This window comes from Mesoplodon bidens, assembly GCF_964165515.1.
Source record: "Mesoplodon bidens genome assembly, chromosome: 11".
Classification (NCBI taxonomy): Eukaryota; Metazoa; Chordata; class Mammalia; order Artiodactyla; family Ziphiidae; genus Mesoplodon; species Mesoplodon bidens.
In genome coordinates this window covers 61227214-61288161 of record NC_138167.1, presented here as the reverse complement: position 1 = coordinate 61288161, position 60948 = coordinate 61227214, and the positions used below count along the sequence as shown (strand labels likewise).

The following is a 60948-nucleotide window of genomic DNA, read 5'->3' as shown; positions in this document are numbered from 1 at the left end:
GCGCACCCTCCTCCAAAAGCCCACCTGGTGGCCCCTCCGCAGGGATCTGATCTGGGTCTGGGGCCAGGCTCTGTGGGTACCCAGGCAGACGGGGGCTGTTTGATCAGCGGTTCTGCCTGATGCCAGGCTGCCGGGACAGCGGGCAGTGGCCAAACCGGCCCCACCGCATGCCTTCCGGCCCTCAGCAGGAATGCCATTCATCCTCACTGCTCACACGGTTAGTTACCGCGGGCGGAGGCTGGGCCTCTGGGGAGAAGCAGCAAGGCCTGGTGGCCAGCCAGGGGCCGCTGAGCTCCCAGGGACCTTGGACCGCCTTCCCACACCTGGAGAGGGCAGGCAAGGAGCACCCCAGGGGGGCACTGGAGTCAAAACCCAGCAGATACAACTGGACAGACCCGCGGGGACCCTGGGGACAGACCCCTCCTGGGGTCAGAAGGGGAAGGGGGCACAGAGGGGGTCAGATGGGCCCAGGGCCTCCTGGCTGCAGGTCACCCACCCTCAGGTTCCCGCTTCTCCTGAGGGCAGCACCCAGCCCCGCAGCCCAAGTCGGCTCGGCACCGGGCCGCGGCCCTCCTGTCCCTGCGACCTGAGCCAGGCTGTCCAGGGAGGCCTCAGGGTCTGTGTCCAGCTTCCACCAGTGGCCCTTGCCAGATGGGGACAGGCTAAAGGTTCCTGGAGGGTCCGGCGTGACAAGCCCCTCCCCTCGCACGGCGCCAGCCCAGCGCACACAGAGGGGCGAGCGAGGTGGGCCACTCAGGCGTCTCCCCGCCCCCAGCAAGAGCTGCAGAGACTCCGCACACTCACTTCTCTGATTCCAGCTTTATTGGAGCCGAGCGCTCCCCTCTCGGGGAGGCCAGACACAGCCCATCAGAACCCCAGCAGCTCTCCTGAAGTGAGGGCGCTGCGGAGACACGCAGCGCCTCAGCCACCACCATCCCTGCCTGGGCCGCGCTGACACCCCACCCCCACCCAAGGGAAGGGCTGCTGCTGACAGACTGTTAGGGGACGGTGGGGTCTCGGCAGCGGCACCTCGTAGCCGAGGGACAGTGCGCATGACTTGGTGGCATCAGGGGCCCCAAGGGTCCAAGGGTCTGTTTCAAGCAGAAGGAGGAGCCTGGCTAGGGGACAGCACGGCCACCCCCCGCCCCCCAGTACCCAGTGTAGGTCACAATAATTTAAAAGACACTATAGACATTTCGACGCTATATAACAATATAAGTTAACCAGGTTCCTTGGCAGAAGATGCTAGGCCTGTGGACTCGGGGGTGTCCTGGGACCCGGGATCCGGTGGGGGAAGGGGACTGGGGGGCATTCACAGTGGCCTGGAAGCTCCCAGGACAGCCGCTGTTGATGGAGCATCCTGGCATCATCGGGGCAGGCAGGGTGGACGCCAGGGCCAGGGCCCAGGGTCACTCACCCCAGGCTAATGTCCGGCCCACTTGGCTGGTCAGTAGCCTGAAGACACATTTCCACGGGTTTCTGCGAGAAAACACCCTAAATTCAGAGCAGGGACAGGTGCATGGGCAGTGGTGCGCCAGAAGCAGGTGCACACCAGCCTCTCTGGGCCCGGACAAGTTGTGCCTCAGTCTCCCCAGGGTGAGTGGGAATATTGTCAGAGGACACGTCCAGTGCCAAGTCCCCAGCCCCCAATCTCTCCCTACCCTGCACACAGTTTAAAACCAAGCAGGACCCCTTTCCATTCCCGTCTCCCAGGTTTCGGGGTGATTCGGACCTCAAGGGAGGGTCTGCGTGGTATGGGGACCACGGGGGGGAGTGTCTGGAGGGCAGGCATCTGCTGGCACAGCAGGTGGGAACCCAGCGGAGCAACGCCCTATCCGAGTTTTCTCAGCATCGGGGCCAGGGCGAAAGGACTAGGACTGGGCAAGAAGACCACAGGAGAAACTCTCAAAGGCACCTCGAGGCAGGGCGTGGACCCCAGTGAGGCTGGCAGCGGGGGGAAGAGCGCGGCCAGATTTTTCAAGGCGTGGGGGCTGCCCCTCACCCTGGGCATCCCCAGAACATGTCCTTCAGGGTCAGGAGGCCTGGTATGGGGGTCAGGAAGCCTGAGCCAAGGTGGGAGCCTCCACTCACGGCCTTGGGGTCTCTGGCTAGTGCTTGAGCCATTCTGGGCCTCAGTGTCCCCATCTGTCAAATAAGGCAAACACCCCTGAACTATCCCCCTTCCCACCAGCTTGCCCCGGCACAGCGCTGTCGTGGGGGTCCGGCTGGTTCCAGGGTGGCAGGGGGCTCTGTAAACTAGGGGGTGTCAGGCTGGTGGGGGACTGGAAGGGCCACGGCATTAGGGAGGGGATGAAGCACTCCTGGAACCTGACATGGGTGACATTTCGATTTGCTAGAGCTGATTTTCAAAAGAAGGAAAGAAAGGGCCAGAGGTCCCTGTCCGTGGCTCTCCTCAGAGGCCGTCTTGGCCATGTCAGCCACCAAGCCCATGCCCAGCTCACATGGGGACCACATGCACCGCCACCTCCCCAGGGACAGGGCCATACATAGGGATGCTCCCGAGGGCACCCAGGGGCCAGAAGAGGAAGCAGAGGGCAGCAAGGGGATGAGCTAACACAGAGTATGGAGTTAGGACCGGCTATGCCTTAGTGCTAAAATCCTCTTCTGATACTAAGAAAACATAAATAATTTTTGTCAACGTTTGCCCAAACCGCCCTGGAGCCCAGTGACTGAGGCGGCCTGGGACAGTCTTTCCGTGTCCATACCACCAGGCGGGGGAGGACACTCAGAGTCTTGTCGCTTTGCTTTCCGGGGTATGTGGGTGTCCTTGGGGTTCACTCTCCCGGAGAAAAGAAAAGAAATTCACTGGGCCCCTCGGGGACACTCATGCCATTGGCCTCGCCCTCTGGGCCAGGTGATGGGCACTGTTCTGCCATGGGAGGGGACAGGAATGGCAGGAGGGAGCCCCTGGGGGGCAAGGAGAGGGTGACCGGCCCTGGGGGAGCTCTGCTGCGCCCGCCCGTGGAGCTCCCACCTTCTCCACCCACCTCTGCCCTCGGCCCGGCTGGGAGCAGAAGTGCAAAACGCCGTGGGGCGGGGCCGCGGGGCGGGGGGGCGGGGCCGTGGGGCGGGGAGGAGCCGCTCACTTGCAGGTGAAGACCTCGGTGCGCTCGCTGCACGTGTTGCACTTGACGAAGCAGCACCAGTGGAACTTGCAGTTGCACTGCCAGACCTTGGTGTACTGGTGGGTGTTGTAGCCTCGGCCGCAGCACATGGTGTCGCAGCCGTCGGCACCGGGCGAGGTGCGGTTGCACAGGCGGCCCTGGGTGCCCACGCTGCCCGTGGCCGCGTCCTCCTCGCAGTAGTTGGGCGACTTCTCGATGTACACCAGGTCCGTCTCCATGGGCTTCTGGTAGCTGCGCAGCTGCTTGATGCGCAGGAAGGTGGGCTGCCGCAGGCGGCTGGCCCGCACCACCTCCACCTGCACCGCCACGTTGTACTTCTCCTTGAGCAGGTGGCCCACCTCGCGGAATTTGGGCAGCGTGGTCCAGCACGTCTTGGTGGTGCATGAGCCCGACACTCCGTGGCACTTGCACTCCAGCTTCATGCGCTCCTCCAGGACCTGCGGGCCATGGGGTAGGCTCAGTGTGGGTAGAGGGTTGGGGCCTCCCTGCTCCCTCCCACCCCGGCCTCCCCCACACCTGGACCCAGCTCCCCACCTCCCGCTGTGTGACCACACGGTCAGTGTTTCCTCCTCCCAGAGCCTCCATCTCCTCATCCATTAAGTGGGGCTACTGACCATAGGTCCCTACCACACAGGGCCCTGGGAGGGTCCAGTGAGAATATTCAGAACTCAGCAGAGCGTGGGGTACATTTATCAAACGTGTTTCACTAAATTCTTACGGGAGCTGCAGGTCAATGCACCGATGAGGAGACAGGCTCAGGGGGCCGTGGGACTCCCTGCCAGTCACAGAGTGGCAGGTGGAGAAGTTGGTGCACGCACCCATCCAGGCTGGAGGAGGCACCTCTCGGTACCAGGTCCAGCAACAGCAGGTGCTTAATAAGTGTGGATCCCCCACCCCTGTCTCTTCCACTACGCACCCTCGTGCCTGGTGTAGGCCCTGGCATGCAGTTGGCACTTAATGAGCGGCTGTTCAGTGAAAGCCTGGCACGCACATGGAGCTCTGTACACCTTTGCTGAAGGACAGAGTGGGGGTGGGTGGGAGGTGAGTTCATGGATCAGTGAGGCCCGGGCGTGCCGTCTGCTGGGAAGCCACCCTCAGACCAGTGTTGTTCTTTCTCTCCTGCTCCCCGAGGGCCCGTGATGGGTGCAGCCGTGTTTTCCTTGGGCCTCCCTCCTTGGCCCTGGAAAGCCAATTCCCAGAGCCAGCCCTGACCCCAGGCACTCATTTACCCGGATCGAAAAGGCCCTGCCAGCCAGGCCTGATTAAAGATGGGGAATCATTAGCTGCCGCCCCACGACTGCACAAGGGCCATTTGTCAGCTGTCTGGGCTCCCGCTGGCCTCATTGTGACAGCCCAGCCCTACAGGGTCTTGGCCACCCTCTGCCCCCTGGTCCAGAACCCCAGCCCTGACCCTCAGTGAATGAATGAATGAATGAACAAATGAAAGAAAGACAGAAACATCCACGGTGTCAGCTACTGCCCACTCACTTTCCCTGTCCTGACCACATGGGGCCCTGGACCAAGGCGAGGAACCCCGGGGCTCACAGTCCAGGTGGGAAACAGGAGGAAACTGACACACAAAGCAGCAAAGTGCAGAGTGTAAGAGTGGGAGGCTGCCTAGGGTGGGGGGCTTCCTGGAGTAGGTGGTGCCTGTACTAGGTGTTGACGGAGGAGTAGGACCTCATTAGACAAAGAGGTGGGGGCCGGGGGGGCACAGTGCAAGCAAGGAAGGGGAGACTCGGCCCAAATGAACATGACGTGAGGCTGATGGCCTGGAGTTTGGGGGGTGAGGCTCTCTGCTCCTGTGTGGATGGTGTCCCGGGGTGGAGACAGGAGAAGCTGGGGTAAAGGGAGGAGGAAGGAGAGGGAAGGGTGATGCTCCACCATGGGAGGGCCGAGGTGGGGCGGGCCCCAATATCCAGAGGAGGGGAAGGGGCCAGGTTTGGGGAATACTCAGAACTGGAATTGCAGGGCTTGGTGACTGTGCCGTGGGGTGTTTGGGTGGAAGGCACTGGCCAGAAGTCGGGTCTGAGGGTCTGGGGGTCTGGGTGAAGGGTGGGACCTCCGCCCCGGAAAAGTATATCTGGACCTCTTCTCTGCCTCCTGCCCCTCCCCCGTCTCCCCTTCACCCCCGTCAGACCTCTCCTTTCCCTCCTTCCACCCCACCCCGTGTTCATCTTTGCTTGGACCATCCCCTTCCCCCAAAAGCCCCTCCCTCCATTAATCTACCCTTCAAGGCTGGGAAGCTTCCCCTGCCCTGGCCACACTGCCTGCCGTGGTGCCCCCGGGCCAGGAGCTGACCAGATTCGTAGCCCTCTCAGAGCCCCCAGCCCGGGAAGCAGTTCACCCCACCCCAGGCTGCTGACCCAGGAGGTGCCTCCTCAGACAGGTGGTGGCGGCCAGAGACCTGGCAGGAGTGTCCAGGCTAACATTTGTGCAGGCCAGGTGGTCCAGGCTTAACGGCCACCGGTAATGCCCACTTCAGCTGCCCACACCTCGCTCTGCCATCTGCCCCGAGCCCCTTCCCTCCACGTTCAGATCCTGTGTGGCCAGATCCTGTGTGACAATCAGCAGATGAAGCCGATCGGGCAGCTGTTTGCAGAGCAAGGGGCTGAAGCCTCGCTTGGCTGCGTCCCCTGGGCCTAAGCCTCTCCTGGGAAGTGATCCCAGGATTCAAGAATGTGCTGTTTCAGTCTCCAGTGCCCTCACGATAAGCGCGACAGTGACGGTGGCGCCAGTCCCGCTGCCCCAGGAGACCACCTGGGAGGGTGCAGAGTGACCCACCCTGCCTAGAGGAGCTGGTGGCTGAGCAGGGCCCCTCCCCTGGGCCTCACCCCTGCCCCACCACCCTAGGTAGTGGAGGGGGTAGGTGGGGGAGCTCCAGAAAAGAGCTGACCGGGATTCTTCACAGAATAAGGGATGGCCCCCACTCTGGGGACAGTGCTTAGTTACTGTCAAGTTAGGGGGAGTCACAGGGTTGATGGACCGTAGTCCTGAGGGAGCCCGGAGTTGAGCAGGTCTCCACGCTCAGCTTGTCCAGCCCTGGCCCACCAGGGAGGTGGTGGGCCATGTGCCGGTCTGGGGTGGGCTAAAAGAGTGTCCCCCCCAAATTCATGTCCACTCAGAACCTCAGAAGTTTACCTTATTTGGAGATAGGAACTTTGCAGATGTAAGTAAGACTCGAGATGAGATCATCCTGGTTCAGGGTGGGCCCTAAGTCCAAGGACACATGTCCTTATAAGAGACAGAAGAGGAGGGGACACAGACACAGAGGAGGGGCCATGTGAAGACAGAGGCAGAGACTGGATGATGTGGCCACAAGTCAAGGAGCACCTGGGGCCACCAGGAGCTGGAAAAGGCAGGAAGGGTCTTTCCCTGGAGCCGTGGTGGGAGCTCGGCCCTGCCGACACCTTGGTTTAGGCCCTCTGCCTCTATGAGAGAATAAATTTCTCTTGCTCTAAGCCACGCGGTTTTCTCTTGCTCTAAGCCACGGACTTCAGTGTGGCATCATCAGCTTCCTCTCCACGTGACTTGCTGAACTCCATGGCCCTAAGGGGGTGGGGGTGGGAGTGGGCCTGGCCGCTCTATAATGGGGCCAGGGTGCCCCAGCACTGGGATGACACATGAAGGTCTGCACTCATTTCTCTAGGAAGCCTCAAAGGCCACACCCACCCCAACTCTACCGCTATCATCAGCCCCCGGGGACACTGTGTGGCCACCACTGTTGGCCTCTTCCAAGGGCTCAGACCACACACACACTGCACAGCCCCACAGGGTCGAGGCTGTTGGAGAGGCAGTGGGGGAGGGGCACAAGGTGCATTACACCCACTGTGCGGATGGGAAGACTGACTCAGCAGAAGGACCGGGCCAGCCAGAGCCTCACAAACAGCTAGGGACAGCGCTGGCAGGAGAATCCCGGCTGCTGACCACTTTAGAGGCCTTTCCTGGGGCTGCCCTGTCCCTGACGGGCCCTCGCACTGCCCATCTGCTCTCCCCGCCCCTGACAATCTCCTTCTCCTCAGTTCATGGCTTCCAGGTTCATGGCTTCAGCCCAGTCCAAAACCCCCAACATGCTGACCCTCTTCCATCCTCATCCCCCTGAACAGGCCCAGGTCCCTTCACCAGCCTCCTTGTTGTCATGCCTCCTGTCTCCCCGGGGGCCCAATCCTGCTAGCCTCCATTCCCCTTATGCCTTTTCATCACCTGTCAATTGGCAGGACCCCCTCCCGCCCACCCCCTGCTGCCACCGAGTCCCCATGTGTAAAATGGGGACAGTGAGGCTGTCCTCCCAGGGGTGTGGGAAAGCCCCTGCTCAAGACCTAAGCCACTGCAGAAGCTCAAAGGGGGGTGGGGAGGGACTGGTTCAGTTGAGAGTTCAGCCACACCTCCTCCTCCAGGGAGCCCTCCTGGTGCCTCCATGTAATTGAATCTCTCCTTCCTCTGCCCTCCCAGACCCAGATCACTGTTTGCCTGTGCCTAGAGAATGGGGCCTACGTGCTGTCTGTAAGCTCCTTGGAGACAAAGGCTGTCACTCATTTCTTCACTCATCTATTCATCTGACAATAATTTAATAACCACCTGCTGCATGGCAACCTGCGCTTCTACAGGATGCAGTCAAAACCCTGGGCCTGGCGTTCAAGGCCCATTCTGGGCCGGTCCCTGCTTACTTCTCAGGCCCTGTGTCACCACCCCTCATGCTCCCGCCAGCCGGAACCATCTGCAGTACCCCTCTCCCGCACCTCCCCCACCCCTCCCCCACTCCTCCTACACCCCTCCCACACTCCTCCCACACCCCTCCCCCACTCCCACACCCCTCCCCCACACACCTCGCAAGTGCCAGCTCCTTCTGCCTCTGCTCTTCTCAGCTCCAGTACGTGGACACCACTGCCTCCCGGAAGCTACTGCTACCTCTCCCTCAGGTCCCTGGGCTCTCACTGTTTCTGGGTGCAGCCCCTGCTCCCATCAGTTGGAGCTGTGGGAGCTCCCGCGGCCAAGGCTATGTCTCACTCCTCACTGACCCTGCACCCAGCATAACGCCTGGCCCACAGAAGGGGCAGTGAGAGTGAACGAGCTCAGCTCTGGGCCCTGGGGCAGAGGACATCTTCAACTCTTTGCCTGGAAAGGCAAGTCGTGCCTAGCCTGCAGAGCCCCTCAGGCCCTGGCGCCCTGGGTGCAGCCCCCCGGGCTGGAGAGCCAGACCCAGAGGCGTTCCACTTGGCTGGCTACCCTATCTCGGGCCATCTTGCCGCCATGGCGGCCGCCCCTCCCAGCCCAGTATCTGGGGCCCTCATCTCCCAGGGGCGGGGCTGGACTCGCCCTGACTTCTTCCCCAGTGCGTCCCGGCTTGAATGTCCTCGGTTATCACCCACCACTCTGCGTCCCGCGCATGAAGCTGGCTGCCCAAGAGCCCCCAGCTCAGTTTCTGCCCTTCCGTTCCTGCTTCCTGGGAACACCCCTTCCTCCAGTCTCTCACAGCAGTTTGAGCCAAAGGCTGCCTCCTCCGGGAAGCCTTTCCTCGTATATTGGCATGACCCCTCTAGGAGCAGGGAAGGGACATGGACTGTGGCCCAGGGGCCTCCCCTCACCCTTGGGTCCCAGGCCAGGCCCGGCTCCCACCTTGTGCGCAAACAGGATCCCTGTCTCACCCCTACCGCGCACCAGCTGGGGGCCGCGGGCATCACTTCACTTCCAGCCTCAGTTTTCAAACCTCTGTAATGGGAACAGTAAGGCCCACCTCTTCGGGCTGCTGGGACAGACAGAAGTGACGGCTTGTGGTCAGCACTACCCACCCCGCACTTTCAGGGTTCAGTTCACCAACTCCCTCCGCTAGGAGAGGAGCCCAAAGCTCAGAGAGGTCCACACCGTACCTGTGTAACGGCGGCCGTCACACCTGACCCAGGCCTGTCCGCCCAGCCCCGCCCACTGCCCTCCCAGCCCCGCCCAGTGCCCGCCCTACCTTCCTGCCCGCCTCATTGTTGTGCAGGTTCATGAGGCGCCTCGCGTTTTTCTTGATCTCGCGGGCGTCCACGAAGCGCCGGGAGAAGTCGATTCCGTAGCGCACGTCGGCGGAGCAGCCGCCCCACTTCCAGCCCTCGGCCTGGTTGTAGTAGCCCTGCTTCTCGCGGTCGCACCCGCAGTTGCTCAGGTTGCCCTGGCTGCAGGCGGCGGTGACGGCGTGAGCCACGCCGGCTGCGGTGATGGCGTATGTGAAGGCGGCCTCACGGCTCCCTGCGGGGAGGGGACGGGTGCGGACGGTGAAGCCCCGCAGGTCCCGGCCCGGTGGGCTCAGGGGACCCAGTGCTGGGCTCTGGTCCTGCTGCCGGCCGGCTGTGTGACCCTGGGCTCAGCCCTTAGCCTCTCTGAGCTTCTCACTCAGCAAAGTGCGGCCGATAGAACCCACCTTTCAGGGCTGTGGTGAGGACGGTAAACAGTGGGCACTCGATGCATGCCACGGCCCTGCCACCAGCATGTAAGACACTTCTCTTCCTGTCCCGAAAGCCTGGGCTGGAGAGGCCCAGTTTCCTCCTGGGAGATGGCAGGGGGGGGCGGGCCTGGGAGGGGATGTTTGGGGTGTGTGCCTCTGTTAGCCTCCCAGCGCTGCTGTTCATGAACCAGCCACTGGTGCTGATCCCTCTGGGGGACACCCACCCCATCAGTCAGAGGCCAGACAGAATCGCCCCAGCTCAGAGCAGCGCCAGGGCCCTTCGTTGCCATCTGTCTGTCTCTCTCTCTCTAACCACCCACTGTCACCCCATCACCAGGCCCTGGCCTCCTGAATCTCCCTTCTCCTCCAACACCCCTGCCTGCTTCAGGGGTCTCTGAACAGCCACACTCGGGTGCCGGTCCTCCCGACCTTCCTCACCCACCAGCCACCCTCCAGGCAAGTGCAAAGTGCAGCTCTGCACCGCCCCCCACACACACTTTCCCTCCCTCTCCTCTGCCTGAGCTGAGAAGGGAAGGCCTGCCGTCCAAGCCTGAAGTCCATGTCCAGCTGGACCCCCCAGCCCCCTCTCCCCATCCGCCACCCAGAACAACCCAAATCCGGTGCTGCTCACATGCTCCTGGAGGGCTCCCGGTCTTTTCGGTGTAATTTCCTTCCCCTTCATGCCCAAATGTTAACAACTTTCCAAGGCCAGTTCCAATGCCTCCTCCTCCAGGCAGCCTTCTCAGACCACCAGCCAGAAGGGAGCCCGGGCTGCCTGATCTCCCTCAGTGGCAGGTCTGACGCTCTCATTGCTCTCGACACTGTCCACCTGGTTAGCCCTACCACTGGGACTTGCCAGCTCCACACGTGTCAAAGGCCCCTCAGATGAGCGGGTCCAGCTCTCATTCTTTATTTTCCACAGCCCCCAGCCTGTGCATCCTGCCATCCTGGCCCCAGTCTCTTGAGCCCCTCTCACCTTGCCCACGAGCACAGAGGCTCCCTGCAGGCCACGACCGGGTCTGTGTAGTCCCCAGCACCTGCCACTATGGGTACAGAACTCAGTGATGTCGACTGGACCAAAGCCAAGCTCTGCTGAGCGGGAATCGCACTGCCCTCAGCAATAGCGGATGTGGCCACTGGAAACCCACGACCCCATCCTTGCACAAGCCCTGTGTTTGTGCCCCGCGAGCACCAGCGTGCCCCTCTGTGTGCTTGGTGCTGTCCCTGTTGTTGGGGGCTGGCGTCATCCTCCCAGACAGGGTGGAGGGTCAAGTTAGGCCCATTCCATAAACATCCATTGAGCACCAACTGCATGCCCAGCCCTGTGCTGGGCGCTGACTATGTGCTCTGGGGTCCACCTCCTCACCCACCAACCAGCTGAGGGGGGCTCACCTAGATGGGATCCCTGTTCCCCTGGGGGGCTTACCCTCAGGGAGGTCCCTGTCCCCAGGGTGGGGGGGCCCCACCCTTGGTGGGGTCCCTGTCCCCAGGGTGGTCTTCATCCTCAGTGAGTTCCTCTACCCTGGGGGTCTCACCCTCAGTGGGGTCCCTGTTCCCTGTGGGGCTCACTTATCTGGGGTCCCTGTTCCCGGGGTTTCTCCCATTCAGGAAGAGGACCAGGGTGAGACCTCCTGGTCTCAGGGGCCCAGGGCAGAGGAGGCTTTGGTTGGCCTCTGCTGTCTCACAGGGGACCATAGCTTCCTGGAAACTTCCATCCTCTGAGAAGAGCTGACAGGAAGGTGGTGTCGGGCATCCCTTCCTCCCCAGAAAGATCAGGGTCTGCAAAGGGCACAGGGTGGCACTGCCCTCCCAGGGCCTTGCTGGACATCCACCCCCTCCTCCCGGGTGGGCCCTTCCTGCCCACACTTCCCACCTCCCGCGTGGGGACCGCTCTGCTGCCCTGACCTGCCTCTCTAAGGGAGGGCGGGGGGTGGAGTCAGGGAAGGCTTCCTGCAGGAGGTGACATCTTAAAATAAATCTTACCAAGAAGTATGAGTTAACTCCCCATGAGTGCGTGAGAGTGTGTGTACATGATGTGTGTGACTGAGTACATGGTGTCTGAGTATGTGAGCGTGTGAGTGTATAGTTGTGTGGTGCGTAGGTGGTAGGTGCGCACTCCTGGTGCACACAGAGCAGGAGCAGAGGTTCAGAGGTGTGAAACGGCTTTCTGTTGCTGGCGCGAGTCTGAGATCAAGAGCAATAAGAAAAGAGGTGGCCGAGGTCCCAGGGAGCCAGCTTGTGGGTGGCCAGAGATGTCCCATGAAGCAGAGGGCACTTTCTGTGCAGGTGCTGGGGCAAGAGGCTGTAGGATTTGCATCTTGGAGGTCACTCTGGCTACACGAGGGGTGGGGTCCTGGAACTGTCGAGAAAGTGGATCAGCAGAGCTGCGCTTCTCTCCTCACGCCGTCACTCACCTGCTGCCACAGCACCAGCACCCCTCTAACCCTCAACACGTGTTCTCATCGAACTGTCCCCACCATGGTGCAAGGCAGGTTTCATCCTTCTTCCCATCTCACAGGGGAGGACACTGAGGCACACAGAAGTTATGAGACGAGGTGTTAGGGGCTGAAGCCGGACTGGAGCCCAGGCAGTGGAATCAAGCCCAGCGAGGCAGGCGGAGGGACTCGGGGCCTGGGGCGTGGGTCTCCGGAGGCCTTCCTGCCCCCAGCTTGACCCCTGTGCAGCTCAGTGGCCGTGGGCAGGAGGAGGCAGGAGAAAAGGTGTGCCCAGCCCCCTTGCAGAGGAGATGCTGCGCTCGGATCATCTGTGGACCCCAGGCGTGCGGCAGGGCAAGGCTGGCTGGGAGCTCTGGGGAGGTAGAGCTGGCCTCAGAGTGGGCGTGTCACAAGCTAGGCGCCCAGCAAGGGGTTAGAAATCTCCACCAGTTGTGTAATCACACCAAGAGGCCAGGCCAACGGCGTTAAAAGTGCCACAACCAAGCCCTGCCTAAGCGAGCACAGTGTGGCGTGCCCTCGGAAGCCCTGCCCGTGACCCTCTTCTTCCCCAAACGCTCTCCCTCCCCATCAGCAGCCAGATGGGGGGTTCCCACGTCCTCCAACCTAATGCCCCCAAGCAGGCCAGCAGGCGCCCAGGCCAGGCCTGTGTGTTTGGAGGGCATTTCACAGAACCCTCCCTCCCAGGCTTTGTGCCCCCGCCTGGTTTCTGCCCTGCTCAGCTCAGACATGGTTACTCATCAGTTACTCACCAGGCTGCCGCTCCCACTAATTCCTTTTTTATTTGCTTTTAATGAGCCAAACCCTCTCATCTCACCATGGAGACAGGGGGGAGGCAAGCAGTGAGAGAGCTGCAGTCTAGGGAGAACCGAGGAGGATGAGGTGGGGTCCTGGACGGAGGGGCTCCCATGCGCCCGCACTCTGCACATACATCTTATTTAATGCTCCCGACAGCCCCGTGGCCCCATTTCACAGACCTGGATGCAGACTCAGAGGGCTTCGTTACTGGCCCCGGGTCACAGTGTGCCTGACATATAGGGAGGAGACGGGCCCCTCCCCAGATCACCACAGGGGCCGGCTTGGAATCCCTGGCGTGTCGCCTGCACGTCCTCCAGGCTGAGAAGGAGCCAGTGCGTAAATTTAGAAAGAAGCCCCTTGGGCTTCCCTGGTGGCGCAGTGGTTGAGAGTCCGCCTGCCAATGCAGGGGACACGGGTTCGTGCCCCGGTCCGGGAAGATCCCACATGCCGCGGAGTGGCTGGGCCCGTGCGCCATGGCCGCTGAGCCTGCACGTCCAGAGCCTGTGCTCCGCAACTGGAGAGGCCACAACAGTGAGAGGCCCGCGTACCACAAAAAAAAAAAAAAAGAAAAGAAAAAGAAAGAAGCCCTTTGAACCCGTGCGCCTTGGCCAGCAAACATCGATGGCTCCCCAAGCCTCAGAGATGCCCTCAAGCCCTGGAAGCCTGACCCCAGCCGTCCCACCCACCACGCCATCAAGCCCCACTTGGCCAAGTGCAGCAGCTGGCGCACACCACTGCTCTGGAACAGGAGCAGCCTGGCTCCCTGCTGCCTGCCCTGGGGGACACTGGCCCCCTCTTTGCTGGGAACCCTGCCTGCATGCCCATGTGTCTGCAGCTCACCCAGGCTCTGGACGCAGCTGGGAGGTCCCCTGCTCCCGGAAGCCCCATTGGAGTGAGGGCCCTCCTCTGGGCTCCTGCCAGGTGCCCGCGGGCTGCAGGGGTGGTGGGTAGGATCCATGTCTGATTCTTCCAGGTACGCCCACCCTGCAGCATTATTCCCTGAGTCTTCATGTGAGCAGGGCTGGGGCTGGACGCACTACATTCACCTTCTTTTTTTTTTTTTTTTGCGGTACGCGGGCCTCTCACTGTTGTGGCCTCTCCAGTTGCGGAGCACAGGCTCCGGACGCGCAGGCTCAGCGGCCATGGCTCACGGGCCCAGCTGCTCCGCGGCATGTGGGATCTTCCCGGACCGGGGCACGAACCCATGTCCCCTGCATTGGCAGGCGGACTCTCAACCACTGCGCCACCAGGGAAGTCCCACCACCTTCTTTTATCTCCACGACCACCCACGGAATAGATCCTCTTGATGAGGCCCATCTCGCAGGTGGGAACACTGAGCCTCAAAAGCAGGAGGCGATTTGCTCCGGGCAGTAGCAGTAATGGCCATCTGAGCACAGTGGCTGCTCCACATCTGTCTGGTGATGAAGGTGGGGAGTTGGGTGAAGGCAGCGAGGATGGTCTGTTTGGGGCCACAGCTGTCCTGTGGGTACGCTTCAGACGTGGGAGGCCCAGGGGCCCCTCTTGGGATCCAGAGCCACCCGAGCGTGCATCTGTACCCTCAGACACCAGAGCCAGCAACAGGGTCCTGCAGTCTGCGTCTGGCACCTGACAGGTCAAGGTGGGCTCCATTAGCCATGCGGGGCCCACGGCCCGAGGTTTCGGGAAAGCAGAGAGAGAGGTACAGGGAGACTCAGGGAGGAGCAGGCAAGAAAGCCTTGGACTTGCATTCTCACACCTGCTGTGCAGCCCCAGGCAAGTCACAAACCCTCTCTGAGCCTGTGTCCCCATTCACCCTACGGCCCCAGGAGCAGTTCTAAGAGCAAACAGGACAAATGGGCATCGCCCTCAGCATCACCAAATACTGAGCGGGCCAGGGAAGTCCAGGCACAGTGCAGGGCTCCCAGGACAGGCCCAGGCCCCTCTCTGTGCTGTCCACAGCCTCCTCCCAGTCCGCCTGCCCAGCTGCCCCCTCCATGCCTACTCTGGATGAATCCACACCAGCCAAGCCCTCAGAGACCACTGCCCCATGGGTAAACTGAGGCGCTGGCCACTCAGGGGCCAGCCAGCTCTGCTCTCTCTCTGCTCGTGGTTATTCAAGCTTAACCACGCCCCCACTGCCCCGCTCCGTGCCTGCCAGACCTGACTCCCAGGGAAAGAGGGTCTTCCTGGGTCAGTAGGGCCTAGCCCACCCAGCTGTCCCCTCACCCTGACCCCGATGAGGACGCTGGGGACCAGGCAGATCTTTGTGAGCAGTTACTGGAGGGGACAAATGTGGCTCCTGGGTCACGCGGGGGCCTGGGCAGAACAGAGGTCCCCTCACCCTCCCAGGGCAGAGCTGGGGGCTGTGCCTGCCCTCCCCAGGCCCCAGGCACACACACCCTCCTCAGTGTCCACTCAAAGCCACCGGCCACTTCCTAGAATCCCTAGGGGCCTGGCACACTATCTTTAGAAAGCCACAAAAAGCCCTAATTGAGCTTATAATGACCTGATTAACTGCAGGCCTGGGGAGGCAAGGTGAGAAAGGCACTTGGATCCCTCTGAGAAGGGGAGCTGGGGATCTGGAACCTAGAGGCTCGGAGGGCCTCAGGGACCATCCAGTGCTACTCAGTGCTATTCCTCAGACAAGGTGTCTGAGGCCCAGAGAGGGGCAGCATGCTGCCCAAAGTCACACAGTGGCTCAGGAAGTGGGGGAGCCCAGACATGACATTCCGGAATGACTGAGGTGAGGTCAAAGCCCTAGAGAAGGGGCTCAGAGTCTGAGACCTCGAGTTCAAGTCCAGACCCTAAAATTGGCCAGTTGGGTGACCTTGGACCAATCAAGGGGCCTTTCTATGTCTCGATGTCCCCACTTTGCAAAATAAGGATAACTGCTCTGATATGGCCAAGTCACCATGTCAGAGGACCCACGCGTGGTCCTGGGAGGGCAGGCCTGGCCCCAGCACACAGAGGGTCGCTGACCTGAGCTTCATGCCCACACGTGTGGGACACACCACACATGGGCTCTCCGTGGGTGTACACAGGTTTAGGCATCCGTGCGTGTGTACCTCTGCATGTGTCCCCATGCCCGTGTCCCTGGGCATATGCCTGGACTTAACGTTTGCACAAATGCAGTTCCTATAAGTGTGAGCAAGTGTGTGCTCCTGTGTGTGTTCCTGTGCTCGTGGCTAACACAGCTCAGATCTGTCAAACCCTGCCTCTCTGCCAACCTGTACTTGCCCCTCTTTGAAAAAACACAGCATTTTTCTACAATTCAGTAATAAAAAGGCAAACAACCCAGTTTAAAATGGGCAAAGGATCCGAACAGACATTTCTCCAAAGAAAGTATAAAAATGTCCACTAAGCACAAAAAAAGATGCTCAACGTCATTAGCCATCAAGGAAATGCAGATCAAAGCCACCATGAGACAGCACTTCACACCCACCAGGATGGCTCCAATGAAAAGAGAGACACTAACAAGTGCTGACGAGGACGTGGGGAAATCAGAACCTTCATGGACTGCTGGTGGGAATGGAAAATGGTGCAGCCGCTCTGGAAACCATTTGGAGGTTTCTCAAAATGTTAAATACAGAGTTACTATTAATATTTAACCCAGCAATTCCTCTCCTAGCTATGTACCCAAGAGCAATGAACACGTGTCCACATGACAACTTGTATGTAAATACTCATAGCAGCATGATTCACGATAGCCAAAAGGAGGAAACAACCCAAATGTCCATCAGCGGATGGATGGATAAAGAATTGTGGTCTCTCCACACAATGAAACACTATTCAGCCATATAAAGGAATGAAGCACTGACACAGGCTACAACATGGATGAACCTTGAAAACATCATGCTCAGTGAAAGATGCCAGACACAAAAGCCACATGGTGTATGATTCCATTGATATGAAATGTCCAGAATAGGTAAATCCACATAGATAGACAGCAGATAAGTGATGCCAAGGGCAAGGGGGATTGGAGGATGGTCGCTAAGGGTTTCTTTCTGGAGTGATGAAAATGTCCTAAAATTGACTATGGTGATGGCTGCACAACCTATGACTACACTAAAATCCAGTGAATAGTACACTTTAAATGCTTGAATTGGACTGTATATGAGTTACATCTCAATAAAGCTGTTCTAAAAATATACAGCCTCTGATGGTTTTAGGGGATTGCAAACAACCTGTCCTACTCGATTTAAACCCTCACAGGGCCCCCACCTCACAGTGAGGATGCTTGGCTCAAAAGAGGTGGGTGACTGGCCCAAGGTCTCATGGCAGGCTGACCACAGAGCTGGGATCTGACCCAGGACCCCAGAGGCCATGCTCAGACCACTCCCCCCACACCCACCAGAACAGGGAAATCATACAGTCTGTCTCCCCCCTCACTGAGCAGGCCTGAGGCCCAGGCTTGCTTGTGTCACGCCCGGGCACCCTACTCCATCTCTCACCCTTCCCTCCCTCACTCCTCTGCTACCAGCCCAGCACCAAGCATGGCCTGCCCTCCTGGCCAACCCCAGGGCCCCAGGGAGGAGGCCCTCAGCCCCTACCCATCCCCAAGCCCACGGCCAAGCATACAGCGGGACAAGACTAACACATCACAGCCCAGGGGACTAGTGGGCTTGGGAGGGGTTCACAGGGAGGGCAGGCAGAGGGCCTCAGTCAGAACCACGGACAGGACAGCAGGACGGGCGGCTGTAGGGAGGGACTTGGGTGGAGGTTGACCAGTGTGGGACCCTCTCGAGAAGGATGCCGAAGGTGAGTCCTAAATGACAAGAGGAATGAGCCATGCAAAGGTGCAGGGAACAGTGTTCAGGCAGAGGGAACAGCAAGGCTAAGGTCACGGGGAGGGAATGAACCACGCGTGTGTGGTTTGATGCAGGAGAGACAGCCACTCCATGGTGACTTTGGGAGCCTGTGGGGACGATATTAGATTTTATTCTACGAACATGGAAAGCCCCTGGAGGGTGCTGCTGTGACCGACATTGGACATGGGACAGGGTGGGCTTCCCGAGTCCTTGGCCCAGCCAGTGGGACAGTGCCAGCTGGTGAGCTCCCCCGCTCCTCTGAGACCCCCCACCACCACCCCATTCAGCCCTCAGGCTCCCAGGAGCTTAGAAGGGGTGGGAGAATACCTCCCCCTGCCCACAGTTTACAGGTGGAGAGATGGAGGCCAGGGAGGCCAGGAGACACCCTAGGCCACACCAGCAGCTGCTGCGGTCCCCCAGCGGGGCAGCGCAGTGCCCGTGTCCCAGCCTTGGCTCAGTCATGGGGCCTGGGCACACACCCCCTGCCTGAGCTGCATCCCAGCACACACGGGCGAGGTGGAGAGGCCATGGGAGGGGGGAGGCAGGGGAGCCCAGAGATGCCTCTAGGCCCATCAGGCCCCAAATCCCCATTTGTGCACTTGAAGGGTCAGAAGCCCAGAGGGCCCGCCCCACCAGGCCCCCTGCCATCCTGACCTAGGATTCTGGCAGTGTGGGGGGCCTGGCCTGGACCACCACCGGGGCGTGATCCACGCTCTGCTGAGTTCCTGCTGGAGAGGCTGCCTTGCATCCCCGTGCCTGTTTCTGTACCTGCTAAAGGGAGGTGATAACGTCACCCACCTCGCGGGGTCCAGCGCCGCGTGGATCACCCATTGCAGAGCGGCCTGGACCCTGGGCCTGGGACAGGCGAAGGCCTGCACTGGCGCTGTGTGTGTGCAGGTGCGTGTGCCTGTGTATGTGTGTGTGTGTTGCCCTCTCTGTGTCCCTTTTGCTGTAGGTCTCTGTCCTTCCCTCTCAGTTTCTGCCTCTCTCTCTACGTCCCTCTGTCGCTCTCTGTCCCCCTGGCTCTCTCCGGCCCCGTCCCAGCCGCCGCCCCGGCTCGTCCCCGGCTGAGTCAGTGTCTCCACGCTAAGCTCTTCCCTGCCGTTGTCATAAACAGAGGAGTAGAAACAGTCGTGCCAGGTCCGAACACGCCGGCACACCCGCGCCCGCGGCCTTTGTTCTGACCCAGCAGGGCCCTCACAGCCACAGCGGCCCTTCAGGGGGGTCGTGCTCCGGCTGGGCCCGGGGGGCCTGGCCCAGGGCCATGCGGCGAGGGGCAGCCAGGGCCCAGGGGTCTGCATCCCCAGCTGGGCTGGCCTTCCAGGAGCTTCCACCCCTGCCCCGTGGCTCTGGGGAGGATGGCAAGGCCTCTTCTGCGGCCTCTCTCCTTAGGGAGGCCAGCCCCAGGCAGCCTGCCTCAGACCACTCCTTCCTTCATCGGGCCTGCGGCAAAATCAGCCACTGCCTGTGAGGGGGGACGCAATGGAACCAGAGCCCCTTCCCTGCCCCCCCCCCGCAGCTGCCCCCTGTCCCCACCAGCCGGCACCTGGACCCCCACCGGGGCACAGGGCTGACTCATGGGTTCAGATCTCTAGTTCTCACAGGCGTGTGACCTTGGCCAAGACAGGCTTCTGTGGGCCTCAGTCTCCCCATCTATGCTGTGCAGACAGGGGAACCAGGAGCGAGTGATGTTTGTGCAAGGGCCCGGCCGCAGCGGCCTTGGGAGGAATGGTGCTCCCACAGTGGCGGCAGGAGGGGTCCCAGCTGGAGACGGACTGAGGTCTGGGCCAGGCCTTGCCCTTGGAGGCCGGGGGTGGAGGCCCGCCCACCTGGGATCTGTGTCCTGCTCGGTGGACCAGAGCCCGGCATCCTGGACCCTTTGTCCATGGATCCCTGGGCAGATGTGTGTGCCAAGGAAGCAGAGGGCCTTCCTGCCCCTATTCTGAGGAGAGACGCCCCCCAAGTCCTGGTGGCATCAGGGCCCCAGCCTCAGCCCTGGTGTGGGTGGGTAGACGGGGGCCCGGAGAATGGGAGGCCGTGCCCAGGGTCACACGGTGGGACCGCGGCAGCGCCCTCTCCCCTCCCAGACCCCACCCGCACCCCACAGCCTGTCCTGTCTGTCCGGGCCCTGCCAGTGAAGGTGGAAAATTCCCATCCTGGATGAGCTCCAGGCGGACCTAGAGGAGTCACGTGGAAGGGATCAACCACCGCCCAGCCTAAGCCCCCAGCTGCTCACCTCTGGCGGGTCCAGAGCCTGGTCGTCTCAGGAACCACTGCTCCCGGGAGCAAGCTGGCCTCCAATGCAGGGGCCCAGAGCCAGGGCCACCTGGAGAGACCAAAGCTCATCACACCCTGAACCAGGAGTGGGCTTGGGGAGCCCTGCCTCTGGGAAAGTCTTTCTGATTCTGACATTCGAGGCCCCAGTTCTCCCTAGTGTCCTGGCTGCCGGGACCCCGAGCCTCGAGCCTGGACAGTGTCTGTTCTGCTGCCTCAGGCTGGGCCCCCGGGATGGGGGTGGGGGTAGGGAGTGACCAGGACAGACAGGACGAAGCTCTGTGTCCCTCAGAGCTGGGGCCTGTGGGCCGAGAGGGCGTGCCCCATGCAAGGCCGGGGGCCCAGGCAGGCCTCCCAGTCCAGCCCCATCGGCTCACCCAGGGCATCCTGGGTGCAAGGCTCCGAGGGCAGGGCTGGGTGGCCTTCACTCCACTGCCAGCGCCCTGCCCCTGGCCTGACAGACAGCAGGCACTCAGTGCTTGCAGGCTGAGCAGTTACAGGGGCTGCCAAAGGGAGCCACCCTCATGCCCCTGCGCTGCCCCAGGAAGCAGATGGTCAGTGACCCTCTGCCCTCAGCCGAGCTGGAGGACGGCGTCCTGGGAGAAGACAGTCAGACCTGGGTTCAAATGTCCGCTCTGCCCCTGACCAGGGTGACTCCGGGCAACTCTTGACCCCTCTGAGAGCAGTGCCACCAACAGAAGTCTCACACAAGCCACGCAGGTCATTTTAACTTTTCTAGTTGCCACATAAAGGAAAGTGAAGATAATTAGGTGAACTTAAATTTGGTAACATATTTTATTTAGCCAATATATCCAAATATTACCATTTCTACACCTTAATGTGAAAAGATCATTACTTGCTTTTTTTCTCTCCAAGTCTTTGAAACCTGGCATGTATCTTACACTCAAGGGCACATCGCAGCTCGCACGCACCACATTTCAAGTGCTCTCCTGCCCGTGGTGGCCTGTGCCCCCAGAGTGGACAGTGCAGCCTTCGTCCCTCCTGGGGACTCATGTCGGACCTCCCTGAGCCTGGTGTGCAAGCCCCGGGCAGGGGGCCGGGCATGCAGTAGGTGCACGGGGCCTGGGAGTGCCCTTTCTCCTCCAAGGTCCCGGCCAGTGGCCGACTTGGAAGCCCCCAGACCCTCGCCTTTCAGACACTCAGAGGTAGGTCACTCTGCTCACTCAGATTGTCCAGAAACTGATGGCCTCTGCTGAGCCCCTCCTGCAGGCAGCCAGGAGGTTCAGGGCTTGCTCCTAACGCAAATCTCACCCACAAAACAAACGGGTGCCACGTGAGGCAGGATTAGGGGTGGCCCCTATGCCTGGTCATGTCCGAGCGGCACGTGATGGGCGGGGCTCAGTGTTCCATGGCAGCTCGGGGTGGGCGGGGGCCCGAGTGCACGCAGCTGCAGCCCCCATGCCCCGTGACAGCGGGTCCCAAGGGGCTGGGCTCAGGCAGAGAGGGGGCAGTGGGCGGCAGAAGCCCCTCTCTGCTCAGACCCGTCTGTGCCTTCCTGGCCTTCACAGCACTCACACCTCAGCCCATAGCCCTCCAGCTGTGACCCCTCCTGCCGCCTCCGGGCCTACCCAGCTTCCCGTTTGCTCCGGACGCTCCCACAGTTCCTGGAAAATACCATCCACTTTCTGGCCTCTGGGCTTTGGCACATGCTGTTCCCTCCACCTGGAGCCCCCTTCCCTGCTCTCACCTTCAGGCTGGTCTGGGTCACTCTGATCCTCCCTCGGGTCTCAACGGACACGTCACCCCATCAAAGAAGCCCTCGACAACAGTCCTCATTCCGTTATGGCGCCTGTTAGAAATGCCCTGCCTTGCTCGGGATCCCTGGGGACCCTCAGTTTCTAACAGGTGTCCCTGGAATACGAGGTTCACCCCTGACTCTCATGCTTTCCGCGTCCTCCTCCCGCACCCCATGGAAGAAGACAGCTGAGTTGGGGACACATTCACGCACCCCACCCCCACAAGCTCATTTCCAGGTAACAGGAGAGATGGGTAGGAGGGGCCAGGGTGGCCCAGCCTCGCTCTGTAGGGGAGGAAATAGGCTTGGGTGGGCTCCAGTGGCCAGAGGGTGGAGGCTGCCCTGTGTGAGGGGAGACCTCATTGGTGAAAGGAGGATTAGGGTGGGCCTCAACTCCCCAGAGGAAGCACAGTAACTGGCTCCCAGAGGGCCCCAGGACAAAGCCAGCACAGGATCATCATAAGAAAGATCTATCTTATGTGGAGTAGTAAGCTCCCCATCCCTGGAAGCATACAAGCAACAGCACCAGGTGCTGGAAAAGGAGTTGGAACTTTGCACAGGCGTTGATTTGCGCCTTTCAAGGGTTTGCCTTCAGCTCTCAAGATTTAGGCGTGGCCCAAGGTCACAGGCAGGGCCTGAAGGGGGCCTGTCCCACCCACCCAGGCCATCCCCCCTCTCAGGGCCAATCATTAATTGGCACCGCTCGAGTGGCTGCCTGCCAGCCCATGGCCCGGCTCCGATCCCGTGCCCGGGGCACCTGCATGCCTCTTACATGGGCTGGCCTCACTGCTCAGCCCGACTTCCTGCTTGTGAGTCCCAGGAGCTGAGCCCTGGGCAGAGCAAGGGGCCTGCTCAGACCACCATGGCAGCACACAGAGGGGCTTCTGCTGCCTGCAGGGCTCAGCCCAGCCCAGCCTGCAGCCAGGGCCCTCCTGGCTGAGAGCTGGGCCTTCCTCAGAGGGCAGCGAGGAGCCAGGGAGGGCTTCAGGCTGGTCGGGAGACAGCCTGGGTGTTAGAAAGCCCACCCCCCAGGGGCAGAGAGCAGAGGGAACCTTAGGCAGGTGCTGAGCTGGTCCGGGGCTGACAGACCCGGGAGGATGAAGCGCCAGGGTGTGACTTCAGCCCCCCTGTGGATGAGGAAGGGCCAGGAGGGGTGAAAAAAGGCATTGCTGGCCAGTGGGGAAATCAGATGTGAATAAGCAGGCAGAGGGGAAGGGCCTCCCAGGGTGAGAAGCTGCAGGAGGGAAGGGGCCCAGCAGGCTAGGGGAAGAGAAGGAAGTCAGCGATGGCTAAAGCTCTAGTTTCGAGAAGGGCTGGAGGGAGGCAGGGGCTACTCAGACTCCAAGCTAGGAAGCTAACTTTATCCTGGGCAACAGGGAGCTACTATAGGTTTTGGAGGAAGGGAGTGACATGGCATGGACGGGGCGGGGAAGGAGGCAGAGGCAGGAACTGACAGCTGCCAGAGGAGGGCCACGGAGGCGGGCCCGCGGTGGCCATGGGGCAGAGTGGGGGGATGGACAGAGGGGACAACCCAAGGTTTCTGCTGAACGACTGGGTGGTCAGGCCAGCAGGGGAGGTTGAGGATGGAGACTTCAGCAGCAAGATGCTGAGCGTGTTGACCAGAGGCTCCCATGGGTCAGCCACGCCGAGTGGTCCACAGGGGGCAGCCGTGCTGGTCTTGACGCCGGGGGAGAGCTGTTTGGGGCGGGGCCGGGAAGGAGCAACCAGAGGCTAGAGGAAGCGCAGGTGAGCTGGGGCCCAGCCAAGGAAGAGGGTCAGTCAGCCACACCAAGGTCACTAATGGGCGGGACAGGGGTGACTGAAGTGAGAAAATGAGGGACGGGGACAGTGGGTGTGGACATCTCTGCCAGAAACTCTGCCTCTGAAATGCTTGTGAAAGTGAGAGGGGGTGTGCTAGGTGGGCTCCCTAGAAGCAGAGCCTGAGATGCCTGATCCCAAGGGAAGCTCAGGGCGTGAAGAATGTCACAGAGCAGCCCCACCTGCACAAGGGGACTTTATACCCTCTGCATCAGCCCGTCCTTGGCTGTAGGCACCCCTCTCTGTGGGCAGAGGGCTAGACTCCAAGAAGGAACAGCTGTGAGCTGTAAGCCGCAATCCTTACAGCACCAGGGGCTGCTCTCCGGGAAAGTGATGTGGGTCCCCTATGCGGGGGCCGGTCGCTGGCAGGGGGGCCAACACCAATCCTCTGGGCTTTGGAGGGTGCATAGGAGCCCGACATTTACTATTGGTACTATTGGTGAACTCCCCGCCTGGGGCCTGACCCTGAGGAGAGGATCAGAGTGGCCAGGTCTCCCTCACCGCCTATGTCTTGAGGTCCTAAATGAAGGGCAAGTTCCCACCTGTCCTCAGGCCGCAGGACCATGTCCACTGCCCATCCCCCTTTGTACAGGGAGGCAGGGAGGGCTACCAGAAAGGGGACCTGAACTCAGCTCCCCCGTGTGGCCACTGGCCACCGCACAACTCCCCCGGCCTCAGTGTCCTCAGCTGTGCAGTGGGGATGGTCACAGCTTCAACGAAGCCCAGGGTCCTGGGGGGTGGGGGGGGTGGGAAGGGGGGTGCCAGGCAGGCAGGTGGGCACCTGGCATGAAGCGGGCACCGGTGCCCATGCCCTCCCAACTGCGGGGGACGGGGCAGGCAGTCCCACCCTCTCCAATGGCACCCGGAGGGAGGAAGCTGCACTTGGGTGGTGCGGCCCTCGGGAGGGGGCGGTGCCACCCTCCATGCCAGGTGCCACCCACGGGCTGCTCACTGCAAAGGAGCCCCTGGGGGCTTTCCCCTGTGCCTCCTCCAGCCCCACGCAGGTGTTCCAAGCCCTGCAGAGCTCAGCTCTGGCCTCAGTCCTGCCAGCTGTGACTCCGCTCGAAAGGCCCAGGCTCCTTGGCCCTCTGGGAACGGAAGGACCTGTTGTAATCACACGTTTGGAGGCTCACCTGTGCCCACAGGCTGGGGTCTGGGATAACAGGGCATGCCTGGCACTGTGTCCCCTTATCAGTCCCTGCCCTCTGACCCTCACAATGGCCTGGCGGGGGGTGGCAGGTCGTCTCACCATCCTCACCCTCACTCCTTCAACAGCTGTTTATTAAGTACCTACTGCACACAGGCACTGGAAGAGGCACTGGGGACCCAGACAAGGGCCTGCTTGCTCAGAGCTCAGGTTACAAACGAGGACACTGAGGCCCCGAAGCCCCGAGGGCCAGACCCAAGGTCACACAGCGGCTCCAATCAGGTCAGGCTCCACAAGTCCCACTTCTCCCTTTCACTCCTCAGTCTCCTTCCCTGTAAAATGGGCACACGGGAGCCTCCCCCGGGGCTGTGAGGACAGGGAGAGGGGCGTGTGGCCCAGGGACTGTGCAAAGCACAGCGGGGCTCGCCCGCAGAAATCTGGATGTGCCACTGCCCACGGAATCGGAGGCCACCCCTCTCCCCCGTCCCAACTCCCCCTGCACAACCCCCCAACCCTGCCCTCCCTCCAGCCGGACTCCTCCCTGCCCCCACCTGTCACACTGCCGCACCCTGCTGTTCCCTCTGGCCAGAGTCCCTTCCACTCTCTGAATCCCAGCTAGTCATACAGCTCTTCCTGTGGGCCGGGCACCTTTCACATCAAGCCCCCCAACCACCCCATGCAGGAACCACTACTGGTACCCCATTTCCAGATACAGACGCAGAGACATGGAGAGACAAAGCCTCGTGCCTAGGGCCACCCAGCTGCCGTGCATCAGCACAGCGTGCCTCTAACCGCTGCGCCACCAGCCTGCCCGCTCACGTCCACACGGACGGTGTCCCCCAGCCTGACAGCCCAGAGCAAGGGCCCCCGTCCATTCACACGGGCTGGCTCCTGTCGACACCTCCCTCGTTCCAGACGCAGCAGTGTCCCAGAGGGCCAGGCCAGGTCCGGGTCCGGGTCTCCCTGGGGTCCTGGGCCTCCAGCAGGCCAGACCCAGAGAAGTGCTGTTACAGCAAAGAAATCAGCTAGAGGGTGTAGAAAAGCGAGCGTGGGCCACCTGGCCTGGCCTTCGGTGGGTGGGCGGGTGGCCTGGCCCCCAGGCACCCAAAGCCCCAAAGGTGGGGTCCCCGCAAGCCCGGAGGCGCCCTTACCTACTCGGAGCTCCTGCCCGAAGACAGTCTTCTCGCCGAGGGCGGAGCAGTTCCAGCGTCCGAAGCGGAACTGGTACTGGCACTCGTTGATGCCCATCTGCGCCCCCTCCCCAATCACGATGATGGCATCGGGCCGGCTCTGGCAGATGGCACGCTGCCGCGGGGCCAAGCCAGGGATCTTGTTGCAGATGATGTTGGCTCCCAGGGCCACGACGGACGACAGCGCTCTGCAGGGGGGAGAGGATGCCGAGCAGGTGAGACACCTTGGCAGGCTCCCGCCCCCCCGCGCCTGCCACTCTCCCCGCTCGGTCCCTCGGCCAGCGGACGTGCTCCAGGAGCCCACCTCGTGCCAAGCTCTGCCCGCCAGGGAACAAAGCACAGAGCCCTGCCCTCAAGGACCATGTTCCACTGACCTGCACACAGGATTCCAGCTTGAAAAGGCACACACACCGGTGCCCCCTCAGCCTCGAATTTGCAGGAACGGGATCGCAAGAACCACGGGATCACAAGTTCCATGAATCAACAGTCCCGTGGAATACAAGAACCACGCCTCTCTGTGCCTCCGAGTCAGACACACAGATCCTTCGTGGATTTGACAGCCACCAACTTGCAACTGTCCATAGCTGCCCCCAAGCAGCAGACCCCAACTCCCAGACAACTGAGGCTTTCCCATCACTTGTAGACCCCCAGCTCCCTCCACCCCAGGGTGCCTGGACCGGCAGGCTGCTAAGTAGGCTGGGCAGGCCGGGAGCCAAGCCCACCCGGTCCTGACTGCAGCCACAGCCCGTGTGTGACCTTGGGGAGACATTCTGCCTCTCTGAGACTCAGTTTTCACACCCATGACATGGGGTATAAGACACCTTTCTCGGGCTTCCCTGGTGGCGCAGTGGTTGAGAGTCCACCTGCCGATGCAGGGGACACGGGTTTGTGCCCTGGTCCGGGAAGATCCCACATGCCGCAGAGCGGCTGGGCCCGTGAGCCACGGCCGCTGAGCCTGCGCGTCTGGAGCCTGTGCTCCGCAACGGGAGAGGCTGCAACAGTGAGAGGCCCGCGTACCGCAAAAAGAAAACAAAACAAAACAAAAAAAACACCTTTCTCCCCCTCTCCAAGGGGAGATAGGCTGCACACAGGGGGATGACTGTTGTTATTGTTTCTGGAAGACTGGGTGTACTCAGAGGAGGAAACAGGAGCTGATGTGAATTGAGCACCTACTGTATGCTGGGCTCGGCAGGGTGCTTTATTGCAACATTGTATCCTCAGAGTGGTCCCCTGAGGGTGCCTTGTAATTAATCTCCCAGCACCCTGCAGGAACTGGGGGCACTTGCTCGGCTCTTTCTCTCTTCCCCTGGGTGTCATCAGTGTGATTGTTTATTTGTTTAAGGAGGTGAAATTCACATTGCAGAAAGTTAACCATTTTAAAGTCCTGTGGCATTGAGTACGTTCCCAATGTTGGTCAACCACCACCTCTATCAAGTTCCAAGGCACTGTCACCACCCCAGAAGGCAACCCCCTACCCCTTAGCAGTCACTCCCCTAGCCCCTGGCAGCCACTAATCTGCTTTCCGTGCCTGTGGATTTGCTGGTTCTGGACATTTCATACAGATGGAATCATACAACATGTGACCTTTTGTGCCTGGCTTCTTTCACTTAGTATAACCTCCTCAAAGGTCATCCTCATTGTATCATGAACTTCCTTCTTTTTTATGGCCAAATAATATTCCATTGTATGGCGAGATCACATTCTGTTTATCCCTTCATCACTGATGGACATTTGGGTTGTTTCCACATTTTGGCTGTTGTGAATAACGCTGCTCTGAACATGTGCACACAAGTTTTCTTTGAGTCCCTATTTTCCATTCTTCGGGGCATGTACCTAGGAGTGGAATTGCTGGGTCACGAGGTAGTTGGTTTTGCTTTCTGAGGAACCGGCAGGCTGTTTCCCACAGAAGCTGCATCAATTGCTTGGTTTTAAGCACCCAGGGAAGGGACAGCAAGCTGAAAGGAGGCGGGCTGGGTTCCACAGGCCCACAGCAACAGCTGGGTTTCAAGACAGAGTCTGGCTTCCAAACAACAGATCAGGGGGCAAAAGGTGGGAGTGGGGAGGCCACGAGGGGCTCCCTAAAGCCGCTGCACAGGCCCTGGCCTCCTAGCACGGTGAGTTCCCTCCTTCTGCCCACAGCGTGCCAGCCCCTTTCTTGAGAGAAACGAGTCAGTGTTTTTCCAGGGCAGCCGAGCACCCACAGCCAGCTGGGAAAGTCCCCGTGTGGCCTGAGCCCACAGCATGTGCTGCGACCAGGACGCCCCAGCGACACTCAATCCCCATGGCCCGCCAGCCCCACCCACTAATCTGGCCAAGACACCCCTGGGTCTCCCACGGGCACAATGGGCAGCAACGCCTGAGGCTGGCATGAAGGAAGAGCATCTGGGCAGGCGGGGCTGGGAGCGGGCTGGAATCTGGGGAATTCAGCCCAAAGTAATTGTAGATGCTCAGAAAACCAACCCAGGGAAATGAGATGGATGGGAACCCTGCCGGACACCAGCCTCCAGGCCTCGGGTCGGAGCCTGGATGCTAAAAGCACATTCCCCATCCCCAGATTCTTCCAGCAGGCTCTGGGCTGCCAAGGCCCTGCTGCCCAGGATAAGAACCCTTGCTCCTGGGGGCAGAAGTTCAGACAAATGGGGTCTAACTGGATGCACCTGGGGGCAGAAACAGATTATTGCAGCCCTGGTCTCCCCCCTCCAGGCAGGCCACCACTAGCACCCACCTGCCCCCACCCTACCCTGATGGTGTCCCTGAGAGCCCACCTACAGCTCCCTGGGTTCCTTTGATCAGAATCGGAGGCCTCCTAGGATCTGGCCTCTGACGACCCTGCCACCCCTGCTTGCGCTCGTCCCTCTGCCTGGCATGCTGGTCTCCCTCCCTTTCTTCTGTCTCGCAAACTCTCCTGCCCTTCCAGGCCCAAGGGCAAGCCCCACTGAGCTCAAACCCCTCTTCCCCAGGCACCAAGGACAGGCATTGTGGACACTTGTCCCTCGAGTACCAACCTCACCCCTGGTCTCATGGTCGTTGTTTCCACCCCCGGCTCCTCCACCAGCCCGCAAACACGTCGAGGGCAGTGCCAGGTCTGAGCCGGCCCTAGGGCCTCGGGGACTGCCCCATGTAGCCGATCATGAGTGTGGGGTGGATGAATGAATGAACAAATGAATGAATACTCAGGAATTATGTCAAAAAGAGCTCCTGCAAGTCAATAACAAGAAGACAACCACATTTAAAAAATGGGTGAAGGACTTAAGCCTTTCTCCAAGGAGAGACAAATGGCCAATGAGCACGGGAAAAGATTCTAAACATCAATCATCATTAGGCTAATGCAAATCAGAACCACAGAGAGGAAATACCTCACACCCACCAAGACGGCTATGATCAAAACAACAGAAAATAGCACGCATTGGCAAGGATGCAGAGGAACTGGGACCCTTATGCATTGCTGGTGAGAATGTAAAATGGTGCTGCCGCTGTAGACAGCAGCTGGGAAGTTCCTCAAAAAGGAAGGATCATAGAACCCAGCAATTCCACTCCTAGATGTATGTTCAAAAGAATGAAGGCAGGCATTCAAACAAAAACCTGTACACAAATGTTCACAGCCGCACTAGTCACAATAGCCAAAAGGAGGAAATAACCCAAATGTTCATCAACGGATGAATGGATAAACAGAATGTGGTCTACCCAGACAATGGAATATTATTTGGCCATAAAAAGGAATGAAGCACAGACACATGCTACATGGATGAACCTCAAAAACTTTATACTCAGTGAAAGAAGCCAGACACGAAAGGCCACATATTGTATGATTCCTTTTCTATGAAATGTCCAGCAAAGGTAAATCCACAGAGACAGAAGCAGGGTAGGCCAGGGGCTGGGGGAGGGGCAATGAGAAGTCACTGCTTCCTAGGTGTGGAATTTCCACCTGGGGTGATGGAACAGTTACGGAACTAGATAGAGGTGATGGTTACACAACACTAAGGATGTATGAAATGCCACGGAATTGTATACTTTAACACAGTGAAAGTGAAGTGGCAAATTTTATGTTAAATGAACTTTGAACACAGTTTTTAAAAATGCTCTCTGGGCTTCCCTGGTGGCTCAGTGGTTAAGAATCCTCCTGCCAATGCAGGGGACACGGGCTCGATCCCTGGTCCGGGAAGATCACACATGCCGCGGAGCACCTAAGCCCGTGCGCCACAACTACTGAAGCCCACGCGCCTAGAGCCCGTGCTCCGCAACAAGAGAAGCCACCGCAATGAGAAGCCCGCGCACCGCAACGAAGAGTAGCCCCCGCTCGCCGCAAGTAGAGAAAACCCGCGTGCAGCAACAAAGACCCAACGCAACCAAAAATAAAATTAATTAATTAATTAATTTTTGAAAAATGCTCTCTGTACACAGGACTTCCACACCCCCGGCCATAGGTGGGATCTGTGGAAGGGGACCAGAGGGGCCTTGCCCGGCTGGTACCCTGTATGCTTCTCCCAGGCGACTGGTGCTGATGCAGTAGGGGGATGGGAGCCCCCAGCCATCCTCCAGATGTCAGTGTGTGGATTAGAGGTAAAACAAAAGCTTCAGAGAAGAGAGTGGCACTGTACATCAGGACCAAAAATCATCTGATATGGTTGATAATTCAGAAATGATTTCAACATTGTCTCCCTTAGAATGTGGAGATTTTTTTCCCCTAAAGATATTAAATATTCCCCTTCTGAGCACCCGCCTTGGACAGCACAGGACTCCGCTGTGTCTCAATCCTCTCTTTGCAAGATGAGCCTTGCCATCCCCATGTTACAGGAGTGCGGACTGGAGCTCAGAGAGGCTAAGGGACCTGCCCAAGGCCACACAGCCAGGTCTCTACTTCCAGAACTCAGGTGGAGACAGCACTGTGTCTCAGAGCACAGCACACAGTAGGAGCATAATATAGAAGACGGCCTGGAGTGGGAAACTACACCCACTCTTCATTCTCAAAACACAGCTTACATCCTCTCCGCGTTTAAAATACTCCAGGTCACTCGTTAATTTGTGCAGGTTTCTGGACAGCTGCCGGTGCTAGTGGTTGAGCTCTGGCAACTGGTCCAGTGCCCCGTCCATCCCCTCTCCCACAGTCTGATCACTGGCCTCCCTGAACAGGCCTGGCCCGCCTCACCCCAGGACCTGGCCTCACTACACCTGAAGACCTGCCCGCACTGTTCCTTCCACCCGGAGGGGAGGGGGCTGCAGATGTGAGTGGCGCATTAGGAAACCGTCAGAGTGGGGAAGGGGTAAAAATACATGGTCGCTACAGAACTGATGCCCTGCAGGAGACAAGAAGGCGGACTCAGGCAGCATTCTGGGGTAACTGCAGTTTGGGGTGAGGACATGCTATGGGCACTCTCAGCAAGGTGCCCCACTGGGTGGGCCCAGCTCTCACCCTCTGGGAGGCTGCCCGCCCTCAGCTGCCCGCCCAGGTGCCCCAGGAGAGGCTGGCAGGGCGGCTCTGCGTGGCCCTGAGCACAGAGAAGCCAGGCGGGGCGCTCGTGTTTCAATTGCTGACTTTTTCCATGGAAAATTCTGCTCTGGGCTCATCTCCCTGCGCTATTCAGGGAGGGGCCTCAGGACACAGGCAAGATGCCAGGGGGAGTGGGCAAAGCTGAAAGTCTGGAACTTTCCTCACTCCTGGCCTGGGCCAATCCCATGAAGGGAGCTCGGAGGAGGAGGGTTTCAGGCCCTGCAGACAAGAAGCCCCCACCTCATCCCCGTCCCCGGGGGCTGTGGGCAGGGCTCTCTGATCTCAGACCAGAGGGCGCTTGGGTTGGAGCCCGGCATTGTGCAAGAAGGGCGCTGCCACTGGACAATCAGAAGATCTTTCTCCTGCCAGAGAGGTCCAAGTGGATGGGGCTGCCCCTAGGACGAGGGGGCTCCAGTGGGGCTGAGGGGCAGGTGACCACTGCCAGGTGACAGATGGGCAGAGAAGTGGCCAAGGGCAGGGGGGGGGGGGGCTTTGCTGTATCATTAGCTGGGTACCAGGCTGCCCACCTGGCAGCTCTGAGGGGAGGGGTTAGGAACATGAGTGCTGGTGCGGGCCAGCTTGTTTGGAACCCTGGCTCTGTCTTTTCCTAGCTCTGAGACCTCAGGCAAGTTTCTTAACCTCTCTGTGCCTCAGTTTTCCACATCTGTAAAGTGGCAGTAATAATAGCCATGATACATCACAGAGCTGCCGGGAGGGGATACTTGAGTTGAAGTACATGGCACTTCGTAGCTGGCCTGTGGTGAGAGGTCATCAACGTTGGCCATTATTAACTAACCCTCACAGCCTGAGACTGGAGCCCCATTACTGACCCTCATTCATTGAGCCCCCAGGATCCAGCCCCCTTGTGGGGGGCTGTTTCTATCAGGGGGACCGATGCTTAAACTGGCAACTCTGAAGCCAGTGGGTGTTCATATCAGCCACTGCATCCACTACCAAGGGGTTCATTCCTGGACCAGCTCTTCCCTCTGACCCAGCAATTTCACACTAGGGTCTATACACCCAGGAAAAGTAAGCACTTACATCTGCCAAAGGACATGAATGCGGGTCACCAGCTCAAACTGGGAACAGCAACCCAGGTGTCCATCACCAGGAGAATGACAGATAGACTGCAGTACATTCACCCAGCCAGATGCAAACCGCTAACACGGATGACTCCCCCAGACACCACGTGGAGTGAAAGACGGGAGAACACCGATGCTACCACGTATAAGAAGCTCCAGGCAGGGGATTCCCTGGTGGCGCAGTGGTTGAGAATCTGCCTGCTAATGCAGGGGACACGGGTTCGAGCCCTGGTCTGGGAGGATCCCACATCCCGCGGAGCAACTAGGCCCGTGAGCCACAAGTACTGAGCCTGCGCGTCTGGAGCCTGTGCTCCGCAACAAGAGAGGCCGCGATAGTGAGAGAGGCCCACGCGCCGTGATGAAGAGTGGCCCCCGCTCGCCGCAACTAGAGAAAGCCCTCGCACAGAAACAAAGACCCACACAGCAAAAATTAATTAATTAATTAATAAACTCCTACCCCCAACATCTTCTTTAAAAAAAAAAAAAAAAAAGTAGCTCCAGGCCAAGCAGAAGTCAGAAGAGAGTTACCCTGAGGTGGGAGGCACTGATGGGGAGGGGCGGGGGGGAGCTTGCTCTGCTGGGGGCCTGAATGTTCTCTATCTTGAGCTGGGCAGGGGTTACACAGGTGCCCATGTAGATGAAAAGGCATCAAAGTGCCCACTAGAGATTTCTGCACTTTACGTAAGTTATACCTCTACAAAAAAGTAAACTGCTGCAACACAACAGTTTACAGAGCTGGCAGAACAAGGCAAGAATACAAACTCCAAGTTTTCTTACAAAAATTAAAATAAAGAAAGCACAATTAAGAAATAAAATGTGAACACTAAAAATCATTCCTGGATGCTTTGTGTGCCCGGCCTTGAGGGGTGCTAACCCCTCCTGCAGCACATGCGCCTGGGGGCTGCTGTGGGCTGGGCCCCCGCCCCCTGCAGGCAGAGCTGGGTTAGGCCAGAGCACAGCCCAAACCCAGGCTCAGAGGCAGGGGGATCAAAGGGCATCCCCAGCCTGGCTCTGCTGAGGGCTGCCCCCTGCCTGCCTACCGCCCTCTGCCTCTGCCTGGACTCTGTCCACAGATGCTGCCAGCCTGTCCCCCCTGGGCCCTGATCCTCTGGGAACCCTGAATAGAGAGGCAGGCTGCCTCAGCAGCTCCCAGGGCAATAAGAAGCGTGGGCACAGGAGACCCTGAGGACCGTGGGATTGGAGGGAGCCCTTCATGAGTGGGGCCACACCAGGCAGGGCCTCCTGCTCTTAGCCTGCCCCCGGGCAGCACTCGGGGCCAGGGGGCAGAGCTGCCCACCTGCTAGCTGTCCTCTGCCCCGAGGAGCTGGGCCCACCAGTGGGGCCAGACCCTGACGGGCAGCCTCTGCCCAGTGCCACCCAGCTAAAGCCCCTGTCTAGGCCAAGCGCCAGTCCTGCCATGGCCCAGCCTTAGGGCTCTTCCTTGGGAAACAACAGCGGGGACCCTGAGGACCCAAGAGGGGTCAAGTGGGGGAGCCAGTGTCTCACCAGTGCTCAGGATTAGAGCCATCCTGTCCTTCCCTGTCTCTGTGTAGGACACCCCTGCTTCGTTCAGGAGCTAACGCCCTCCAAACCTGCCCCAGCAGCTAGGAGTCTAACCTAAACCCCTCATGCTGTTGGACTCAAGGTGGCATGAGCACCTACTGTGTGCCGGACTCTGGGCTCAGAGGTCCCCTCAGTGGCGGGACGGGGGGCAAATGTTGTGAAAATAATTATAATTATTAGTGTTATTCCTCAGAATAAGGACTGAAAGGTCCAGAAGGTCCAGCCACCTGCTGAGTAGCTCAGGGAGGGAGGGAGGGAGGAAGCCGGGACCAGGACCCATACATCCTGGCCCCAGACCGGTCAGTGTCTCATCACCCCCTCCCTGACCCTCAAAGACAATTCGAGGGGTCACCTGTCCACCTGGAGAACCATCCTCCCCCATCGGTCCCTGGGGGCACGAGGCTGCACTGGGACCCAGCTACACTGGGGGGAACCTCCCAGAGGGGCTGCTGAAGGAGGCCCCCAAACCTGTGCCAGGCCCTCCCCACGTAGGCCGCATGCTGCTCCAGGGTGGTGGCCCATCTCATTCCCCACCGTGCGTGCAGTCTGCCTGGCCTGCGCCAGGCCCAGCTGAGCTTCAGTGGTCACCGTGGAGCTGCCGAATGAGTGACAGACAGACGCATCAGCCAGTGGGACTCGTGAGGACAGCTCGCACACAGCTGCCGGGGCCTCCTGGGGACAACGACCCCCGCTCGCATGGAGAGCAGGACACTGCAGCTGGCGCATTCTCAGCAGGGCGGGGGACCCAGGTGCACCCCATTTTCTCTTTGACTGTTACAGGTCGTTAAAGGGCAGATTTTATCCCCACTTTACATACTGTTGAGAAAATGTCAGCCTCCGGATGAGGGCCTAGCACTTCGAGTCCCAGGATGTGGGCAGGGTGCCGGGATTACGGGAGTGAAGCCACCCCAAAGTGCCCTCGATAGGGCACTGATCCACTGGCATCTGCCTGTCTTCCTACTTAAAGAGCCAGAGAGAAGTGGCGTCATTGCCAGCCTGCGTCCACGTGACAGAACAGTCTCTCAGGCCCAGAGGAAGCCTCGCGCCATCTGATCTGTCCACGGGGCCTTAAAACTATGGCCACGGATGTGGCCGCAGGAGCCAGGCACCTCCACCTCAGCATCTCGTTTCTCCTACAAATTCCCGAACAAGCGACCCCACAAACCACAGCCCAGGATAGAGATGCCCCTGCAGAGGGCAAACGGCCTACCACGGCATGGACCCCCAGCACCCTCCCCCTCACCACCCTCTCACTGGACAGAACACCAGCTCTAATGCAGCCCACCCGTCCCCAGGGCCCTGCCCCTAACCCGCCACAGAATCCTGGGCACGTTCCCGAGGCTAGGACTGGGCAGCACTCCATGGGGCAGACTAGGATCTAAGTACTTTCCGGAACCCGGACCTCATGACTGAGCCCACCGGGCCTCAACACCCCAGACCCCTCCCAGAGCCCTGGGAGCCAGGAGGGGGTCGCTGGGCGACATCCTGCTTTCCTCCTGGGGAGGAGGCTTGGACCACCTTTGGGAAGGTGAGCAGTGATGAGAGAGGGCTTCCCGCCAGCAGCCCACGGCTCCCTCTGCCCTCTGGGGCGGCCCACCCCACCCCCAGTCTGCCCCTCCGCCCTGCCCCGTACCAGCAGGACATGGCTTCAGGGCCTGAGCCAGGCCTCCCCGCCCAGCCCTGGGCTGCTCCTCATTGGCCCTGGGTGCTGTCAGTCATGAGGCTGGCCCCGGGCACACCCCACCACTCACTCTTACCCTCCAACACTCGGCTTTCTGCCTCTGCACCCTCACCCTCCAGGTCCTCTTCCCAGACCTGCTGATCGCACCACCACAGAGACCCTCCTCTGAGAGGCCTTCCCACCCACCAGACCCCCAGGGAGCCAGGACTCTGTGCTTGACCCCCTCAGTCTTCTCCTGATGCCATTTGGGGCAGGGTCTGGCCACCACCACCAGCTGGGGGATCCCCAACATTGCCCAGCACCCAGCCAGGCTCTGAGCTGCCCTTGGACGTAAGCACCTCCACCCCCATGGAGGTGGGGACAGGCGGGCTGAGATGGCCAGATCCCCAGCCTCCCTGCAGGCCCCCATCCCTGGCCTGGCCCCGGCCGCCCAGCTGCCCAGGGCTCCTCCAGCCCACGCTCCTGGCCCTGGCGCTTTGTAATTCTTCCTCCTCAGGCATCCTCCGGCAAAATATTTGAAGAATGTTCTAATTATCTGCGATCATCCAGGGAGGCGAGCCGGGGTCCACTTGTCCAGGAAGTAACTCCGCAAATACCTGGGAGGGTGGCACCTGGCCCCCACGCCCACCCAAGGCTGCGTCCCTGCCAGCCTCTCCCTCAGGTGGGCAGAAGTTGGCCCGGAACGTTACAGCCACAGATGGCCTGGAAGAGGCTCTTCACCGGCTCTGGAGCCCAGCAGGGCCCCGTGGGCAGAGTGGGGTGCAGGGGTGCATGCTGGCCTCAGTGCTCCTGTTTGTCAAATGGGGACAAGAATGTCTTCCAAGTCTGGGGTCACACTGCAGACTCCCTGGGCCACCATCACAGTCCCAGAGCCGGCACCGCAGGGTCCCCACAGCCTTCCCCTGTCAGATGGATCAGGATAGAATGGAACAGAAGGCTGGAGGCTGGTGCAGCCAGTGCAAGGGCCCAGTGGCACGCAGGCCACCTGCCCCTGCTCTGATCTGCCTTGAGTCTGCTCATCTCCTTCCCCAGCCGGGGTTCTAGGCCAGCTTGGGGGAAGCATGGGGCTTGGGGACATCCCCAGACCTCAGGAAGGCCACTCCAAGGCTGTTCTGAGACTCAGTTTTCTCATCTGAAAATCGGACACAATCAATCCTCTGTTGGCAAATGGCTTCTCCCTCTACTGGGTCAGGAAGTACCTGAACCCCCTGGGACGTGGCCGGAGGCGGTGCAGGGCAGTGGAGCGTGTGCAGAGGGCAGGCCTGATCGCAGCCTGCCTGACCACCTGACCTGTCGCCTAACCTGCCCAGTCACAGGGCCTGCACTTATGGGGGCGACAAGACAAAACAACACCCTTGTGAAAAAAAAAATCCAACAAAACAAAAAGACCACCCTTCCTGAGCAGTGTCCCCCACCCTGTCCTACTTCATCCCCATGGGGTCTTTTCAGGGTGGGCCTTGCCAGCCCCCTTTACAGATGAGGAAACTAAGCCTTCAAGAGGACACCCAGCAGGGAGCTCCGTGGTGCTGGGCAGGGAGGAGGGTGTCCCAAGCAGCCTGGAGAGAGGCCTGGAGGCAGGAAGGGGCCCAGCTGGCCCCCCCAACCGCCCTGGCCTCAGTTTCCCATCTGCGGAGTGAGGGGCCGAAGCGACAATCTAGGTACCTGCAGCTGTATCCTAAAGAAGGTTCTCTGGGTTGGGGTCCTGTGTTCGAATTCCGCTCAGCCACTGACTCTCACTGGCCTCTGGGAGCCTCAGTTTACCCATCCGTCCAATGCTCGTGGGCAGGGCCTCCTGCAGGCTGGCTCCCTGCACCTGGGTCTGCCCGCTGCAATCTTTCCAGGCCACTGCTCCGCTCAGCTCGCTGCCCGCAGCGTTCCCGGGGAAGAGAGCAGAGCGTCCGCCTGCTCCCTCGTGCCCCCGGCGGGCGGCTGCCAGCCCGCCCTCCCCACATAGCTGGCATTCCTGGCCTGGCATCCTGGGACCCCACCCTGGTGAGAAACCAGGCAGCCTGAGGGAAAGCAGGTGGCAGGCAGGGGGTCTTGGGCAGGGCTGCGGCCACCACTATCCACCCCCACATCCGCCGAATCTGTGACCCTAAAACTCACCTCACCTAGTCATTGTGACCCTAAAACTTCAGGACGTTGACCTCTGACCTCAGAAACTTCCAGACCTCTGCTGAGCATTTAGGCCCATCATGACACTCCTGAGTTCCAACCACACTGGACCAGCAATTCCCCCTCCAGGGCCACCCTGCCCCCCTCCAGCAGCCAGGCAAAATTCAAGGCCCAGCTTGGTACCCCCTCCTCCAAGAAGCCCACCCAGGTCTCTCCTCTGTTCTCCCTTCCTCCTGCCCAGCATGGTCACATCTAGGCCAGGCTCCTGAGGAGGCCTTTAGGGGCTGAGATTCAGCAACACCCGCCTGGCCAGGCCACGGCCACACTTCCTGCATCCTCTGCTGTGCCCTTCCCTAGGCCTTACTCCTGACCTTTCGCCTCGCTTCAGGCACAGGTGGGGATACTAACACCCAGAGGTGCCAGAGCACCTGAGGTCCCACAGTGAACTGAGGCCCGAGCAGGGATGAGACCCCTGGCCTGGGCCTTGGCCTCGGCCCTGATGCCCCAGATCTGTCGGACGCGGGGGTGCCTGCGGGCCTGGATGACCAGGATGTCAGTCTGAAACCTCAGGACAGACGGATGGAAGGACAGGCGGGCGGAACAGGTGGGAGGAAGCTGGCAGGCCCCACTGGCCCATGGCCACGCTGGGAGTCTTGGGGCCTAGTGGCTTGGCCAGCACTTCGGCCTTCCCGACCACTCCGGATATGGTCTGAGCAGCAGGTCTGGGGGCCAAGCCCCTGTGGACAGTGGGCAGCAAGCCATCCCCTCTGCAGGACTGCAGGGCTGAGTCCCTGCCCTGGCACTAAGCCTCAGGCAGGCATCCTGGAGGGTCCCTCTCCCAGGAACAGATGAGGGTGGGACCCTGCCCGGGCCACTCAGCACTTCAGAGCGGAGTGTGACCGTGAGTGAGTCCAGCCCCCTCCAGGCCCTCCCCCATTCCATGGCCCTGCCCTCTGCTCTCATTAAAGCTGGGGACCCCCTCTGGGCCACACCCCCCTGCACAGTGCCCTCACCACCCAACTCTCTTTTTAAGCAGCCCACTGCTCTGGGCTGCTCCCTCCAAGAATTCCTGGGCCACCAGGGCCTGCCCAGCCAAGTGCCTCAGCGTGGATGCCTTTTGGGATGGGTGCCCACCCTCCCCAGGAGGAGCCTCCTCCACATGCCCCCCCCCAACGCCTGGCTGTGATGACCTGAACGATCGGTAAGCACTTCCTGGGGCTAGAACACCTCCCCGAGATCAGGGGGCCCCAGGGCTTGACCCAGGTGGCCCGGGGTCCTGAGCACCACCCTTGCCTTCCACTGCCAGCCCCTGGTTAAAGGAGAGGGGCAGTTCCTTGTCCCCAGCCACCTGGCAGGGATTTGGTATCAGAGCCAAGAGCAGGACGGGGCTCTGCAGCCTTTCTTCCCGCCTCTGGCTCTGCCCCAGGCCCTGTCTGTCTCCTCAGCATCCTCCCACGGCCCTGCCATCCTCCTGCCTCCCCCACTTCCTCCCCTTTTCCCCCAACCCCCACAGGAGTTGGACCGCAGGAGGAAGGTCAGGGGTGGGCTCTGGGTTACACTCAGACTTGACTGCAAACCCTTGCTCTCGGCTCCTCTCGGGGACAGGATGGGAGACAAGCATGGGGCCCAGGGGGTCAGCCAGAGGCTCCCCTCCGATGCCCACTCCTCAGGCAGAAGCTAGACATCGAGGACTTCCCTAGGCCATAGAGTCTTCAATGCTCGGACCCGGCCTCACTCCTGGAGCTGCACAAAAGGAAATAAAGGAGAAGGGCCCGGGGGGCGGGGGGAAGGTTCCACTCCTTACACAGCTCCAGGAGCTGCAGCCTGGAGTGAAGCCCTGCCTGACCACACAGCCCCGATGTGGCATTTCCAGGCCAGTGTCTCCGGGGTCCCCCGTGCCCTGGGTGATGAACCCAGAGTCCCTTGTGCTCCGAACTACTGGGGACACGGTGAGTGACCAGAGCCCAAGGCTGCTGATTCCCTGTCCAGTGCACCACGGCACCAGCCTCACGGCCAGCCCTGGGCTCCTGCCCTGTCACCCCGTGCACACTCCTTGAGCACCCCGACAGCCCGGCGCCTGGCATGCCAGCCTATCTCATGGACCTGAGGCTCAGAAGGGTCACCCTGGGAACCTGGGCATGCTGGACACCATGCTCCACCACCAGGGCAGTGCCACCATGAGGGGTGACGCCGCCGCCAGGACACTGCCAGGGGCTTGGCCCATTGGGGCCACCAAGTCGGCACTTTAGCCTGCTGCAGGGCCCAACCCAGGCAGACGGGGCACAGAGGACACAGGACAGGCCCGGGAAGATGGGGACAGCAAGGTGATGGATCTGGCTGCTGCCAGAGGGGGCATGTCAGCAGCACCTGGAAATTCCCAGCACTCGCAGCCAGTCACCCTGGAAAGATGGGAGTCTGGGGAGCCTGGCAGTCATCCAGGCACCCAGACCACCCCGTGTCCACCTGCGCCAACACACCTGGGACCTGGAGGCCTCTGCCACCACTGGGCAGTAGGCCCTGACCAGGTCAGTGGGCCTCGCTGAGCCCCAGACACACAAGCAGCCATCTGACCATCCAACATGTGTTTACTGGGAACCAACTGAGCACCAAGTGCTGTGCTGGGCGCTGGGGGAGGGGGCAGCGGTCAATCCCACAACCGCAGGCCTGGCCTCTCTGAGCCTGGGTGCTGACAGGGCTCCCCTCCCACACTCGGCCTCCCATCAGCCCTGCAGATCCCGCCGGGGAAATCCGCCCCCTCCTCTCAGCACCCTCTGCGGCCGGAGGGACCAGCCTCCTCCCCTCTCCCCTGTCCTCCACCCTGAGCCCACCTTAGCTCTGGATGAAGCTGCTCTTCCCTGCCCTGCAGCTCCCCAGGCCTGGGGCAGCTGCCCTGCCAGCACTCTGACCTCGCCTCCCACTGCCCACCCAACTCTAACCAGCCGCCACTCACTCCCCCTCCCCCCAGCCCCCACGCCACCATCCCTGTCATCCGGCTGCCGCTGCTACAGCCAGCAAGCCATCCTCCTTCTCTCCGGCACATTCTTTAGGACCCAGTTCAGAGGTCACCTTCTGTGAGAGGTTTTCCCTGGTCTACCCTCACTGCACATGGACTGGCGTTCCTGCTGCGGGTACCACAGGGCTTTGCATAATCATGGGGAAGGAAGGGAGCTTCCAAACTGCACCTGCACACATGGCCAGTCTCGTTCCCCTGGCACAGGGGCTGCAGTGGGTGCTGCTGGTGTGGACAGCAAGCTCGGACTGCTGGGGAGGACTGCTGGGGCCACCTCCTCTCTGCTCAAGCCGGTCTCAGAGGAAAAAGGTCAGGGCCCGTGGCAGGGAGGGACCCAGGGCAGGAATCTGAGGGCTTCTCGGCTCCCCCGCACCTACCAGGAAAGCTGTCCCTCTGGCCCCGAATCCAAATGTGGAGGCAGCCCCTGAGCTTGAGAAAGTCCTCTCTCTGAGCCTCATGACCCCTGGTTGGGACAATTCTAACCAGCTGGGTTAGTTGGTTTCTCCACCCATGTGAGGTTACAGGCAGCGAATTAGAAGGCAGTGGAGTTTGCTGAAGGCAGGAAACCTGCATCAGCAGAATGCCATGAGAGGCAGCACAGACCTAAGGGTCAGGCAGATCCAGGTTCAAATCTGGCCTCAGCCCTGTTGAGCATGACCTAGAGGGTTATTCGGTGCTCTGACCTTCATGCTCCTCCCAAGTGGGAGGCCCTTGCTTAGCTCCCCTTTTCTGGCAGCCTGGGAGGGAGCAGATTCAAAGCAGACCCCAGATGTCCGCACACATCCACCCCATGAGAGGAAGCCTTTCCAGGGGGACCTGGTCCCGCAGAAGTGGAATGCAAAGCCCTGTGTCCCCAGTCAGGGGCCCAGGGGGCAGGTAGTATGTTCTGGAGGAATTCCTATTCGAAAGGCTTTTGCAATCTGGGACAGTGAGGGTCTAAGTCTCAGCTCTGGATCCCTCGACACCCTGGCCCTTGGCACCCTGGCAGCACTGTCACATGCTATGGGGAGGGTGAACCCAGCCACCACCAGCCCTTCCAAAGGCTCCTGCCAGGGGCCTGCTCCTTCAAAGCTCCAGCTGGACATGGCACCAGGGCTTTCTAGCACAAGGAATACCTCTGGCATGGGAGGCACGTGGAGAAAGGTCAGGAGCAGGGATGGCCATGGGGGGTGGTTCCAGAAAGGGATGGAGGCCCACAGGTGTCACTGGGATGGGACTGCCAGGGGCTGCTGACTTGGGCTTTTCCAGACCACAGCTGATGCCAGGGAGCTGCTTGCTGGGCAGGGTGGAGTACCCCCTCAGTCCCGCTCCAGGCAGCCAGCAGGCTTCAGGGTCTGCGGCAACAGTGTCTACCTGGGGGCTGCAGAATTTTAGTGTCTTCTACTCACAGCCTCAGATTGAGCCCTTCTGGCATCCCCAGTGCCTCGGAGTCCACCTGCTCCGGCCTGAAACTGGGAGAGGCATCAGTGGGCAGGGGTCCAAGCCCTGCTCTGTGTTCCGCTGCTGAGGCTGTGGGATGACCTGCCCAGGGCCTCAGCATCCCCATCCACGGAGCAGGCCAACCACACCACATGGCTGCCTTACACAGAGGACCAGGAGTTCTGGCTTCCTTCCAGGCAAGGCCTTTCCCCATCATCCCGAGCCCTCACTCCTGCATCTGCTTGTATGCCTCCAGGGCTGGAGAGCTCACTGCCTCCCTGCCAATAGAGGGACTGGCCCAGAGGATAAGGATGCCCTGGGTGGGAAGCAGGACAGGGAGGGGGCCTGGGCAGGCGGAGCAGCTCTGTGATGGAGACCGGGAAGATGGAGAAAGGGAAGAGGAGCGCACCTGTGCCCACCCCCACCCCGCCGGCTGGCCCGAGGGGAGGCCCCTGCCCTGAGCCAGGGAAGGAGGACAAATGGTGGTTTTGTCCTTGGCCAGCCGGCGGCCCGCACCACACAATGACCCTTTCATCAGGCTGAGGGAGCCCTGGGCCGGGGTTTCATCTGACAAGGGAGGGCGCCGGCCTCCTGTCCCCTTGCTGGGGGAGTTGGGGCGGGGGGGAGGTGAGCTGTGTCTGAGCTGGACCCAGGACCATGCAACATGGAGGCCTCAGGGAGCCAGCTGAAGCCCCTCCATCTGCCCCAGGAGGAGCGAGTCCCCAGGAGGTTAGGGGGCTGGCCACAGGCCACATGGAGGGTCCTGTTTTGGGTACCCCAAATCCTGAGCTGACAGAGGGTCTGCATCCCCACAACCAAGACCTCCACCCCACCTCACCCCCTCGTCTGCCACCGCCCGCAGGGTCCTTCCAGGGCAGTCGGACCATGGCATTGGTCCAGGTCCCCAGTCCAGTTCTGGGCTCCCCGCAGGCTGAGAAGCCCTGGCCCCCTGCTCCCCAAGGCTGGCATGAGGCTCCGGGGGGACACGAGTGTGTGGGGAGGGCAGAGGCAAGGAGTGCAACTTGCCAGACCTGTGTCCATGGTGTCCCCAGAGAAGCCCAATGAAACAGTGTGCAGTCAGGGCGTCAAAAATCAAAAATCACCCCCCTTCGTGGTGACCTCCCCTCTCCAGGGCACCTCCAACAGCTGCCTGTACCACCCCGGAGGCCCCAGAGATCCCGGGACTCCTCTCGCTATTGGACCAGGGCCGGGAGGGCTGTTACCCAGAGGTGACCTCAGGAAAGGGCCTCTCTCCTGGACCCTGACATTCTTGTCTGCCCACCTTAATAAGATGCCGAGAGGCTCCCTGGAGAGGAACCCTGGGTGGATGTGTTTGCCGGTGAGTATCGTTCCTTCTTCTAAGAGTCTCTGTTGTGCTCCTGTTTAGTCTGGGCAACTCCTATCCAACCTTCAAAACCCTGTCTAAGTGTCACCTCCTCCGGGAAGCCCTCCAAGATCCCCTAGAGAGTTCATCACTCTCCATTGAACAAGCACAGACACAGGGCCTCCCTCTGTCATGGGTGGCCAGCCTCCCTGCTCCTAATAGCTGAGAACAACCCCATCTTCTGAGCACTTACTGTATACCAGGAAACCAGCAGAGTTCATCTCAGCATTTGCTTGTTGAAGTCTCACACCCCCTCTAGGTTACTGTTCCCACGGCCCCCACTGTACGGAGGACACAGCTGAGGTTATGGGATGCACCCAGGCAGTGAGAGGAGGAACGGTGATGTGAACCTGGCGTCTGCATCACCATCAGGCCCCTTGGCTTCACAAGGACCAAAGGGAAAGCTGGTTAGAAAATGGGTCCTTCTCCTGCGGGCCGCAATACATAGCTGCAGGGCCTAACGCAGCCCTGGGAGGAAGCGTGGGGGGACCCACCTTCCCCTCCCGACCCTCCCGCCCCACACACAGAAGGTCAAAGGAGTCATGTCCCAGACGCACCACTTCTCCCTTTAACTAGTGGCTGACGAGCCTCACTCACACGTCAATGATGTCGAAGTTCTCTGTGATCAGAGCAGTTCTATTCATATATCTTGAGCTGGGGGTCCCTTGGGGGTTGAGATTTTGTCAGGTTCCCCAGCTCGGCTCACCCGTGTGCACACCCCTCCACAGAGTCACACGTGCTTTTGAATCCCAGTGGCGTATGGGCCTGACCTGAGCCTGTGCTGGAAGGATCTTCATTTCCAAGTGACCGACGACAAGCATACTGGGGCCCAGAGAGGCCCATGGACCTGCTCGAGGCCACACAGCAGAGTTCCTCCCGTGCCGGGACACGCACAGTCTCCTAGGCTAGGAGCTGCTTCTCGCCAGGGCAACCTGTCCCCGCCTGAGCCGGTGGCCCCATTCTGCCCCCACGTAGGCTGCGATACCATGGGAGTGGGCCTGATTCAGCAGCCCCTTTCCAGGGTCATGTCCACAGGGCTTCTGGAACTGCGGTTGGCACCACCAATAAAGCCACAGCGGCAGAGCCGGGAAGAGGCCCAGCCTTGGCAGGGCAGTGGTGAGCGCCCTCACCCCCACGGCCAGGTGGTCGGTGAGTAACTGCCCCGTCACCATGACTCACTCTGGTCCCCAGAGCGGCGGTCACCATGAGAAACTCGTACCGGAAGATCAGGGGGGATCACTGCAGCCAGCCCCACATCTGGGAGAGGGAGGCCGAAACCGGAAGGGACCTGCCCAGGACAGTAGGTCAGCCTTGTCCTGGCACGAGGCCTTAGCCTGGCCCCCAGACCCGCAGACCCGGCACCGCAGGCCCTGCCCTCGGCCTACAGTCCCCCACCTGCCCTCCCTTAGGCCCTTGCTGATCCTCACCGGCCCTGAGAGCGCCGGCTCTGACAACAGTGAAGAGAGGCGCTGGCCGGAGCTGCCTCGGATGGCCAGCCAGGCCAAGCTCAGAGTCCGGCAGGGGCTCGGGGCTCTTCCAGGCCAGCACACCCGTCCGACCAGATCAGTGGCAGCGGCCCAGGCATGCATCTGGGATTCGCTGTGCACGGACCACAGCCCAGGATGCGGAGCCAGGAGAGCAGCCCAGATGAAAGGGGCAGGATCAATTGTCCGCCAGTATTTGTGATCCCAGCAATGGATGCCTTCTGGAAAGTTCTCTGGAGCAGAAAGAAGCCTCTGCCCAGGGCCCCCTTCTGCCCCTGGCATCCTCAGATCCCCAGGGCCAACCTTTAGGAGCATTCTGAGAAGGCTACTGAGATGGGCTTTACCACTGACCCCCAACTGTGACTGAAGCACTTTGAACGGCTGCCTCACCTGCATTCAGGCCTCAGCTCATAGACAGCTTACAGGGTCTTCTCTCCACACTCACATTCATTTGCATCACTGAGGACCTGCTTCCACCCATGGCATCTTACACCCCTAACCCTAACCCTAGTCAGCCCTATGCCCACCAACAGTGGGGGAACCCCAGCGATGCCGGAGCCTCCCTTGCTCCCTCTCGGGAACGCTGGCGTTAGTTTCTGCTCAGGAAAGGCTGGCATCAGCACTTTCTTCCCCCTGGGGCTGAAGGTCAGGCTGGACTGACACTGGGGCAGGGGTTGCTGAAGGCAGGGCAGGGGGCAGAGTCTGCCTTACCGCCCTCCCCCACACACACACCCACTCCAGACCCCAGCACTGGTCCAGGAACGTTCGGGAAAGCTGTTGCCTTAGGAGAATTTCTGCCAACAAAGCTGGCAGTGCACACTCGAGGAGCGAGCCTCTGTGGGCACAGATGGTAGTCACGGCAGGCCTGGATTTGGGGTGCCAACCCCCAAAGGAAAACTTAGGGTCTGTGGAGGTGTACTGGCCACCACCTGCCCCAGAGCCCCTCAGCTGCTGCCCTGGCATCCCACTCTCACCAGCTCCTGAGCCCTGAGCCCACCTCCTCGTCCCAGATTCTTACTCCAAGCCACCGGGGGAGGACTCCTGGTTTCCCACCCCTGGACACCTCCCCGTTAGCGCCAGACCTCAGCCAGCTGGCTCCGAAAGTGATTTCTTAAGCAGAGTAGCTACCGATTCCCTAGCAAGGCTTAAGATTGACATGCTGGGGATTCTGGGGAGGGGGAGACTTCTGGATCTCCACCTCCGACCCCTGAGAACCAGAGGCTTGAGATTTCAAGACCTCCTGAGTCGATCCAGATCCCAGGAGGGACGCCACAGTAGGACTTTCTGGCCTGGCACTTTCCTAGCCTGAGTCCCCAATGATCAGGCGTTCCCCACCCGGCTCGGAGCCCTGCCCTGGGCGGCCTGCCCCCCCCTCACCCCAACTCCAGGCGATGCCTCCGCAGCCGGGGCTGCCCGCCGGGCCTGGAGCGCTCTCTGTGCCCGGACCTTGTAATTATGTCCCACAGCCCGGGAAACCGCGGGCCTCGCAGCATCTGGCTGCGGTTGCGAACTTTTGTTTCAAGATGCGCGACTATTTATAGAAGGAAAACTGGTAGGATAGTAATTTCCTAGGAGCTGGAGGAGAAATTGGCTGCGTCTCTATTAAAAGGGGGCGGGGGCGCGGCGATTTATTAGGACTGCGGCCGCGCGGGGGGAGGGGGTGGCGCGGGGAGCGGGAAGGCAGCGGCTGCCCCCTCTGGCCGCGTTAGGCGACCCCGGACGTGGCCCGCGTGTAAAGGAGGGGGAGGGGGAGGGGAGGAGAGAAGAGGGGGAGAACTGGCTCTGAGGTTTAATCAGTAGCATCCAGCTTAAATTCCCCCAAACGGCGGTTCCATAAATCAAACGTCTTTTTAAATCGGAGGCCAGAGCATATGCGTCCCATTAGGAATCCGGGGAAGCCACCGCTGCGCCGACGCGCCCCTCGGCTCCCTGGGCCCGAACGGGCCCTGCCGGGAGCTTCCCGGAGCCCGGCGGGCGCTGCCCGGCCCGACGCACCCGCGCCCCACGCTCCTCGCGCTGCCTTGGCCGGCCGCACGCGCTCACTGCGCGCCCTCCTCGCCCCGGACGAGGAGTCGGCCGCGGCGAGGGTCGGGCCGCTCGGCGCAGCGGGGAGCCGCGCGAAACCACGGCAACCTCGGAGGACAGCTTGGGTGCTGTCTGGTGGGACGCGGCGTGCACGTGTGTGCCAGTGTGTACGCGGGGGAGCGGATGTGTGCGTTCGGCTCTCTCGAGTGTGGCACGGCCGTGCGGGCCGCGTTTATTTATATAGGGAGGGGGATCCCGTTGGTCCAGGATTCGGCTGGGAGGCGCAGGGTATCTCCGCGCTACCCGCGCGCCCTCCGGCCCTCGCGCTCCGTGCGCGCAGCCAGGTCTACGGGCGCCGTCAGGCCTCTAGCGGGCCACCCTTTCCCTGACCTCAAAGCCAGAACTTCTCACTGCCTCAGCTTCCCCCCAACTGCTCAACTTTGGAGGCTTAGGCCGGCTAGAAGACCCATAGTACCCCCGCTCCCGCGCGCGCCGGGCACCCGGCGCCCCGCCCAGGGACCTCACTGCCGCGTTCCCTGCTCGCCCAGTTCCAGTGCTGGAGCCCAGGGAGGGGGGCTCCCACCCGCCCACCCCGCGTGTGACCCGCGGCACTCACAGGTAGCTGCCGCTGGACAGGATGAGAAAGATCTGCGGGCAATAGACGGAGAGGAGCGCGCTGCGCGGCGACAGCAGGAGCATGATGGGCCGGCGCTCCTGGCGGGGCTGCGCAGGCCCCGCGGGCAGAGCGCGTGGGCCAGCTGAGGCCGGGGTCTCCGCGGCCCTCCCAAGGTAGGGCGGCGGAACGCGGCGCTAGGGACCCGAGCGCGCGGGCCCCGGCGCAGTGGTCGCCCGTGCTCCGCCTCCAGGGCCGCGCATCTCGCTGGGGCTGGGGCTGCGGCGGGCGCTGGGGCTGGCGTGCCGGGAGGCGAGCGGGCAGTGGGCAGCGAGTGCGCCTCGGCCGCCGTCTGGCCCTCCGTCCGTCGATCGGTCGGAACCAGCTCTGTCGCTCGCTCTGGCTCACGTCTTCAAGTCTCCTGAGGCGCGCGGCTGCCATTGGACGGGCCACCCCTACATCCGCCTCCTCCGCGGGCGGGTTTTTTAAAGGGGAGGCTGACCGAAGCGTGCGCCGGGAGCCGCCTCCAGGGCTTGCCCAGACCGCCCTGGCTCGGACAATCCCCCCAACCACCAACTTCAGCCAGCCACGCCGCTCTGGCCCGCTCTGGAGGGTGCACCTGGGGGGAGGCACCGCGGGATAACCGCACGGGGGCGTGCCCTTCTCCTGGGTGTTGTGCTCGGCAGTGTGTGCTCCTGGGTGCGTGCACGTGCCTGCATGTGCCTGCGCCTGACTGCGGGAGCGTGGGCGCGTCTGTGAGCCCGCAGGTGTGTGCGCCCAAATGCACTGTGTTCGCTGCGCCTCTGCCTGCGTGCGCCCCTGGGTTTGGTGAGACTGGCTGTGGGTCGCATGCACTCACTGCCATGGCCAACCAGGCCCAGCGTGGTAGGGCTCAGCAGTGCGCCAGCGCGCTGGTGGCATCTCTGCAGGGTCCTGCCTCTGAGTCTCTTTGGACAGACAGGCTGCACACTTGTTGGAGACCCCCCCAACAAGTGCATAGAGGCCCCCAACTCTGGCTTCCCCCACCTCACTTCTTCTACTCTCCTCTGAGAGGTTGGCTGGGATAGGTGTGGGGCGGAGCACACCCACAAGAACACACTTTCCCGAGCAATCCTCCTTCCAGTGATTTCTTTAAAGCCCAGAGCACAAGGCTTTGAGTCCCATGTCCTATTGTCCGCCAAGCCAGGCTACATATGAATGTCTCTCTAGATGCAGTGTAGATCCCTTAAGCAGGAGTTAAGGCACAAACAGCGAAGGTGACAAGACAGGAAAGGTCTGTGCAACATGGCCAGTGGCCCCAGAGGGAGTGGATTTCCTGGCTTCTAGACGTGGCATGGAGACTTGCCCCCAGCATCCAGGAGGAGGGGGCCGCCTCCCCTACCTTCATCCCTCTGGGCCCTTCTGCCTCTCCTGAACCCCAAGAGCAGGAGGCAGTCATGGAGCAAGGCTCCTCCTGCGGCTTCATGACTCCAGTTCCAGCGGGCAGAGGGTACCCACACACCAGATGCTTCCTCGCGGCCCCGGCTCGGCCTCCTCCAGGGCTGCAGCTTGGAGGCTGCTCAGTTCCAGAGTGAGGAACTGTGCCTCCTCAAAGCCGTGCGTTTTGAAACTGCCCCAATCCAGGTGCCTCTGCTCTTGAAGCCCCGATCCGCAAGAGGGTTTCAAGGGCTGAGTTCTCCGTTCCTGTGGCCCAGGGGCTCCCCCAGAGGCGGCACATCTGCACTGGCACCCGGGCTGAGGGGCATGTGTGTGGGGGTTGCACGTGTAGACGTGGGGGTGAGGGAAGCTGCTCCTGAAAATTCAAATCATGGGGGTGTGGGCAAGGGAAGGGGGCTGTGATCACGGAATAGTCCCCCAATACATACAATCTCAAGATATTTCCTTGGAACTTTTGTGATCCTAAAATCCCATCTTCTGGGATTCGTCAGGGCCCTGGAATACACCACCTGGAGGAGCCCCCGGGTGCCTGCAGTGGCTGTGATCATCATTACCAATAAGAAAAGGTCGACTTTATTGGGACGCCCTCCACCCCCAGGTCAAAGGCCCTCAGGACTAACCTTCCCAGCAGCCAGTAAAGGAGGTGCTACTGTTACCCCATTTTTCAGACGAGGGAAGGTGGGCTGGGAAGATACAGAGCTCACCCAAAGCCACCCAGTGAGCAGTGAGGGGGAGGATGGTTCCCTAAGCCTTGTCCTTATGCACTGGGCTTCCAAGTCGTTTAACCCCTTAGGTCACATCTGGCCCAGCTGCCCCTCCTCCCCACCTTGTGTAGCCAAGATGGCTTGCAAAGAAAGCAGGCCCCTTCACTCCAGTACAGGCACCACCAATGTGGTGGTGACAGGGGCTGAGTCCCCTCCCCTCCCCTCCCCTTCCCTCCCTTTGGCAGGTCCCAGGCTGACTCTCTGGCTTTCCTGGATGTAGTTCCACAGGGGTGTTTGGAGGCCACATCTTCTCTCCCCCTAGGACTGGGAGAATGTATGTTTTAGGGGGCACGCCGGGGGGAGGAGTCCCCCCCTCCAGGGCTCCTTGGTGGGGCAGAGGACAGAGAGGCTCAGCGAGCTCTGGTTCGCTGTCTCACGCGCTCCCAGAGAGGCTGGCACAGTTGCCTGGGCACACGGGCTGGGTCTCACTCACTGGGTTCTCTCTACTCAGACATTGGCCGCCACCCTGTTCAGAACGGCCAGAGCTGCGGTCCCATTTACAGAGGGGAACGAGGAAACTCAGGAAGGATTGGTGAGGGGGAACCTGCCCCAGGTGACATCAACCTCGAGCCCTGGCCCCAGTCCTGGGAGCCCAGGCCGGCACCGCCTTCAGCTCCTTCCACAGTCCCAGGCTGGGGAGGTGGGGATGGATCCATAGAGTCCTTCCCGCAGCCAGGGGAAGGGGTGCTTTCCGACACTCCTGTTGAGGAGCTGGTGTTAGGAAGAGCGGTCAGAGGTGGATGGCCCAGCTCTGCTGCTTACTCGCGGGCACAGTGACTTGGCCTCCCTTGCTCCATCGCTTCCTAGTCCTTAAAACGGGAAGAGTAAAAGCACTCACCTCCACGGTTGCCAGAAGGCAATAAGGCCTCAGTGCTGAGAACCAGGCAGCAGAAGGCAAGCCTCATTAGGGGGTGCCTGTTACATTAGGGGGCACAGGGGGAGTAACTGCAGGGGCTCCTGGAGGGTCCGGAAAACAGTGCCTCTGTCCCGACCCCCACCCCCAGCAGACCCAACACACTGCACCCCTACCTCCCATAAACACACACCCAGGGACACAGCCTACAACAGACCCACAATAAACCGTGCCACCAGCAGCCGCAGACACGCCCGCCCAGGCCTGCAGAGCTGAGGCTAGAACAGGGAGCTTCCAGCCCTGCCTGTGCGGCCGCTGGCCTCAGTCCCTGCCGGCCCTGGGCCTCAGTTTCTCCATCTGTAAAATGGCGGAGGAGGCGCTGGATGGAGAGGCAATGGATGAAATTACTCTCAGGTTTGCTTCTACCTCTCCGCCTGGGAGGCCGCGGCTCGGCCGGCGGCACCGGCGCCGGCCCTCCCTCGGGGCTGTTCACCGGCTTTGCCCGCGGCCGGGACCGGGCCTGCCTTCCCCCCCACCCCCAACCCTTGGCGGCGCACAGTAGGCACGCAGAGCGCGTCGGGGCGCGGAGCCGTGGGCCCCCCGGGCTTGGCGGACCGCCCCCCCCTTCACGGTCACACTGCCCGCCCACCCCCGCTTCGAGCGAGGCCGAGACAGATTCTGTCTAAAGGAGATCGCAGCTCAACAGGTAAGGACTCGGCTGGGTTCAGGAATGTGGAAATACGACTCGGGGCAGCTACTGCCGCAAGCAGCGAGCGCGGCCCGCCGGGAGCCCGCCCGCCCGCCCGCCGGGCCGCGCGAGGGGGAGCGCGGCGAGAGGGGGCCCGGCCGAGGGCCCCGGGCGGGCGGGGGCGCGGGGCCCGGACCGAGCCCGAAGCGGCCGGGCCGCCCGCGCGGCCCCTCCCGAGCCAGCCGGACGAGTTGTCAAGGTGATTTCAACACGTCCGGGTGATGGATAGAGACGAAGGGCCGTGGCGAGTGCCCAGGCCGGCGCGCCCGCTGCCGGGGTGCGCGCCGCCCGGGGCCCTCGGCCGCCCGAAGACCCCCGCCCACCGCCCCGGCGCGCCCTCCAGGCGGCGAGCGCTCGGCCCGGGCTCGGCGCCCAGCGCAGCCCGGGGGAGGGAAGGCGCGTCCCACCCCCGGGGCCTGGAGCCCAAACAGGTGAAAGTACGCGCCGGGCACGCTCGCCGCTACCAGCGAGCCTGGCCGCCCGCGCGTCCTCCTCTCCCTCCTCCAGCCCTGGGCTGGGCGCCCCTCGGGCATACCCGCAGCTCAAAGGGCTCGGCTGCGTCTCTGCAGGGCCGGGGCGAGCGTCCAACGCGCAGGCCAGCCCCGGATCCCCGAGAGCTGCCCGTGCCCCCTTCCGGTCCCCACGTCCCCTGGGGGACACCCTGGAAGCGGCTCCTCCTGGCTGCTCCGATTCCGGGCACCGGCCCCGACCACGGACTCACCCGAGCTTCACGTAGAGAACGCCAAAGCAGAGAAACACGTAGAAAATCCACTTGCGAAAGTTTCTGTGCATGATCCAGGGAGGGGGGCTGCGCCATAGACAGCGGCGGGCGGAGGGGACGCGCGGGCCGGGCGAGGAACGGGCAGGAGTTGGGGGCTTCGGTGGACAGCTCTCAGCCGGCGCTGCGGCTCCGGCGGCCGGCGACGCGCGGGCACTCGGAGCGCGCTGCCACCATGGTGAGCCCGGGTCGCCGCCGCCGCGTGCGCCTGGGGGAGTGACCTGGGCCGGGGGCCGCAACTTCGGAGCCGGACTGTGTGACCGCGGGGCCCCACGAGGGCCGGCGGGGCCGAGGCCCGAGCGCGGCGGGCGGGCGCTGCCTCCACTGGGCGCAGGCGCCTGGGGCCGTGCGCGCCTCGCCGAGGGCTGCGGCGGCCAATGTGTCCGCACTTGTCGGCCTCCGCAGGTGACTCGCGGCCCCGGCAAGCGAGCTGCGAGCGTGCGAGCGCGCCCCAGGTAGGAGGATCCGCCTCCCGCCCGCCCTCCTCGCTCGCCGCGCGCTCTCTCGCCCTCGCTCGCGGGCTCTCCCCTCCCTTTTCTCCTCCCTCCCCCGTGACACACAAACGCATCTATCCCCCGGAACCCCCTCCCCAGGCCGGCTCTCTTCCGATCGCCCGACCGGGACTGGGAGGGAGGAAGGGGGTTGGGTGCGCGGAGAGGGGGGCCGCGCGGGGGAGGGTGCGGCACCGAAGGGACACCTGCGGAGGGGCCGGTCGCTCCTCTGCGCCCTCAAGGGTGGGGGGCCGGGGGGAATGGCCGATTCAAGCTGTGGTAGCCTCTCGGCTTCCAGTTTCTAGTGCGGGAGGGAGAGACCACCCACCCGCCCCCGTCGCCGTTCTGGGCACGCTTACCCTACCCCCAGCAATTATCCACACGGGGTCCACCAGGGCCACACCCTTAGCCCAGGCACCTCTGCCAAGGCCGCAGGCCTCGATCAGACCCTCCTCCAGCGCCCAGGGTCCAGGGTCCCCCCACACCTGTCACTACCGCTGCCAGTGGAGCTTACTCAAAGCAGGGACAGGGAAGGGACAGACAGATGCAGGGCGGTGGCTCGGACGACCTCCTACAGAAGCTGTTTGGCTCAGCACCACGATGGCGAGGGATAAGAGGGGGTTACCGGGGCTTCCCTGGCTGTGTGGCAGGCTCCCACCCCAAGGACTCCCTGACGGCTCTCCCCACCGCCCCCGGTCCCCTCAGTCTACACCGCCTCCTCTGCAGTGCCAGACTCAGTATTCACGTTCGGTGCCCAGTGCGCGAGGTCAGAACCACCGCGGTGCCTCCCGTACGGGAGTGGTCTGACTTGGTTCGGTCCTGGGCAGTGGGCACCCGGGCGGGCAGACCCTGCTGCTGGGCGAAGCCCTGTCTGTTCCGAGAGGGCAGGACGGTGACCCTCTGCCTAAGCGCTGTCCTGGCCAGGCTCCTGTCCCGCTCCGAGTGTCTACGGACCTGGACGCCTCTTGGACGAGTGGATGGAACTGGGAAGCACTTAGTCCCTGAGGACCAGCTGAGACCCGAGACTTGCTGGGGAAAGAGTGCCAGAGGTGGGGGAGGGGTGTTGCTTCCAGCCACCCTTGGTCCCACCTAGCCAAGCCCCAGCGGGGGCTTTACCTCACAGTCTGCCTCCCTCCCACGCCCCACCGTCCCTCTCGACCCCCTGCTCCGGATCCCCTCTTAATTCCTTCCAAATCCCCCGAACCTTTGCCACGACCCGGGCGCGGGCCATTCCTCGGCCCCCGGATCCGAGGTGTGGCGGGGGCAGCTGTGCAGAGCGGGGCAGATAGGGAACGTTCACAGATGAAAGGCACGTTGGAGATAAGCACAGGCAGGGAAATTGAGGCACAGAAAGAAGTGAAACGACAAGAGCAGCCTCACTCCCAAGTGTTGCCTGCGTCCCAGCGCCCCAGATGTCACCCCATTTCATGGAACGGGAAGCTGAGCCCGGGAAACGGGAGGCTGCTGGCTGGAGCCGGGCGGGCTGGGGAGCACGAGCCGATGCTGCCACCCGGCGGCGACGCGGAGGACGCTCGGACGCGAGGCTGCGGGCGCGCCAAGACCCGGGCGGGAGGGGGGTGTCTCGGGCCGCTGGGGCCACGCCGGGTCCCGGGACTGCGAGGCGGACGGGGTGCCCCACCTGGCACAGGTTCCGGGGGCCACCTCCCCACCCCCAGCACCACCAGCCTCAGTCTCCGCCTCCGATAATGGGGCGAATCCTCGCGAGCTGAGGAGTGTGGCGGGACATAAGTAATGACCCCGCAGCGGCTGCTTCCTCCCGTCCTGGGACCTCGGCGACCGCCCCAGACCTCACGCCTCGTGGACCACCACCCCCAACTCGCTCCCGGGTTAGAGGTCGGGCAGGCTCCCGAACCAGCCGGCCCGGCGTAGTGGGTCCAGGAGAGGAGAGGGTTACGGCTAGGGTGTGGGACGCCTAAGTTAGTCCGCTCACTCAGCGTGCTGCTCCGTGCCTCAGTTTCCCCGGGAGAACAGCATGTAAAGCCGCACCTCTCCGGACACTGGGGACAGCGGCGCAGCGTCCTGCTGCCCCCTGCCGGCCGCGGGAGAAATGTCGGCGGAGCAGGTACCGCTGGGCCAGGTTTGAGGACCGCCCGCGTGACCTCCAGCGAGTCGCTCCCCGCCGGGGTCCGTCTCCAAGGGGGTCCCTGAATGGCTCCAAGGTTAGGGGAAATCTGGGGTGGAAGAGCTCTATGAATCCCCTCCCCGTGTGTGTGCGCACGCACATGTGCAGGGGCACACACACACACACACAGAGGCAGGCAGCAGGCCTGAGGTTCCTACCCAGCCTAGGTCCCCGGGGCTGATTCCAGGGCTCTGAGGTCCACTAACGCAGTTACCCCTACACCCAGCCCCATCCCTCCTCCCAAATGGAATTGCAGCTCCCTGTCATCCTGAACAGGGTGTTGGCCCGTGGCTGTTTCCAAGGGTCCCGCATCTGTTTGGGTGGGGGAACCACTGGGTGGAAGTAGAGGGGGTAGCTCTGCTGGGAATGGGGTTCTGGTACTCAGTGAATATGGCGACCTGCCAATGCCCAGGGGCAGAAATCTCCAGAGTCAGGATGCCCTGGGTACCCCGGATGAGGCTTAGGCCACCATTAGGCTCAGTGGGGTTCAGTGGCCACTCTTCCCTGGGTGACCTCAGCCAAAGCTCTCAAGCTCTGCAACCTGGGTTTCCTCATCGCTACATGGGGATAACAGTAGCACGTACACCCCCTGGGGTTCTGACGCTTGAATGAGTTAACCCATGTGGAGGTGCTTGGATGGTGCCCGGCACATGGCAGGCACTCAGTCTGGCATCTTCTGGCCCCTACCTGCCCCTCAACCTCATCACACACGTGAGCACCCTTATCCTCCTCTCCCTTGTCTTTCCTTCTGTTACTTAACACATCAAGCTAGTTCTGCCCCAGGGGCTTTGCACATGCTGCCCCTTCTGGCACAGTGCTCTTCCTCTGGTTCTATGTGGCCTCAGTGTAAATGTCCTACATCAGAGGGGCGCTCACTTTCCTCCCCCCCAAGCATACTCACTAGTGTTCTCTATCATAACACTGCTGCTCCCTTTGTGACACTGGGGACAAAATGTCATTATTTGTTTCATGGAGCCTATAAGCTCCATGAGGACCATCTCTACATCTGCTTTGGTTCCTGCTCTATTCCCAAGATAAGAGAGAGAGAACCTGGCATATCGTAAGGGCTCAATAAGCAATTATGGCATGAAAGATTTTCCAGGAGGCAGCTACAACCATGACTGCAGTGCTGTAAGCTGTGGAGAGTATGGACCTGACATCGACTCCTTTGAACCTTGAGTTTGGACTCAAACACCATCTCCCACATCAACCACACCCCATTCTCTCACACTTTCTCCTGCCTCATTCTTGCATCTTTTGTTGGCTTCACTGTTCAGTGTTTCCTGAACCCCAGCAAGTCCTACTGAGGAGACCCTGAACGCGTGTTGGGCCCTGTCTAGATAAGCAGCAAGTGCTCATCTACTGGGCTTCGCACAGCCTAGTGAAATGGTGCTACTAGACGCATTGCACAGATGAGGACACTGAGGTAGAGAAAGAAGTGCTTGGCCAAAGTCACACAGTTGGTCAAGCTGGGATGCGAACCCAGGCCCATCAGGCTCAGAGCTCAGCATGTCTCAGCATCTAGGGAGGCAGAGCCTGGGCTTCATGGAGTGAAGTGTACAGGGTTAACCATTCGCTTCCTGCTGCTGGGAGCCCCAGTCTAATGGGGGGACACTGAGTATGGCAAGAGGACAGGAGGCCGTGAGGAAGGAAGGTGCTGATGGGGAAAAACCCAGGAGAGGCGAGGTAGGTGAGGAGGGCCTGAAAAGGAAGGGAGGTGTGGTGGACAGAATCCCTAATGGCCCCCCTGCAGGTCCTGCCCTAATCCCAGAGTCTGTGAATATGATGAGATATAGTGCCCATGATGATGCTGCGTTACAAGGCAAAAGATGTGATACGTTTACTAATCAGTTGACTTTAAGTTCATCAAAAAGAGGATTATCCCAGTGGGCTGAGTTAATCACATGAGCCCTTTAAAAACAGAGAATTTTCTCTGGCTTGTAGCAAAAGGGGCAGTCAGAGAGATTCGAAGCACAAGAAGCATTTGACGTGCCATCGCTAGCTTTTCTCGTGACGAGGAATTCAGGTTGCCTCTAAGGGCTGAGAGTTCTTAGAATTGGAGAAAGAGTAGAGACGGATGCCCCATCTACTGCAGGAAGGCCCCTTGGGCTGGATGAGGTGCAGAGGAAAGGGGCTGTGATCTTCAAGGTTGGGCTCAGAATGGAAGAGGGAAGGGGGAAGAACTAGAGGTTGGCATTGGGAGGACATTTGGGCCAGTCCTTGGAGAGTTACATGGACATGATCCATCACATGGAAGTTCATCCAATGCCCGAGGATAGCCACCATTCAGGAGAAGGCCACCGGCTTACCCAGGCGGCGGAGCTACGGTTAGGTTGACCAACTGTCCTGGCTTGCCCAAGACAGAGGGGGTCCCCAGGAGGAGAGATTTTCAGTTCTAAAACCAGATAGTAGTCCCAGGCAAACTGGGCCAAGTTGGTGACCCTAGCTTGAGCGGCTCTTTTTCTCATTGCTGTGGAGTAAGAACCTTCCATCAGCAGCTGCCAGGACACAATCCATGAATTTTCTAGTGGAAGGATGTCTGCCAAGGCCCAGGACTTTTCACTCCCTATCCAACTTTCCCTTCCCTATCCACCTTCTCCTCAGAATACTCAGAAGCCCCACGGGTCAGAGGGTGGGGGCAGTGATGGACAATGACTATGGAAAGAAAAGTCCCCATATCAGTACTTGGGTGGGAGCAGACAGCTGGGAAAATAACCTCCATTGTATTACATGTCACAACTTGCAGAAGGCAGTCAAAGCCATACTCAGAGGCAAATGCATTGCTTTCATCACTAAAAGGAAAGATGAAAATAAGTGAACCAAGTTTTGAGATTAAGAATTTTTATAAGTAATGTATTAGTTCAGGATTCAGCAAACTTTTTCTGAAAAGGGCCAGATGGTAAATATTTTAGGCTTTGCCAGGCCACATGCAGTCTCTATCACATAGTCTTCTTTGATTTATTAATTTTTTACAACTCTTTAAAAACGTAACATCCATTCTTAGCTTGGGGATTTGGCCCCCGGCCATAGCTTGCTGACCCCTGTATTAGTCAGGACTTTTTCCATTGCAAATGACAGAAACCAAGTTGTAGGCAATAAAAAAGGGAAACTACTGATTCACATAACTGAAGAGCCTAAGGGCAGGCAGTGTGACTTGAGGCATGGCCGGAGCCAGGGCTCAAACAAAATTACCAGTGGTTTTTGTCTCCCTTTCTGTCAGTTTTGCTTACCTAGAAATCAGCCTCATTCCCAGGCAGGCCATCTCCATGCAGTGGCTCCTCACTGCTCCAGGCTTCTGCCTTGCAGGTTGACAACCACAGAAAAAGAGAGCTCTCTCCCAGGTTCCAACAAAATTCCAAGATTGACTGTCATTGCCTTTGACTGGCCTGGCTTGGGTCACATGACTATCCTTTAGCTGACCACTCTGTCTGGGGAGGGAAGAACCGGCCTAGGATTTTGGAGCCCCGGTTGGGGTCATTGCCATCCTGATTACATAGACAGAAAAGAGCAGCAGTGGCTCCATGAGAAAAATGGAAGAAGGGAGTAAATGCTGAGTGGGAAAAATAACCAGTGTCCACTGCACACTTAAAGCTCTGTGTTTAACAAAAAACACTTATATAGCACAGCCTCTGTCATTAACTCATTTACTTTTTTTTTTTTCTTTTTTTTTTTGCGGTACGCAGGCCTCTCACTGTTGTGGCCTCTCCTGTCGCGGAGCACAGGCTCCGGACGTGCAGGCCCAGTGGCCATGTCTCACGGGCCCAGCCGCTCCACGGCATGTGGGATCCTCCCGGACCGGGGCACGAACCCGCGTCCCCTGCAGGAGGACTCTCAACCACTGTGCCACCAGGGAAGCCCTACTTTTTTTTTTTTTTTTTTTTTTATTTATTTGTTTGTTTTTTTGGCTGCATTGGGTCTTTGTTGCTGCGTGCAGGCCAGCGGGAGCTACTCTTTGTTGCGGTGCGTGGACTTCTCATTGCGGTGGCTTCTCTTGTTGAGGAGCACAGGCTCTAGGTGCGAAGGCTTCAGTAGTTGTGGCATGTGGGCTCAGTAGTTGTGGCTCGCAGGCTCTAGAGCTCAGGCTCAGTAGTTGTAGCGCATGGGCTTAGTTGCTCTGTGGCATGTGGGATCTTCCCAGACCAGGGCTCGAACCCCTGTCCCCTGCATTGGCAGGCTGATTCTTAACCACTGCACCACCAGGGAAGCCCTCATTTCCTCTTCATTGCAGCCCTGTGAGGGAGGTTTTATTATCACCCGCACTTACAGATGAGGAAACTGAGGCATAGAGAGGCCCTGCTCAGGGACTTGAGGGTGATCCAATATTGGAAAATTACTATAGCATGTTCCATCTGTAAGTCAAAGAAGAAAGGCCACAGGCTCATCTCCAAGGATGCCAAAGAGGCATTGAGAAAAACTGAAGACTCCTTCTTGGTTTGAAGAAGCAAGCATATAGCAAACAGAAACTCTTAGAAAACTTGGACCAGAGGCTGCTTCCTTAGCATGACAGGCTTCACCATCTCTCCATTGCTCTCTCCCCAAGGCCAGCTTTTTAAGCCCTTCATATTCTGGCCTCTTGACTTGCGCCCCTAAAGCCATTCAGCCTGGAGTCCAGGAAAGAGTCTATGGCCCACAGTTTGATCCTACCTCTGTGCCTTTTCCATGCTGTTCCATGCTGTTCCCCACCTGGAATTCCTTTCCCTCTCCTTTCCACGACTATTTACAACCTGACTCCGACCATTGACCTCCTGAGCCCTTAGGCTGGGTCAGACCATAAAGGGCACCGAAAGCCAGACCAAGACCTTGGACCTTGTCCCAGGCAAGGACCAAACACTATGCACTCAGGTACATGAGGAAGCTGGGGTTTCTCAACGGTGGCACCATGGACATTCGAGGCTGGCGGGGGGTTGCTGTGCTGGGCACTGTAGAATGTTTTAGCAGCATCCCTGGCCTCCACCTACTAGAAGCTTATAGCACTCCTACCCCCTTGTGACAACCCAAAGTGTTTCCAGACATTCTAATGAGAACCAGGGGTCTAAGCTACAAGGTGTGGACTTTTTGGTATGGACAATGCAGGTTCTGTCCGTCCTGTTGCTCGGATGGACAGCTCTGTCCATCCCCAGGACATGGCTGAGTCAGCCAGGCGCAAATGGGCATGGGCACATTTGAGCTCCCGCTTGGCAGAAAAGTCCACATAAGCAATTTCCTTTTAAGCCAGTGACACAGCATCTGCATTCCCTCTGCCCACATTCCACTGATGCTGGCCTGTCTCTGGCCACACTCCGCTACAAGGGGCAGGGAACGAACCCTGGTCGTGGGCTGGGCTGCTGTCCAGGGCCAGCTCCCAATTTATAGGACAGGTGGGTACACAGACCCAGACCAGGGGAGAAGGGAACAAAGGGTTTTGGAGGACAAGCCACAGCCCCTCACACTCCCTTACACTCTGGTCCCCACTGCCGTCTTCTCCATATCCATTGCCTGACATGCTCCCATGCTACTCATCAGATTACTATGGACCCTTCTAGGCCTTTGGTCTAGAGGGTGCAGCCCGAGCCCCTTAGCTTAGTGCAGGAGACCTGACCTGACCAGTCATCCACTGATCTTATGTGAGCCACTGAAAACACCAGGAGTCCTACAGCCTGATCAGTCCTCTGGTTTTCATGTTGTTCTCTCTTCTTCAAGAGCTCTTCCCCACTGTACCAGTTCTGATTAGGTTTGACTGCCTATTACAGCAAAACTCAAAACTGCAGTGCTTAAACAAGATAAATGTGTGTTTTTTCTTTCCCATAAAAGAAGTCCAGATGTAGGCAAACTAGGGCTGGTATAAAGACCATACATGTCATCATGGACTCAGGGTCCTGCCAGCTCATTGCTCTGCCTTCCTGAGCATATGTTCCTTCACCTCAGACTCCAGGATGGTTGCTTGGGCTCTGCCATCACATCTGCTTTCTAGGTTGCTGGATGGAAAAAGAGCCAAAGAAGTGCACGCCTCTTCCCATTCCTGGACACTTCCTCTTACTTCTCATTGGCCAGAACTTGGTCACATGGTCATACCTAGCTGCAAGGGAGGTGGGAAATGT

The 60948-nt window shown here is 60.4% G+C and overlaps 1 protein-coding gene across 1 annotated transcript; it reads right to left on the bottom strand.

Moving 5' to 3' along the window:
• Window positions 1-852: 852 nt before the first annotated feature.
• WNT7B (Wnt family member 7B) lies at window positions 853-52594 on the bottom strand. The gene is made up of 4 exons (XM_081249317.1): window positions 52181-52594; window positions 25755-25981; window positions 9103-9374; window positions 853-3583 (listed from the first exon to the last, which is right to left on the bottom strand). The coding sequence occupies exons 1-4, from the start codon at window positions 52249-52251 to the stop codon at window positions 3104-3106; spliced, it is 1050 nt and encodes a 349-aa protein (XP_081105443.1). The 5' UTR covers window positions 52252-52594; the 3' UTR covers window positions 853-3103.
• Between the last annotated feature and the right edge of the window lie 8354 nt (window positions 52595-60948).

Coding starts and splice junctions, on each gene's coding strand:
- WNT7B (XM_081249317.1), bottom strand. CDS start 52,251: ATGCACAGAAACTTTCGCAAGTGGATTTTCTACGTGTTTCTCTGCTTT. Junction 9,375..25,754: donor CGGGCAGGAGCTCCGAGTAG/GTAAGGGCGCCT, acceptor CCCTCCCCGCAG/GGAGCCGTGAGGCCGCCTTC. Junction 3,584..9,102: donor ACAATGAGGCGGGCAGGAAG/GTAGGGCGGGCA, acceptor CATGGCCCGCAG/GTCCTGGAGGAGCGCATGAA.